Raw genomic sequence first — 72089 nt, 5'->3', positions numbered from 1 at the left:
ATTTTTCCAGCTTTGCATAAAGACCATGTTCTCGAAGTCGTTTTAGTACTAACAATACATGAGAATCATGCTCTTCTTGGGTCTTCGAATAAACCAGTGTATCATCCAAATAGATGATCAAACAAACATTCTACGGTTTGAGCCTAGTACGTAGGGATATTCCTTACAGTTAGTGTTAGTCGCTCGTATGAGCATTGAAGTACATGTCAGTACTTTTGTCAGTCCTTTTAAGGACTTGTATCTGCAGAGTGTTATTATTTTGAATTGAGTTTATCCTATTCTGCTCTCTATGTCTCTCCTGTGTACTATGTATTCTCTCTTGTTTTACTATTGTTATCCGGTTGAGCCGTTTTATCAAAGTTACCACAGATTAACTTTTAGATGGTATCAGAGCGTGAGGGTTGAGAATCCTCTGCTGTCGATGAGTGACGGTCACAGACAAACCCTAAAACCCAGTAAAGAACAGGAAGGAAGATATGGACAAAAGCATGACGAGCTCTCTTCCAACAGAAAAGATCGACTGGAGCAATTATGCATCTTTGTCGTATAAAATGCACCAGTACCTGCTAGGGCATGGATATTGGAGATACATGGAAGGAGCAAATGTAGCAGCGCTGGATTCGGCACACAAGGAATTCCCGGTATGGTAGCAAGGAGCTAGCAAAGTGTTGTACTGCCTCGTGTGTTGTGTGCACGACTAGATGCTCGGCTACATCAGAGACGCAAAGTCACAAAAGGAGGGCTGGGAAAATCTCCAAAAGATTTTCGCCATAAATACCACAGCTCAGAAGTTGCAGCTCCAACAAGAGCTCAACAATATCCGGAAACGGGACATGTCGGTCACCAACTACACCACCAAGATAAAGGAGATTTGCAACGCGCTTGGTTCCATCCATGTGACGGTGGACGATGATGAGATGGTCCAAATCTACCTCGGTGGTCTAGAACACCAGTACAGGCCAATCCAGACGACAATTGATGCTCGACCTGCAATTGATGCTCGTGGTCGAAAAAAACCACGTGAGTGGGTCAAGGACCACTCAATTGGACAACCAGATGCCATACACGGAGGCGGATCAGCCCTATGGGTGTGGATGACGTGGGGGGTTGGCACACAATACCGGCAGCCGACAAGAGCAGAACCGGAGGCACAGAGATAGTGCCGACATTAGTTCCAGACCCTCCACAAATAGGGGGAGTCGAGGTGGCGCAGGAAACCGGCAATCGAAGGCCGACTCAGAATGTTGGTATTGTGGCCGAAAGGGCAACAGAGAAAGCGAGTGTTGGAAGAATCACACCAATTCAGATAAATCCAGATCTGGTAATGCCAAACTAGGGAACTTGCAAAACTCGCACTACGTCGAGGGATCAAGAGGACCCGAAACCCGAAAGACCAGAAAAGGGCCAGCCTCTGTGATGAAACACAAGGCAAACTCAATGAAGAAGACCACTTACAAATCGGAGGAAGTGTGGTACGTTGACTCGGGAGCATCTAACCACATGACGAGCCACGAAGAGTGGTTCTCATATCTAGAAAACCCAGAGGCGACACTCCTCACCCGATCGTAAATGTCAAAGAAATTCCCTTGAGTCATGTCGAACAAAAAGGGAAGCTTATGAATGTGCTTCACGTCCTGATAATCACAAAGAACCTGGTATCGGTTGGTCAGATCGTCAACCAGGGAATGCAAGTGCGTTTTACACACCTCGGGTCCTTCATTGAGGAAGAAGGTTGGATCATCGTGCAAGGGCTACGGGACAGGAGGATGTTCATCCTCGACACCAACAACGTAGGTAGTACCTTGTTCACAAAAGAACAAAAAGTCGAGTTAGATATTGACTTGTGGCGCAAGCAAATCGGCCACTTCAGGTATCAACCACTTCAAGACTTGCAGTCAAAACAGGTAGTTCTAGGATTGCAAAAATTCATTGACCGGAAGGCTCAAGGAAGCAACACCGCCTTCCATTGTTGTGAAGATGCTGGCATGCGTGTGCTACTTGAGCTGGACCACCGGGGTCTCGGACCGAGGAGGACGTTTGATGACCTTAAAAGACAATGATCTGGATGTTTGAGTCTAGGAAGACAATGTAACACTTGAAAAGATTAAGAAAACTGATACACTTGAGCGAAGATGATTAATTACAAAAAGATAAATAAGACTATTATATTTATGATTGTGGTGATGGTGATATCACATATTGAGCCCCCCCTTACACAAGCCTTACAAGGGTTTTTATAGGTCTATCCATGCTTCTAACACACACAAAACCATGGGCTTGGACCCATGGTTTTTAGGCACACGGTTTTTCTTGTGGCATGCACAAAACCATGGTCTTGGAACCATGGTTTTTTGCACATAGGTTTGTACGGTTCTTTCCTATGCCTTTTGAATATGAGAAACATAACATTTAAACTGCTTGGTAGTAGCCCTAATGGTAAGATAAATGTCTTCTATCTTGGAGGTGCAAGGTTCATCATCCTTTCTCGTCTCATGCTCACCAGCCTCGACCGGGTGTCGCGACTTCTCTGTTTCGACCTCTGGCTAGGCCGGCTCGACTTCTGTCTGGATCGGTCTCGACCAATCAACTTTTGGCTTGGTCTTCATTCGTCTGTATTTGCATTCGGCCGAATCGGACTTAAACGATCAGCTTCAAACAAGTCTACTCCCTTCTGGATCGGGTCTGACCGATCTAGTTTGGCCGCATTGGGTTTCGGTTCGGTCGGGCCTAGTTGATCAGAGCCCGTCCTCGTAAGCTTCCATTCAGGCCGAAATACCAACCACATCATCTTCTATCCGGATTTTCTTCCGGTTTTTCCTTTCTTGCCGCTCTTTGGCTCTTCATCGAACTCTGTTCTGGCTTTGTTCTTGGCCTCCTTGTTGGACATTGTTCCTCTGTATGCGCTAGCTTCGACCCCCATCTCCTCGCCGCTACCTTCCATCTCTTTAGTCTTATGTTGTCTCTCGGGCACAACTGCCGAAGTCTCCAGAACCGGTGTGGAGGGATCCCTTCGTCTGTGGTTATCCACCTCGTCATCCTCATCGTCGTTTCGGTCCTTCGATTTCCTTCTTCCACCTCCCGTCTCTCCGGTCTCACGTTGGCACTCGGGCACAATTGCCAAAGTCTCAGGAACAATTGTGGGGAGAACTGTGGCACCATCGCTCACCGTCGACTTTTCCATAGCCATCTTTGCCTGAACGCTATTATTCGCATTGGATTCAATCTTTGCTTCCCCACCACTCTCCATCTCTTGGACGCAACTGCCCAAGTCTCTAGATCAAGTGTTGGGAAAGTCTCGACATGGCCATCCATCGTGGACTCGTCCATAGCCATCTCCGACTCGATGTCATTCCTCGTGGCTACCGCCTCAATCACGTCGGCCTCGCACTCTTTATCCCCCTTGATCACACAAGCTTTGCTCATGCTTGCACTTTCATCACTCAATATTTCAGACACAACGTATGTTCCGAAATGCTCGTCCACTCTTAAAGAGGCATTTCCCGCTCTCAAGTCTTTGGTCTATCTCTTGATTGTCTTTCCTCTGTAAGTTGATAAGGTGGCTTGTTCCACACCTCCCATGGTACTGTCGTACCAAACCTTGTCCTTCGTATTTTCCATATCATTAATCCACATTTGTTGGGAGGTCTCTTCTTCCACTATCACCGTTTGCATCAATTTTTGCTCCATTTTAAGCTCCTCTTCAACATCGACTTGTGCCTTAAGTTCTAAAATGCTTCTCTCATCAAAGCTTCTATGTTGAGTGTCTTTGAATATACTCTCTTTGAGATCTCTTCCTTCGTTGGTTGCGTGTTGCCACATCTCATCCTCCTTTGATTGTCCCTTATGGACCATGATGTTGTCAACAAGATTCCCTTGTTTCTCTTGCCATGTTGCCGACATACTCTTTCAACATAGGCCCAATTTTTGGTGAGGCCATTTGCACCATCGTCATCCTCAAGTCAGATTCCGATGGCCTTCCTATCCTTCCAATCAATCGACTTTACGAACATTAAGACTTTATTCGCCCCCACCAATCCTTGATCCCGACGCGACACTCAAACTCAACAAATGCATGCATAGCACTATGGTGGGTATTCCTCGATGACACCCATTGGTGAAACTCAGATAGACCTCGTCCCTTCGGCTCCTCATAACCATATGCCTCTCGGAAAGCTTCCTCGAAGGACCCCCACGAATCGTGAGATTTTTGAAGCTCTTTCATCTCTTCGTAGATTGGTTTGGCCACCACTCGACAAAATTACTCTAGCCTCATTACTTCGTTCACACCTCTTGAATCCATTTCGGCATTGTTGGGCTTTAGAAATATTTGACTTTGCCCCCATCAAAACAACCGACTTGCTCGATCATGCTTTCGACAGCTTGTTGGGCCACATCTCGTCTTTTCCCTTCTCTTGAAAATTCCATCATCATCTTTGACATTGCCTTCATGAGATATTCCTCCTCCATCTTCATCCTCTCCTACCTCTCTTCACGTCGGGTTCACCAAGAGATGTCATGAAGATGCGCGTGCGTGCGTCCTTCGTTTGAACGGAACCACCGGGGTCTCGGACTAGGGAGGACGTCCTTTAAGTTAATGAGAAGAGGACGATGTGAATGTAAGATTTGAGGAAACAATGCTGCAATTGAGAAGATCAGAAATTTGTACACTCAAGAAGAAGATATACAAGAAGAATAAGAATAAGAAGAATATTATATTAATGATGATGATGATATCACATATTGAGCCCCCCCTTACACAAGCATTACAAGGGTTTTTATAGGTCTATCCATGCTTCTAACATGAACAAAACCATGGGCTTGGACCCATGGTTTTTAGGCACACGGTTTTTCTTATGGCATGCCCAAAACCATGGGCTTGGAACCATGGTTTTGTGCACACGGGTTTGTATGGTTGTTTCCTCTGTCTTTTGAATATGAAAAACATAACATTTAAAGTACTTGGTAATAGCCCTAGTGGTAAGATCAATGTCTTTTACCTTGGAGGTGCAAGGTTCAAATCTTGCTTGCACCCCTCTATATGTACTCGAATGCCATTAGAACCTAGGCTAATTTCATATTTATAATCGTTTGTGTAATGTCCGTGGAAGCACACTATTTCACAATTTCTCCCATTGGACATGCAACACCACGACATCGTTCTCCACCGAAAGAAACCGGAGCCGTAACAAGATCAACTTGATACATTCGGATGTATGGGGACCGGCACAGAATGTTAGTCTTGGCGGGAGCCAATATTTCATCTCCTTCATCGACGACTACAGCCGGCACACGTGGATCTATCTCATTGAGAAGAAGGGCGAAGTCTTCGATTGTTTCCGGAACCTGCAAAGTCTTGTCGAACGGGAAACGGAGGAAGATCGAGAATGGAAGAAACAGAATAGAAATTTGAAATCAAGGCACTTCCACATAAATGAGACGACACAATATGTTAACGTGGAAAACCTTGAGATGCAAAACCACGGGAGTTCACAGACTCCAAACAAGATCACTATAGGAGAGTGGAAGGGTACAATACAATCTCAGAGGCAACTACTTTGAGCTCTATGTCTTCGCCAACTGGTGGTTACAACAGATACACCTTTTGTATCTCTCTCTCTCTCTCTCTCTCTCTATACAATAACTTAGAATTGTTCTTCATGCATAATAAGTTTTTCCCTAGTTATATTTATACTTATATAACCTTAGGGCTATTTACAAATATGGCCTCAACAAGTGCATCCGAACATATTTCCTAATATGTCCCTACTTTTGGTTCATACCCAATCTGTTTAATCTGGCTTGTTCAGTCCCATCCGAAGGGTCGGGTTTCCCAAAAACCTTAGGGTTCGTAAGCCATGATGGGCAGATCTTATCCAATAGTATGATTTTTCCATCCGATATGATAAAGGTTCCATGAATATTTGATTTTCAATTATTGTTCCTCTTGTAAATGGTAATTTATATTAATTTAATAAATAACGTGGAGCTTCAATTGATAGGTATGAAATATCCTATTGACCCATGACAAAAGTCATCAAGAATCTCATTACTTCAGCTCTACATACATCATGTTGGACCTATAATGTCATTTGGGATAATGACCAATGATGTTAAGAATTAGGTAATTAACTAGGGATTAATAAGTACTTAATTATGTGATTAGTTGATAAGCAAAAGATTAAATGATATGTGTGTGTATGTCTGTGAGAGGAAGAGAGAGAGAGAGGAAGTTAACACTTATGAGTAACACAAGATGGGGGATGATTAACTCTATATTACATTAGCATCATCATCATCAAATACAAAAATACCCATAATGAGGTATATATACATCTCATGTGCAAAGGTGCACATGTGTGAGTAGAATATAGGTACTAAGATGTAAGTCCTATATTAAATGTAGTTAGGAGTGGAGGATCTAGAATATCCCACTTAAGTACAAGGTCCTATTTAAGGCGTTATAGTCCACACTCCTAAATAGATTCTATTTAAGTAACTACGAAGTTACGTGGTTGACTAAATAACTAAACTAAGTTGAGCTTGATCTCTCAACACGCCCTCTCAGGCTCAAGTGTGAGGCGTCTGACATCCACTTTGCCTTTTGTCGGCTTCGTGTTCTTCTGTACTGCCTTCGACTTTCTTCGTCGTGGCAATCTCAATTCCTCCCCCTCAAGCCGGTGATGAAGGCTTGTAGTGTGTGGGCGAAGGTCGACTACTTCCACCCATCGTGGGTTACGAGCCACGTCGATGGAGCTCTTGGGCTATTATTCGGCTGCTACCTTCATCCTGAAGGCATACTGATGTGCCATGTACTCATTGTAGCCGAGCTGAGTGACGGGGTTCTTTGCTCTAGATCCGCGTCAAAGTTTTGGGCTATTATTCGGCTGCTACCTTCATCCTGAAGGCATACTGATGTGCCATGTACTCATTGTAGCCGAGCTGAGTGACGGGGTTCTTTGCTCTAGATCCATGTCAAAGTTTTTCACTCGCCGATGTGAGTGCCTTCTTTACTCCGCCGGGTGTCCGCATGATGGTTACACCAAACTCATTGTCTAGTGAGCGAGCCGAAACATCCGAATCACTATCGTTGGGGTGGTCAACTTCATATTCGGGCATCTTACCTTTGTCGCAATCGGACTTCCTTCGAATATGCGCATGAGTCGATTTTCGGCTTCTATCTCTATTTCGCCGGATTCCGGGTCAAGTGGAGTCGAAGTCGAAGTCGTCTCTGGTGCATACCAGGATGCGGACTCATCAAAGACTACGTCTCAACTTACCTGAACCGCTCGGGTAGAAGGGTTGTAGCACTTGTATGTCTTTTTCTCGGATGAGTATCCTACGAGGATACATTTCTCCGACTTCGCGTCGGGCTTCTATCAATTTTTGTTCGGGATGCGTACCTTCGCAATGCTTCTGAACACCTTAAGGTGCGACAAGATCGGCTTCCTTCTGACAAGGAGCTTGTATGGAGTTAGCTCATGCACTCCATTAGTGGTGCACCAATTCATGAGATAGACGGTCATGGATGCCACGTCGGCCGAATAGAAGTTTGGCATGTGCTTCTCATGTAACATGGCACGTGCTACCTCGGGTATTTGCCAATTCTTCCTTTTGGCTACTCCATTTTGTTGGGGTGTGTGTCGGCACGAGAATTCTCTCCGAATGTCTTCACTTTGGAGGTAGGAGGTGAATTCATTGGAGAAGTACTCCTTGCCTCCATCCGAATGTAGGCATCGAATGTGCCGACTAGTTTCTTTTTTGACTTGGCCCTTGAGCTTTTGGAAGTGGGAGAACACTTCCCACTTCTTCTTGATCGGGAAGATCCACGCGTAGCGCGAGTAGTCATCGATGAAGGTGACATAAAATCGGCATCCGCCGATCGTCGGCGTTTGAGCCGGTCCCCATACATCCGAGTGTATGATGTAGAGGAGGCATTTGCTTGCGTGGCTCTCCTTCGCGAATGGGAGTCGATGTTGTTTTTCGAGTTGGCATGCTTCACATTTTCGATCGACTCGTTTTGATTCGAATACTGGAAGTCCGATGATGACTCCCTTTGATTGCATTGCTTGAAGCCATTAGAGATTTATGTGGCCGATTCTTTTGTGCCACTCGATGCTTGTCTCGGTTTTGAGACCTTTGGCGTACATGGCCGATTTCACCTCATTTGAATCGAGGATCAACATTCGACCGTCTCTACATCCCTTGGCTATGAGTCGGCCATCTTTCTTGATGAAATAACCTTCATTGTTGAAGAGGACTTGCATGTCTTGCTCCACGATTTGGCCAACGGAAACCAAATTCTTCGTTATTGTGGGCACAGGCAAGACATTCTTGATGCAAGTTTCCTCGCCTTCTTTCTGGAATGGGACATTGCCGATGTGCCAAATGGGATGTGTGGTGTTGTCTCCCATCTCTATGAAGTCGGGTTGATCCGGGGTACACAAGTCATTGAATCACTCTTTGTGGGATGTCATGTGATGTGAGGCGCCGGAATCGACAAACCACACGTCTTCCGAATTGGATTTGCTTGCGGAGTCGGAGGTTGACAGAGAGTTCGCTCTATGCCTCATTACGAATAGTCCGCCGTAGTCATCGTATTTGGAGTTGGTGGCGTAATTTGTGAGTTGTTCACTTGTCGAAGCCGACTCTCTTCTTCTATTTCGGCCATCCTCCTTGCGGTGGCCGATTTTTCCGCAATAGTTGCAAGTTGCGGGCCTCATTTGCCGACCTTGTTCAGCATGGAAGCTCCCCCTTCTTCCAAAGGTTCCTTGATGGCTTCCGTCTTGTTGTCGAAGGTTTGAGTTCCCTTTGTGTGATGGGTCAAATCGACCTCTTCTACCACCTCAACCTCGTCCTCGAACACCATCCAAATTCGAGAAGAACATTTGTCCTTCCGATGTCTTGGTTTTGGTTTGGGCGTGGTTCTCTTCAACCATTAGCAATGATTGAAGGTCGAAGAACGAAGGAGGGTTTTCCCTCACCAAGATTGTCGTCCTCAACGAGTCGAATCGTTGTGCAAGGACACCCAATCATACTTGAACAATGTCTTCTTCGTCGACGTTTATTTTGATGGATCCAAGCGAGTCGCAAATGCTCTTGATCTTGGTGGTGTAGTCCGACACAGACATGTCTTTTTGCCAAATGTTGTTCAACTCTTGTCGGAGTTGAAGCTTTCGGGCGGTTGTGTTGGCAGGGAACATTTTCATTAAGTTCTCCCATGCCTCTTTGGGCGTCTTGGCATCTCAAATATGGCGAAGCATGTGGTCGTGGACACATGTTGGCAAGCAATACATTACTCGACTCACCGCTTGCTCCCATGTTGAGTATTCGGCGTTCTTTGGGTCAGGTCAATTTTCTTGAGAGTTGTTGATGTATCGCCAATACCCTTGGCCGACAAGGTATTGGTTCATCTTGTACTCCCAAGATCAATAATTGTTTCGGTCTAGCTTTTCACTAGGGAGCAAGCTACCCATTTGTGTGTTCATGTTGATTGTAGTGGATTCCGTTTTTTCTTTCCTTCCTTCGATCATGTACACGTGCTACGTAGCAGCACTACGGTAGCTGATAGCTAGATTTTGTCGTTGGCGTATCAAACACACAATCACGGAATCGAGTGGGCTTAGTGGATTTTCTAAACCACAGGCTCTAATACCATGTTAAGAATTAGGTAATTAACTAGGGGTTAATAATTACCTAATTATGTGATTAGTTGATATGCGGAAGATTAAGTGATATGTGTGTGTATGTGTGTGAGAGGAAGAGAGAGAGAGGAAGTTAACACTTATGAACAATACAAGATGGGGGATGATTAACTCTATATTTAATTAGCATCATCATCATCAAATACAAAAATACCCACAATGAGGTATATATACATCTCATGTGCAAAGGTGCACATGTGTGAGTAGAATATAGGTACTAAGGTGTAAGTCCTATATTAAATGTAGTTAGGAGTGGAGGCTCTAGAATATCCCACTTTAAGTACAAAGTCCTATTTAAGGCGTTATAGTCAACACTTCTAACTAGATTCTATCTCGGTAATTACGAAGTTACATGGTTAACTAAATAACTAAACTAAGTTGAGCTTGATCTCTCAACAAATGCAAATAGTGGACATGATGCCCTACAATCCTACAAATCACTAGTTGCTTGTATCACAGTCCTTGATGCCTCCAACAAAGAGAACTAACATACGAGTATGCCTTTTATTTTCCATAAAAGATAAAAGATAAAAAGCAATCCCCAATTCCTAAGGCACTGAAACACAATTTAAAAATGCAAAGAAAGCACTCTTAAATCCACCATAAGGAGGCGGGTGTGGAAGGTGCGTGGATTTCCTTTCACAAATGGTTGCATCATGTTAAGGTGGATGACATTTTGCAGGATCAGGAGTCTAGCATGGTTTTTACGATGGTATTCCCTGGTTTGAGGAAGGAGTGGAGGAACGTTCTTCCTCGCATTGGGACTTTCCTAGGTAAATTCATTGCTATGCACGATGGACATGCTTCTGGGATAGATAGAGTGGGTGGGGTTCCAATAGTTCGGTTGATCGCACCAAGAAATGTTCGATTGCCTACAACTATATCTTCTTTTTTTTCCAAAAAAAAAACTACTTCCATTAGTTAAGCAATGTACAAAGGATAATTTACAACTCATATCTTACACGACATCTTGCATGTCAAAGGAAAACAATAAGTGGAGATGAAACAACAAAAAAAAAACAACTCCAAAGCACCACATCATTCTATGTGTATAGCTTTACTCGAACGCATATTCTCCACGTGAACCTCATACAAAATAGAATTTAGCATAGATGTCCTCCATTCACTGACAGGAACTACACACTCCCGATGAACCACGCTCGGCCACAACTGAGTCTAAAATCAAACACAGAAAACGGATAGTGAACGCATGACACAAAGGAGAGAAGAGTACACAGAATGTTTAACGTGGAAAAACCTGAGAGGGAAAAACCACGGGAGTTCACAGACTCCAAACTATCACTATATCACAATGATTCCAACAGTGAGCTCACGGAGGCAACGACCTCGTGCTCACGATCTTCGCCACAGGCGGCGGTTACAACAGAGGCAACGACCTCTTCGTTTCTTTCTCTCTCTCTCTCTCTCTCTCTCTCTCTCTGTACACTGTTGCGCTCTCTAATCTTGCGTCAACAAGAATGACAACAACGCCCTTCTAAGTTTGCCCTAAGCCATATTTATACTAATATGATTTTTCGGCTATTTACAAATATAGCCCTGATGGACTCTCAGAAGACATATTTACGAATATGTCCCTTTATCCGGTGAGCACTTCTCATCGGGCCTTCATCATCCGGCTCTTGCCGGGTACTCCTCATCCGGTTCTCACCGGGTCTTCCGTAGCCGGGTACTCCTCATCCGGTTCTCACTGGGTCTTCCGTAGCCGGGTAGTCCACATTCGGCCGAGTTTACTCATCAGTACTATTCTTCTCACTTCCCATCCGGAGGAACCTGTTTCCTAACATTCACTCCTCATGGCAGCACCCATCTAGATGTTCAGTACACTCGGAGGGAACACCCATCGTGGTGGTTGATAATTCCACTTCACTTTACCATCTATTATCTGCAGCATCGACGAACCGCTCCATTTAAGAAGGAAACGAACTCTAACTTCTTCACTTGCGTCAGATGATCCTTGAAGACTTTCAAACTCTCCTCGCAACGTAGAAATAAGATTAAACCAAATCATCATTAAATTCTCCTTGCACCTAGATACCCGCACTTGCCAGACTGTAAGGCCGACCACTAATACCCATATGTCCACGTAGCGTTCCTGTAAGAAGAATAAACCTCCTTGCGTTGGTTGCATAGATCATTGCATCACCTATAAAGAAGGATTGTTTCCATTCCACCCTTGAAACCACGAGGCCGATTCAATGGCCAACCAAGTGATTGTTGCACTCGATACATGAACCTCAACCCCGAACCGAGCCAAGATTCTTAAGCTCCTCAGCCAAATTTCTTGCGCTCGTGGGCAACACCACAAACAATGAGCGATGTCCTCCAAGCTCACACTATAGGCCTTGCAGCCACTCATGCCACCTCTATTCCCAAGCCACTCTCCCGTTGGAACAGCCCGATGGGTGATTAACCAGAAAAACACTTTGATCCGCTTGGGAAGGGATGAGTTCCATATCCTGCTCCTGGTTCTATCCATGAAAACTGAATCGATAGCTGCATGAGTCCACTTGTTGGCACACTTCTCACGATACGAACCTAACTTTCTCCTCAAGCACGTCGGGTATTCGAAGAAACCTAATGATTTATCTTCTTCTCCTTTCCAGGTATATTCAGCAGGATCCCATTCTATGCGCTCAAGAGGCTTGCCTTCAACCACGTACAAGATCTAGTCCTCCTCAACCTCTTCGACTAGTGGATTCACCTTCCATTTCTTTCTGTCTCTTGCCACAATTCTAATCGGGTACCAGCCTGCACTTTCATCTAATAATCCCATCTGGACAGTCTTCCCATTCTTTCCTAGACCCCTGACATTGATAATTTTTTCGGTATCATCACATTGTCCGGACCATTCACCCTCTTCCTCATTACCAATAGGAAGCGAGGAGACAATTGTATTGACTACGTCAAGCAACTTTCTACCATTTCTGACCTTTCCCATGTCTTCATATAATTGATCACGATTATTGCCAGACAACCGCATCCAATCAGCCACCGAGTGTATCCCTAGACAATACAATATAGCCCACGCCATGTGCTTGCTTTGTCCAAGCATCGTTCCTTTTGGCGATTGTACGGTCTCGTTCCACAATAGGGGTTGGCGCATCCATTCAGCACTAGTACTTGGACGATTCTGACTTAGATGCCCTCGGAGCATACTCCACGCCTGCATCACTGACATACAAGTACGATCAGCCAAACGGTTAGATTTCCTCAACTTTAAGTCCATACAAAAAGGCCATGCTTTGTGTGACTTCCATTGCCCACCCAGTCTTGGACTCGAGAGAATGCTCCTATTATGTATCAATGTTTTCCATAACTCGTTACCGGGTAGCAAGCTCCTTACCAATACCTTACGTAACAATGCCTGATGCCTGACTCTGCAATCCAGGGTCAATCATTCCTAAACCCCCCTTACTTTTGGGAAGAACCAACATAGACCATGATACTTTGGCTTCCGCGTTGTCTTTCCTCATCTCAGCCCAAAGGAATCCTCTAGTACACTCTTTAACAGTACGAATAGCTTGCTTGTCAAACATCCACACTGAAACTGCATGCCATAACGTAGACAAGAGCACATGGTTAGATACTATGATCCTGCCAGCCAAAGATAAGTTCATCCTTGACCAGTTGCGAATTTTGTCACAAATTTTGCTTTGAACTTGTTGCAACTGAATTCCTTTGTCAATATCTACCCCAATCCACGTTCCCACATACCTAGTAGCTTCCAAACAGGCTCAGACTCCAAGCTGATCCAAAAACCCTTGGACTTCTTCCAATTGATGGACATGCTTGATGCCCTTGCAAAAGAGCTCAATAGCACTCTGTACGAATAGCTTGCTTGTCAAACATCCACACTGAAACTGCATGCCATAACGTAGACAAGAGCACATGGTTAGATACTATGATCCTGCCAGCCAAAGATAAGTTCATCCTTGACCAGTTGCGAATTTTGTCACAAATTTTGCTTTGAACTTGTTGCAACTGAATTCCTTTGTCAATATCTACCCCAATCCACGTTCCCACATACCTAGTAGCTTCCAAACAGGCTCAGACTCCAAGCTGATCCAAAAACCCTTGGACTTCTTCCAATTGATGGACATGCTTGATGCCCTTGCAAAAGAGCTCAATAGCACTCTGTGCCCTCTCAAGATTCGCTTCATTTTCTTGGAGGTATAACATCATATCGTCCGCGAACTCCGAGTGCAACAGGGACTTCCTTGAGTTAGGGATCGAAAGACCATGAAGATTTGCCCCTTGACTATTAAAAAGGGTAGACATTGCTTCAGTAATAAAAAGGAAAAGAAAGGGGGCAAGAGGACAACCCTGCCTAATGGATCGAGTTAGAAAGATTCGAGCTCCTTTCCTCCCTGCAATCAACACCTTACTCGAGCCATTCCTATATAAGGCTTGGGCAGCACACCTCCACTCCAATGGTAGCTCAATGACCTTCATCACTTCTTCCAAGAAAGACCATTGCACTCGATCATAGGCTTTCTCGAAGTCGAGCATCAGACAAGCTAAGTTTTGATTGGTCTCCTTCGCCGTTCCATCAACCTCCCAAAACAAAATCACGTTGTCCATAATAGAACGATGCTCCATGAAACCGGTTTGATTGGACTGGATGATATCTCCTAGGAAGGGCTTGATTCTCTGCACTAATATGTTAGCAAAATTTTTATAAATTAGATTTAAAATCGTAATGGGCCTCCATTGTCTAATCTCGTGCAATGCAGTCTCCGATTTCGGAATCAAGTAGATCAAGCCTTCATTGAAGCTACTCAGCATCCGTCCCGTTCTCCACATTTCTTGCAGTCCAGCTTTCAAGCTTGCAAAAATTTGCTCCCAAAACTCCTTGAAGAAGGCTTTGGGAAGGCCGTGAGCACCAGGACAAGCCATACTATGTATCTTGTCTAGCCCCGCTACAATCTCTTCCTCCTCTATGGCTTTTGACAAGTGCACTTTAGCTGCCTCTCCAGTCCTGGTCTTCAAGCATGTAATTACATCATGGATCAAGTTACTTGGAGGGTCGTTTGTCAACATAGGAGCTAAAAGTTCTTTGTAGTAATTAGTCGCAATTTGCAAGATTTCCTCTTGATCAAACGTCATTGAGTCATCCTCCCGTTTGAGATTGTGAATATGTGTTCCTCTCCGTTTCGGAGTCTTGGTAAGAAAAGACTCTCTCTGTTAACTTTATCTCCCTTGACAGCCCACCATGCTGCCGACTTTCTGAAGAGGAATTGCTCACGTTGTTGTCTAACCTCCTGCAGCAACCTAGTGGCCTCCTACAGCCTGTCTTTCGCCCAAGCACAACATGGGTCCACTTGCGTCAGCTTTTGAGCTAAGATGATTGCCTTCCTCAAGCATTGCAGACGCTATTGACACCTTACCAGCTCCTCCCTAGCCACATTCTGAAGAAACAAAGAAGAATTAATAATCTTTTCCTCCTGTACCTGTATGGGGTCGTGGGCTGATGGGGATGTCATCCAAATGGTATTCATTGCATCCTTAACCTTCTGGATACCAAAAATCTTCGGAGGAATATGTTGGGATTACGGTCCCTTCGGATGGGATGGTCGGATGTCGGAGATGAATGCCGACGAGCCCGGTTTCGGTTTCGGAACCAGATGATGAAGACCCCGGCTTTGGAGCCGGATGACGAATGTACCCGGAGAGAGATCCGGATGCGGGGACATATCCATGAATATGTTTGCTAAGGGCCCTTGAGGCTATAGTTGTAAATAGCCCCAAAGTCATATGTGTATAAATATGACTTAGGGCAAACAGTTTTAATGTTGCTACTCATTTTTCTGTTTTTCCACTCAAGAGGAGTGAAGAGAGAGCAGCCGTGAGAGAGATAGAGCGTGAGAGAGGAAGAGGTCGACGCCTCTGTGTATTTCCGCCGCCTGTGGCGAGGACAGCGAGCTCAAGGTCGTCACCTTGCAGCTCGCCATTGTATACTTCTCTGTGCATAGTTTTGGTTTGGAGTCTTGTACTCCCGTGGTTTTTTCCCGTACAGGGTTTTCCACGTTAAATCGTGTGTCCACTCTATTTTTTGCATTTCCCATTTTCTGCAACAACGATTCGTGTGTTTCCTTGGTTGTGGCCGAGAGGTGAAGTTTGGAAAGTGTCAATTAATTTCCATCAATTTGGTATCAGAGCGAGTTGCTGCAGAAAATGGAAGGCGGCGGCAGCGGGCAGCCGGGGATGATGGTGCTGAATGCGCAGAATTACGCCGACTGGAAGATCAAGATGGAGGATCTTCTGATTGTTCGGGACCTGTACGAACCGATTGACAGGTCGGAAATACCGAAGGGGGTACTTGAGTCGGAATGGAGGCTTCTGAACCGGAAAGCCGTTGCAACCATTCGGCAATACGTAGACGTGAGCGTTCTACAACATGTGGCGAACGACACCAACGCATATGAGATGTGGCGGAAGCTGTCGGGCCTCTATGAGAGGAAGAATGCGTTGAACCGGACCTCCCTGATGAGGAAGATAGTGAACCTTAAGTACCGGGACGGCGAGAGTATGGTGGAACACGTAAGCACGTTCATGGGATTCGTGAATCAGCTTGCGGCGATCAAGTTCCCGTTGGAGGATGCAATGCAAGCCATCATCCTGATGTGTACATTGCCGGAAAGCTGGGAGAACTTGGTGGTGACTCTCAGCACCTCCTGCACCGAAGATAACTTGTCCCTACAAACGGTAAAGACAAGTATTTTGAACGAAGAAGCGCGTCGGAGAGATAAAGAACCGGCCTCCGACTCGAAGGCGCTGCTTACCGAATCGGATCGGGGAAGACAATGGAACCGGAGTCCGCAAAGACGGGAGAAGTCGGGGACCCGGTCGCAGTCAAGAGGAAGGCCCACATGCTTCCACTGTGGGAAGCCGGGGCACTTCCGAAAGAATTGTCGGCATTACCGAAAAGACAACGGAGCCGACGACACCGATTCGAAGAAGTCTTCGGAACGGAACGGTGCTTACCGGGGAGCCACGGACCGGAATGGTTCGGATCGGCGAGGGCAGGACCGGAAAGGAACGACGGCACTCGCGGCAAGTGAAGAGGAGATCATGCTCATCACCGAAGAAGGTGAACTAAACATTGCCGGCGATGAGACTACCTGGGTGGTCGATTCCGGAGCGTCGTTCCACCTGACCCCGGAAAGAAGATACTTCTCATCCTACACAGCCGGTGAGCATGGCTGTGTTTGGATGGGAAATGAAGGTACGTGCCGGATTGCCGGCATAGGAGACGTGTGGTTGACAACCCCGACCGGATGCAAAATGCTGCTGAAGGATGTCCGACACGTTCCGGAGGTTCGATTGAACCTGATTTCGGCCAGGAGGCTAGACGATGAAGGCTACACAGGTAGCATCCGGAACGGCGTAATGAAGTTCAGCAAGGGGAGCCTGATAGTGGCTCGGGCCCGGAAAGTCAACACACTGTACCTTATGAATGCCTGGTTGTGTCCGGAAGAGTTAAACGTGGCAGCCGACACTGCCGGTGAGCTGTGGCACAAGAGACTGTGCCACATGAGTGAGAAGGGGATGAAGAGGCTTGCAGAAGACAACCTTATTCCAGTGAAGCATGTGCACCTGGAGAAGTGCACCGATTGCCTGGCCGGTAAGCAGAACCGAACCTCCTTCCACTCAAGGCCACCGACGAGACGTAGCGCACCATTGGAGTTGGTGCATACTGATGTGTGTCAGGTAGAAACGAAGTCACATGGCGGAGCCCAGTACTTCGTGACATTCATTGATGATCACAGCCAGAAGCTGTGGACGGCACCGTTGAAGACAAAGGACCAAGTGTTGTCCATCTTCAAAGAACTCCACGCGAGAGTGGAAAGGGAATCCGGCAAGAAGCTGAAAGCGATACGAGCGGATAACGGAGGGGAATACCGGGGGCAGTTCGCGGAGTACTGTCGCTCGAAGGGAATCCGGCTCGAGTTTACTGTGCCGAAGACGCCGGAACTGAACGGGCTGGCCGAGAGGATGAACCGGACCATAATGGAGAGGGTCCGGAGTATGCTGGCGCATGCGAAATTACCCAAGGGGTTTTGGGCTGAGGCGATGTCGACGGCGACATACGTGATAAACAGATCACCCTCAGTACCTTTGGACGGAGACACGCCGCAGAGAGTGTGGACCGGTAGGGAAGTATCCTACCGGCATCTGAAGGTGTTCGGGTGTCTCGCATACGTGCATGTGGCTAAGGACCGGAGAGGAAAGCTAGATCCAAAGACCCGGCCATGCATATTCCTCGGTTACGGCGATGACGAGTTCGGCTACCGAGTATGGGACCCGGTCGACAAGAAGATATTCCGGAGTCGTGATATCATCTTCATGGAGAACAAGACACTCGCCGACTGGGAGTCGGAGAAGAAGATGAAGAGCTCCAAGTCGACCGGTGAGGATCAACTCTACGAGGAGCAGTCCCGACCGGCAAGGGACCGGTTAGCACTCGAGGATCCGGCCGAAGACAGTGAAGAAACAGAACCGGCCGAGGAAGATGAAACTGATACCGGAACCGGCCCCGATCCCGAAATGGATTCGGATGAAGAGGAAACGGAGGAGCCGGTCACCGAAGCTCCGGAACGGAGATATCCTCTAAGAGAGAGAAGGGCCCCCCGGAGATTTCCGGAACCAGAGCACGTGCTGCTAACCGACGAAGGGGAGCCGGAGAGCTTTGAAGAAGCAAAGCATGACGCCCAGAGCCGCAGGTGGTTGAGTGCCATGCAGGATGAGATGGATTCCCTGCATGAGAACCATACATATGAACTTGTGGAGTTGCCGAAAGGAAAGCGGGCACTTCGAAACAAGTGGGTGTTCAAGCTGAAACCGGGAGATGCCGGAAACCCCCCGAGATACAAAGCCAGGATCGTGGTGAAGGGGTTTCAGCAGAAGAAGGGCGTCAACTTCGACGAGATATTTGCCCCGGTAGTGAAGATGACCTCCATCCGAACGGTGCTGAGCATAGCGGCAAGCATGGACCTCGAGGTAGAACAGATGGACGTGAAGACGGCATTCCTTCACGGTGACCTCGAAGAAGAGATCTACATGCAGCAACCGGAAGGATTCGAGAAGAAAGGGAAGGAGCACCTGGTATGCCGGTTGAAGAAGAGCCTTTACGAACTGAAGCAGGCTCCCCGGCAATGGTACCGGAAGTTCGACTCTTTCATGACCGACGAAGGGTACCTCAAAACGCAGTCCGACCACTGCGTGTTTGTGAAGAAGTTCGAAGGAGGAGACTTTCTAATACTCCTCCTGTACGTGGACGACATGTTGATCGTCGGACGGGACCAGGTCAAGATACGGATGCTGAAGAAGGCTCTTCACCGAACCTTCTCAATGAAGGACTTGGGTCCGGCGAGACAAATACTAGGGATGCACATCATCCGGGACCGGAGCAAGAAGCAGTTGTGGCTGTCACAGGAGAAGTACGTGACAAAGGTGCTTAAACGGTTCAACATGTCGGAAGCAAGACCGGTCGGATCGACCCTCCCGGCAAACTGCAAGCTGTCCAGCAAGCAAAGCCCCAAGACAAAGGCTGAGAAGGAGGACATGATGAAAGTGCCATATGCCTCTGCCGTCGGAAGCTTGATGTACGCAATGGTGTGTACCCGACCGGACATCGGATATGCAGTCGGAGTGGTGAGCCGGTACATGAGCAATCCCGGCAAAGAGCATTGGAACGCGGCCAAGTGGATACTCCAATACCTGAAGGGCACGGCAAACGTGTGCCTTCGATTCGGCTCCGGTAAGCCCGAACTTGACGGTTTTACCGATTCGGATATGTCGGCTGATGCAAATACCAGTCGGTCCACATCCGGGTATGTGATGACCTATGCAGGGGGAGCCGTTTCGTGGCAGTCGAGGCTGCAGAAGACGGTTGCGTTGTCAACCACGGACGCGGAGTACATGGCAGCTGTTGAAGCCGGCAAGGAAATAATATGGATGAAGGACTTCATTAGAGAGCTCGGTATCCGGCAGGAGGAGTACCGACTCTACTGCGACAGTCAAAGTGCAATCCACCTTGCAAAGAACGCGGCCTATCACTCCCGAACGAAGCACATCCAGCGAAGATATCACTGGATCCGGGAAAGGATAGAAGACAAGGAGTTCGTGCTGACGAAGGTCCACACGGACGAGAACGGGTCGGATATGCTGACCAAGGTGCTCACACCCGACAAGCTGGAAGCATGCCGGAAGAGGATCGGATTGGAAAGACATCCCATGCCGAAGTGAAGGGGGAGTTTGTTGGGATTACGGTCCCTTCGGATGGGATGGTTGGATGTCGGAGATGAATGCCGACGAGCCCGGTTTCGGTTTCGGAACCGGATGATGAAGACCCCGGCTTCGGAGCCGGATGACGAATGTACCCGGAGAGAGATCCGGATGCGGGGACATATCCGTGAATATGTTTGCTAAGGGCCCTTGAGGCTATAGTTGTAAATAGCCCCAAAGTCATATGTGTATAAATATGACTTAGGGCAAACAGTTTTAATGTTGCTACTTGTTGGGATTACGGTCCCTTTCGGATGGGATGGTCGGATGTCGGAGATGAATGCCGACAAGCCCGGTTTCGGTTTCGGAACCGAATGATGAAGACCCCGACTTCGGAGCCGGATGACGAATGTACCCGGAGAGCGATCCGAATACAGGGACATATCCGTGAATATGTCTGCTATGGGCCCTTGAGGCTATAGGTGTAAATAGCCCCAAAGTCATATATGTATAAATATGACTTAGGGCAAACTGTTTTGTTGTTGCTACTCATTTTTCTGTTTTTCCACTCAAGAGGAGTGAAGAGAGAGCAGCCGTGAGAGAGAGAGATATAGAGCGCGAGAGAGACGAAGAGGTAGACGCCTCTGTGTATTTCCGCCGCCTGTGGCGAGGACAGCGAGCTCAAGGTCGTTGCCTTGCAGCTCGCCATTGTATATTTCTCTGTGCATAGTTTGGTTTGGAGTCTCGCACTCCCGTGGTTTTTCCCGTATAGGGTTTTCCACGTTAATCCCTGTGTGCTCGCATTTTGTTTCTCTCTGTGGTTCCTATTTTCTGCTCCATTGATCCGCGATTACTCGGTTGTGGCCGAGTGAAGAAGGTGAATCCAAGCGTTGATTCCCAACAAACTGGTATCAGAGCGACTGTTGCAGAAAATGGAAGGCGGCGGCAGCGGGCAGCCGATGATGATGGTGCTGAATGCACAGAATTACGCCGACTGGAAGATCAAGATGGAGGACCTTCTGATTGTTCGGGACCTGTACGAACCGATTGACAGGTCGGAAATACCGAAAGGGGTACTTGAGTCGGAGTGGAAGCTCCTGAACCGGAAAGCCGTAGCCACGATCCGACAATACGTCGACGTGAGCGTCCTACAACATGTGGCAAACGACACCAACGCATATGAGATGTGGAAGAAGCTGTCGGGCCTCTACGAGAGGAAGAATGCGTTGAACCGGACCTCCCTGATGAGGAAGATAGTGAATCTCAAGTACCGGGACGGCGAGAGTATGGTGGAACACGTAAGCACGTTCATGGGATTCGTGAATCAGCTTGCGGCGATCAAGTTCCCGTTGGAGGATGCAATGCAAGCCATCATCCTGATGTGTACATTGCCGGAAAGCTGGGAGAACTTGGTGGTGACTCTCAGCACCTCGTGCACCGAAGATAACTTGTCCTTACAAACGGTAAAGACAAGTATTCTGAATGAAGAAGCGCGTCGGAGAGATAAGGAACCGGCCTCCGACCCGAAGATGTTGTTTACCGAATCGGATCGGGGAAGACAATGGAACCGGAGTCCGCAAAGACGGGAGAAGTCGGGGACCCGGTCGCAGTCAAGAGGAAGACCCACATGCTTCCACTGTGGGAAGCCGGGGCACTTTCGGAAGAATTGTCGGCATTACCGAAAGGACAACGGAGCCGACGACACCGATTCGAAGAAGTCACCGGAGAGAAACGGTGCATACCGGGGAGCCACGGACCGGAGAGGTCCGGATCGGCGAGGGCAGGACCGGAAAGGAACGACGGCACTCGCGGCAAGTGAAGAGGAGATCATGCTCATCACCGAAGAAGGTGAACTAAACATTGCCGGCGATGAGACGACCTGGGTGGTCGATTCCGGAGCGTCGTTCCACCTGACCCCGGAGAGAAGATACTTTTCATCCTACACAGCCGGCAAGCATGGCTGTGTTCGGATGGGAAATGAAGGTACGTGCCGGATTGCCGGCATCGGAGACGTGTGGTTGACAACCCCGACCGGATGCAAAATGCTGCTGAAGGATGTCCGACACGTTCCGGAGGTTCGATTGAACCTGATTTCGGCCGGGAGGCTAGACGATGAAGGCTACACAGGTAGCATCCGGAACGGCGTAATGAAGTTCAGCAAAGGGAGCCTGATAGTGGCTCGGGCCCGGAAAGTCAACACACTGTACCTGATGAATGCCCGGTTATGTCCGGAAGAGCTGAATGTGGCAGCCGACACTGCCGGTGAGCTGTGGCACAAGAGACTGTGCCACATGAGTGAGAAGGGGATGAAGAGGCTTGCAGAAGACAACCTTATCCCAGTGAAGCATGTGCACCTGGAGAAGTGCACCGATTGCCTGGCCGGTAAGCAGAACCGAACCTCCTTCCACTCAAGGCCACCGACGAGACGTAGCGCACCATTGGAGTTGGTGCACACTGACGTGTGTCAGGTAGAGACGAAGTCACATGGCGGAGCCCAGTACTTCGTAACATTCATCGATGATCATAGCCGAAAACTGTGGACGGCACCGATGAAGACAAAGGACCAAGTGTTGTGCGTCTTCAAAGAACTCCACGCGAGAGTGGAAAGGGAATCCGGCAATAAGCTGAAAGCGATACGAGCGGATAACGGAGGGGAATACCGGGGGCAGTTCCAGGAGTACTGCCGCTCGAAGGGTATCCGACTCGAGTTTACTGTGCCGAAGACGCCGGAACTGAACGGGCTGGCCGAGAGGATGAACCGGACCATAATGGAGAGGGTCCGGAGTATGCTGGCGCATGCGAAATTACCCAAGGGATTTTGGGCTGAGGCAATGTCGACGGCGACGTATGTGATAAACAGATCACCCTCAGTACCTTTGGACGGAGACACGCCGCAGAAAGTGTGGACCGGTAAGGAAGTGTCCTACCGGCATCTGAAGGTGTTCGGGTGTCTCGCATACGTGCATGTGGCAAAGGACCGGAGAGGAAAGTTAGATCCAAAGACCCGGCCATGCATATTCCTCGGATACGGCGACGACGAGTTCGGCTACCGAGTATGGGACCCGGTCGACAAGAAGATATTCAGGAGTCGAGACATCATCTTCATGGAGGACAAGACACTCGCCGACTGGGAGTCGGAGAAGAAGGTGAAGAGCTCCAAGTCGACCGGTGAGGATCAACTCTACGAGGAGCAGTCCCGACCGGCAAGGGACCGGTTAGCACTCGAGGATACGGCCGAAGACGGTGAAGAAACAGAACCGGCCGAAGAAGATGAGAACGATACCGGAACCGGCCCCGATCCCGAAATGGATTCGGATGAAGAAGAAGAATCGGAAGAACCGGTTACCGAAGCTTCCGAACGGAGATATCCTCTAAGAGAGAGGAGGGCCCCCCGGAGATTTCCGGAACCAGAGCACGTGCTGCTAACCGACGAGGGGGAGCCGGAGAGCTTTGAAGAAGCAAAGCATGACACCCAGAGCCGCAGGTGGTTGAGTGCCATGCAGGACGAAATGGATTCCCTGCATGAGAACCACACATATGAACTTGTGGAGTTGCCGAAAGGAAAGCGGGCACTTCGAAACAAGTGGGTGTTCAAGCTGAAACCGGGAGATGCCGGAAACCCCCCGAGATACAAAGCCAGGATCGTGGTGAAGGGGTTTCAGCAGAAGAAGGGCGTCGACTTCGACGAGATATTTGCCCCGGTAGTGAAGATGACCTCCATCCGGACGGTGCTGAGCATAGCGGCAAGCATGGACCTCGAGGTAGAACAGATGGACGTGAAGACGGCATTCCTTCACGGTGACCTCGATGAAGAGATCTACATGCAGCAACCGGAAGGATTCGAGAAGAAAGGGAAGGAGCACCTGGTATGCCGGTTGAAGAAGAGCCTTTACGGACTGAAGCAAGCTCCCCGGCAATGGTACCGGAAGTTCGACTCCTTCATGACCGACGAAGGATACCTCAAAACGCAGTCCGACCACTGCGTGTTTGTGAAGAAGTTCGAAGGAGGAGACTCTCTAATACTCCTCCTGTACGTGGACGACATGTTGATCGTCGGACGGGACCAGGTCAAGATACGGATGCTGAAGAAGGCTCTTCACCGAACCTTCTCAATGAAGGACCTGGGTCCGGCGAGGCAAATATTAGGGATGCACATCATTCGGGACCGGAAGAAGAAGCAGTTGTGGCTGTCACAGGAGAAGTACGTGACGAAGGTGCTTCACCGGTTCAACATGTCGGAAGCAAGACCGGTCGGATCGACCCTCCCGGCAAACTGCAAACTGTCCAGCAAGCAAAGTCCCAAGACAAAGGCTGAAAAGGAGGATATGATGAAAGTGCCGTATGCCTCAGCCGTCGGGAGCTTGATGTACGCCATGGTGTGTACGAGACCGGACATAGGATATGCAGTCGGAGTGGTGAGCCGGTACATGAGCAATCCCGGCAAAGAGCATTGGAACGCGGCCAAGTGGATACTTCGATACCTGAAGGGCACGGCAAACGTGTGCCTCCGATTCGGCTCCGGTAAACCCGAACTCGACGGTTTCACCGATTCGGATATGTCGGCTGATGCAGATACCAGCCGGTCCACATCAGGGTATGTGATGACGTATGCAGGGGGAGCTGTTTCGTGGCAGTCGAGGCTGCAGAAGACGGTTGCGTTGTCAACCACGGAGGCGGAGTACATGGCGGCTGTGGAAGCCGGCAAGGAAATAATATGGATGAAGGACTTCATTAGAGAGCTCGGTATCCGGCAGGAGGAGTACCGACTCTACTGCGACAGTCAGAGTGCAATCCACCTTGCGAAGAACGCGGCCTATCACTCCCGGACGAAGCACATCCAGCGAAGATATCACTGGATCCGGGAAAGGATAGAAGACAAGGAGTTCGTGCTGACAAAGATCCACACGGACGAGAACGGATCGGATATGCTGACCAAGGTGCTCACACCCGACAAGCTGGAAGCATGCCGGAAGAGGATCGGATTGGAAAGACATCCCATGCCGAAGTGAAGGGGGAGTTTGTTGGGATTACGGTCCCTTTCGGATGGGATGGTCGGATGTCGGAGATGAATGCCGACAAGCCCGGTTTCGGTTTCGGAACCGGATGATGAAGACCCCGACTTCGGAGCCGGATGACGAATGTACCCGGAGAGCGATCCGAATACAGGGACATATCCGTGAATATGTCTGCTATGGGCCCCTGAGGCTATAGGTGTAAATAGCCCCAAAGTCATATATGTATAAATATGACTTAGGGCAAACTGTTTTGTTGTTGCTACTCATTTTTCTGTTTTTCCACTCAAGAGGAGTGAAGAGAGAGCAGCCGTGAGAGAGAGAGATATAGAGCGCGAGAGAGACGAAGAGGTAGACGCCTCTGTGTATTTCCGCCGCCTGTGGCGAGGACAGCGAGCTCAAGGTCGTTGCCTTGCAGCTCGCCATTGTATATTTCTCTGTGCATAGTTTGGTTTGGAGTCTCGCACTCCCGTGGTTTTTCCCGTATAGGGTTTTCCACGTTAATCCCTGTGTGCTCGCATTTTGTTTCTCTCTGTGGTTCCTATTTTCTGCTCCATTGATCCGCGATTACTCGGTTGTGGCCGAGTGAAGAAGGTGAATCCAAGCGTTGATTCCCAACACTACTCATTTTTCTGTTTTTCCACTCAAGAGGAGTGAAGAGAGAGCAGCCGTGAGAGAGATAGAGCGTGAGAGAGGAAGAGGTCGACGCCTCTGTGTATTTCCGCCGCCTGTGGCGAGGACAGCGAGCTCAAGGTCGTCGCCTTGCAGCTCGCCATTGTATACTTCTCTGTGCATAGTTTTGGTTTGGCGTCTTGTACTCCCATGGTTTTTTCCCGTACAGGGTTTTCCACGTTAAATCGTGTGTCCACTCTATTTTTCGCATTTCCCATTTTCTGCAACAACGATTCGTGTGTTTCCTTGGTTGTGGCCGAGAGGTGAAGTTTGGAAAGTGTCGATTAATTTCCATCAGAATCCTCAAATTTCTCTCACTCTTCTTCTTGTAAATAGGTTCAAGAGTCAAGGATACTAGAAGGTGATCCGAATATGTAAAACCAGCTAGAATGGATGAGTAGCCACTCCATTCCTCTATCCCGGGGCTCACATAGATGCGGTCCAATCTAGAGTGACATCCTTCACTCTCCTTCTAGCCAAATCATGAGAACCTCAAGGAATTCACCTCAACTGCCATACTAAAATACCATGAATCCCGAATTCCCAACATAGAAATTAAGAAACCCCACACTCTAAGCTCCTTCCCTTGTAGCAAGTTCAAATGAGCCCCAAGACAATCTTCCATTCTCTCTGTCATGTTAAAATTCCCCGCCACTATCCAATTGTCGAAGGAGGGAATTTTTTTTGCCAACAGTCTCCAAAATGAGGTCCTCTCATTGCCAATGTTAGGTGCATAGACATTCAGCACCCCAACTTTTACATTCCTCCATTCCAAGTAGCAGAACATGGCCCGACCTTCGATCAATATGCCATGATCCAAGATGGTGATATCCGCTGATTTCTTCTCCAAAATACACACTCCACCTCTCCTTTCTAACACGCCATGAGCAGGAGCCCACCATGTATACCAATCCCCTGGCAACGGGTCTTTGAAAAGTTCCGTTCTTTCTCGGCCAAGGTGATGCTTTTGTAAGAGCAATATATCAATCGTTTTACAAAGGCCATCAGCTTACGATTCTCTCCTAAACCGACGCTTCTCTAGCTGATGATGAGACCCACCAAGTCCTTGCACATTCCAAGAACAAATTCTCATTGACTTGGGTTCACAAAAAAAGCCAAAGGGGAATCTCCCATGCTCAACAAATATGTCTCTATCATATGCCATATAAATTCCCACTCCATACTTATTTTCCATTCTTGATTCTTGGGTACTTTAGCACAATGGAAGTGGAACAAACCAAGCTTCAGCCCTAGATCCTGTACCTTCCATATACAAACCACTAGAACATCTTGAGCAAGTTCCATAAGCTCCCCTTGTATCGGGGAGCTCTTCCATAACATTTGCAGCCCCACAACCTCATTTTCAAATGTAAGATATTGGAAACATATTGCTGCCCTGTTGCAAAACGACTTCAAGGACAAGTCTTCTCCCCTTTCATCTTTCAAACCAGGCTCCAAGTCAAAAGAACAACCAATCTCCGGTCTACCTAAGTTGCTATTGAAGAGGACCATCTGTGCTCTAGTCCACCCGTGCACTTTTCCCCTTGGATTACCAATGTTCACCATGATCTTGGGTACCTGCATATATTGCATCCTATATGCATGCACCATAACAAACTCAACAGGTCCAACAGTCGAGGGATTTCCAACCTCAATCTTTGACAGGAACTACACGCTCCCTTTGAACAACACTCAGCCACAACCGAGCCTAGAATAAAAAACACAGAAAATAGGGAATTAAACACAACACGATAGAGAGAAGAGTACACAGGATGTTTACGTGGAAAACCCAAACTCGGGAAAAACCACGATAGCCCACAGACTGCAAACTATCACTATGTCAGAATGTACAATAAGAAAGCACCGAGGCCACGACCTCGAGCTTGCTATCTTCGCCACAGGCAGCGGTTACAATCAGATGCAACGACCTCTTCCTCTCTCTCTCTCTCTCTGTACACAGTTGCGCGCTCTAATCTTGCACCAACAAGAATGACAACCACACACTTAAAAGTTTTCCCTAAGTCATATTTATACTAATATGACTTTTCGGCTAATTACAAATATAGCCACGATGGCCTCTCAAAAACATATTTACGAATATGTCTCTTCATCCGGTGAGCACTCCTCACCGGGCCTGCACCATCCGGCTCTCTGTAGCCGGGTACTCGTCATCCGGTTCTCACTGGGTCTGCACCATCCAGCTCTCTGTAGCCGAGTACTCGTCATCCGGTTCTCACCGGGTCTGCACCATCCGCCTCTCCGTAGCCGGGTACTCGTCATCTGGTTCTCACCGGGTCTGCACCATCCGGCTCTGCGTAGTCGGGTACTCGTCATCCGGTTCTCACTTCCCGTCCGGAGGAACCTGTTTCCTAACAAACTCCCCCTTCACTCCGGCATGGGATGTCTTACTAGTCCGACTCGCTTCCAGCATGCATTCAGCTTGTCAGGTATCAGTACTTTGGTCAGCATATCTGACCCGTTCTCCGCCGTGTGGATCTTCGTGAGCGTGAACTCCTGGTCATCTACTCTTTCCTGGATCCAGTGATACCTTCGCTGGATATGCTTCGTCCGGGAATGGTAGGCCGCATTCTTGGCAAGGTGGATGGCACTTTGACTGTCGCAATAGAGCCGGTATTCCTCTTGCCGGATACTGAGCTCTCCGATGAAGTCCTTCATCTAAATATTTCACAAACGCCATGTACTCCGCCTCCGTGGTTGACAACGCAACCGTCTTCTGGAGCCTCGACTGCCATGAAACAACTCCCCCTGCATATGTCATTACATACCCGGATGTAGACCGGCTGGTATCCACATCAGCCGACATGTCCGAATCGGTAAAACCGTCAAGTTGAGGTTTTCCGGAGCCAAATCGGAGACACATGTTCGAAGTGCCCTTCAAATACCGGAGTATCCATTTGACTGCGTTCCAGTGCTCCTTGCCGAGATTGCTCATAAACCAGCTCACCACTCCGACTGCGTATCCTATATCCGGTCGGGTACACACCATTGTGTACATTAAGCTCCCGACAGCATAGGCATATGGAACCTTCATCATATCCGCCTTCTCTGCTTTCGTCTTCGGGCTTTGCTTACCAGATAACCTGCAGTTTGCCGGAAGTATCGATCCGATCGGTTTCGCACCTAACATGTTGAACCGGTGAAGCACCTTTGTCACGTACTTCTCCTGTGACAGCCACAATTGCTTCACTGAGCAATTCCGGATAATAGGCAAGAGGTACTTCCAATGATGTTTCCTGGTGTATCAACCTCTGGAAGGCATTCATGTGCTCCGCCATGCTGGAGCCATCTTGGTACCAGAGTCTTACTAGCTTCCGGAATACCGAAACCTGATTAACAGCATTTTTGTTTTGAAACATAATGTCGATCTTCTCCCAGAGCTCATGAGCCTTGCTCTCTTCATTGAAGTTGTTGTATAGGCTCATGTCGATGAAGCACCGTATGTACGCCGTTGTCTTCATGTGCATCACCTCCCATATCGTGGCGTCGATTTTGTCCAGTCTCTTGTCCCCAAACTGAACCGGCAGCCAGAGGTCTTTAACCACGAGCATGTCCCTCATCTCCGACTTCCACACTGAATAGTTGGAGCCAGTGAGCTTGAACATGCCTCCCAACGAATCGTCCATTTTCTGTGTCGTTTTGCTCTGATACCACTTTGACAGGAACTACACGCTCCCTTTGAACAACACTCGGCCACAACCAAGCCTAGAATAAAAAACACAGAAAACAGGGAATGAAACACAACATGATAGAGAGAAGAGTACATAGGATGTTTACGTGGAAAACCCAAACTCCGGAAAAACCACGGCAGCCCACAGACTGCAAACTATCACTATGTCAGAATGTACAATAAGAAAGCACCGAGGCCACGACCTCGAGCTTGCTATCTTCGCCACAGGCGGTGGTTACAATCAGAGGCAACGACCTCTTCCTCTCTCTCTCTCTCTCTCTCTCTGTACACAGTTGCGCGCTCTAATCTTGTGCCAACAAGAATGACAACCACACACTTAAAAGTTTGCCCTAAGTCATATTTATACTAATATGACTTTTCGGCTATTTACAAATATAGCCATGATGGACTCTTTGAAACATATTTACAAATATGTCTCTTCATCCGGTGAGCACTCCTCACCGGGCCTGCACTCCTTCCCTTTCCTGATGCAGGCCTTAACCATTCTCAGGTCTGATGAAAGTCTACTACCACAACCCTCAGAGGGCTCTACGAGTGTTTCGGGGGTCTCGACTCGTGGCAGTAAATCAAATGGAGTTGCTAAAATTATTTCGCCTTCCTGGGGTTTCATTTGTGATAGTATGTCAAATCTATTCGATATGGAACCTCCACTTGTAGGTGGGCCGGTAAGACCATGGAGGCCAGGCTTGGCCACTTTCCTCGGTGATATCCATCCTTTTTCCTTTACTACTTGCTTCCCTTTGTGAACCAAGACCATGTGGCCTGCTGTCCCTGAATTTGGGATATTCGGCGCTCTTGCATTCCCATACAGGGGGCAGTGTTTGGCCATATGGCCCATCTCCTTACATGCAAAGCATTGACCCGATAGGCCTTCATAACCAACCTTCACCACCCTTAGGCCAAAGTCCTCCGTGTGGACTCTAATCTCTGATGGTAGTTTTTTAATGTCACTAACCAGCACCTTCATCTTGGGCATTTCAGCTACCTTATCTGCAAATGAAGGTTTCATTGAACATACCACCCCTATATTGTGTGCGAGCTTTGGGATCAAATGGTTGAGTTGGAAGGGTAGGTCTGGGAAGCATACTGTAATGACCATCGGTGTGCCCTCTTTTTTATTCTCTTCCTTTGCATCGAAGTCCGGATTCCATTTCAAAATCATGGCTTTGCCATATTTGAGTGTAATCCATTTGAGGTCCAGGATCTCTTGCACATTATGGCCTTCTTCTAAGATCACATGGTAATAGTTGAGGCCCATTCTCAAAATGTTCTGGATAGGCGGCCTTTTATCCAAAAGGGCTGCCTGCAAAATGTACCTTAGCATCCCTTTTCTTGGTCGTCCTCCTAACAACCGACATATGAACGATGAACACTTTAATTGGCCCACTTCTTCCATCAATCTTCGATTCTCTGCCGAAGAAAGATAAAGGTTGATCCCTTTTCTTTCATCAATCCCCTCCTCCACCTGCTTCTCTTGAACCTGGCCAATGTCATTATTCTCCTTTACTATCAAGACATTGCCCAAGCCTTCCTTGGTGTTCATTTCGGAATGTGCCATGGTCAGCCCCCCACCTATATGCTCCTCATTCTGCGGGTCTGGATGCATACCTATACCTAATATTTCAGCTGGGGAGTACAAATCCATACTTGTTCCGACTATGTCCGTTGGAGGAAGGTTGAGCATATCCATCTCCAAAAGATTGTCGTTGCACTCGTTGATTGGGGAATGTGGCATGAGCATGTGGCGCCTTCCTAATGTTCTAGCCTCCAATGTTGCAGACCTGTCTAGTGCCTTCCCTGGCTGTCCCGATCGCAAGCGCGCAATCCGACAAGAGGTTTGTTGTCGCAAGGGAAGCGATGGCCAACGAGGACGATGGGAGGAAGCCTTTCCTTTTGTAGGAACACCATCATTCACTTTCCGCATCTTCCCTACCTCACACCATCTACTCAAAGTGATTCCCTGTAGGGGTAGGGAAACTCAATCGATGCGCTCTGTGCAACCGACAAACACTCCAATGCTTCCTGTGACGTTAACTCGCAACATCGTCTAGAACCACAAGGAATGATCGCAGGAGGGAGTCTCGGCCGCTCGCTAGTGGCTGTTCTGCTCCATCCCTGCGAAATCTTGTCCTACAACTATATCTTTACCTAATTTACTTATTAATAAAACTCCGGTGTTGCAAAAGGTGTATTATCAAGGTATGCTTGATCAATGCTTTGTGTGCCGTCAGTTTGGTCATTTAGGTCGAGATTGTTAGAAGTGACGTCTGAATGTACAAGCCCATATACCTAATTGAACAATTGTTAATAATGATGGTTGGTCTACAGTTTCAGCAAAACATGTTTTTAAACTGACTAATACGGGGATTAATCCAGACTTATTACTTGAAGCTAACCCTTGTCACTCTTTGTAGGAAGTGGAAAAGGATGGAGTAATATTAAAATGGATACCGGACTTTCCCCATGACTCTTTACAAAGGAACATCGTGTGGCACATAATTCCAAGGACATCCTTTCACATGTACGACCTTTGGAATCCGTTAATAAAGTTAATAATCTTGACTTAATAAGGGTGCACAACAAGTTTTTGATCATGTACAACAATTTGATGTGCCCCTACTCCTGACTTACATTCAACAAACTGAAGTGGGCAAGGTAGACCTTTCACATGTTGGCATGGATTGTGAGGCTATAGTTGCTTTCACTTCCGCGAATAGATCTTCTGATAGGGTTCCTACAATATATTAGCACATGCCAGTGCAATCAGATAAGTTGATAGGGAAAGACCTTTGGTCTAATAAGAGACAATTACGGGCCTCAGAGGATGGAAGAAAGTGTAGAAATGGTGCACTTGCCGAAAGAAGAATAGGAGGAAAAAAAATGAATGATGGATAGGTTAAATATTATATCATGGAATGTACGAGGTCTAGGAGGCCAATTTTGTTGTAAAGTAAGGAGTGTTTTCTGTCGTCACTTGAGGAAGTCCTTGGTAGGTAGGATTGATGTTCTTTTGATTCAAGAGCACCATTTAAATGAACAAAGGATTCAAAAGTATGGAAACTTGTTGCCAGACCAATGGAGGCAGTTCTGGGTGCCTGCAAATGGTGATAATAGTCTGAACGCGGGCCTTTGCATAGCAATAAATGATACCTCGTTGTTCTCCTTCTTACATTATGGAGTCTTGTAATGTGGTCGAGGTCAATTTGCAATTTTTCAAATAGGTTTGAAGAAGTGGGGTTTATTGAATATTTATGCACCAAATAAGGCAAGAGATAGAACGGTATTATGGAAGAGCATACTTTCACAGTTACCTATTGTGGACCATTAGGCGATTGCAGGTGATTTTAGTATGTTGGAGGATGTGTGTGATAGGGTAGGAGGAAGGTTAGGTACAGTAGCTGGTTCAGAATTATATGAATAGGAACGACAGATCGTTTCTTTGGGGTTAATGGATTTGTGGCATGTGTCTTCTTTTGTAAGGCTGCAGGATTCTTTAGCGTACTCCACATTAGATAGAAGAGAGTTACATACCAATTTGTCTAGGTTAGATATATTCTATATTGATAAGTTTCTATGGAACAAAGGAGGCGCCATTGGAATTTTACCTTCATTTTCCTTTTCTGATCATGCACCACTTCATTTAGTTATAGTCTTGCAGGAGCACTGTAAAACTTCTAGATTTAGAACTCTGAATCATGTGTTTTTTAGACAAGATTGTGTTCCTGTTATGTATAATATTTGGAATAAGTACGACTATTCTTATGACTATGCATTATCCAATGTTCAGAAGGCTATTACTGAAATACAACAATTCTTCCAGGCCAAACAAGTATTTCATGCGTCTTTCACTAAAATAGGAAGACTTCGTAGGGTGTTGAGCTCCTTGCAGCATTTGCAAGAGAGAAGGCCCTATTCGACTTATATAAGTTCTAGCTTGATACAAGTAGGAAATCAGATATTGGGATTAGAAAAGGTTTACCACAATATATCTTCTAAATGGGCAAAGTCGAGAGATCAAGTAAATAAAGTGTTCTTTGCAATGCATAATCACCATAAGTCGATTGCTAGGATCTCCCGTTTAAAATGTGATGGCTCTTATACCAATGATCTTAGTCAGATGCGTCAAATAGCCTCAGAATATTATGATAATATGTTGAAGGCTTTATCCTTTTCTGGTGATGATTTGTTTAAATCAGATATTATATGGTCAAGGATTCAACATAGAGTGCATGTTAAACTTTCAAAATGCCTTTTGCAACCACTAAGTCCTCAAGAGATCCTTGAAGCAGCAAAGGCCCTAGCAAAGGACATTTGTCCTAGATTGGATGGGTTGGGGGTTCAGTGGTATATACAATATTGGGATTTGATAGGTGAGGGACTAACCAAAGCTTATCAACAGATTTTAGATTCTGGAAATATGCCACAAGAATGGAATGACGGTTTAATCTACATGATTCCCAAATCAAGTGGTCAATTAGAGGAGCTTCGTCATTAGAGGTCAATTACTTTGTTGAATGTTATTTATAAGATATTAGCAAAAACGATAGCTAGACGTTTACAACCTTATCTTTCTGAACTAATTCATGATTCTCAAACGGGTTTTATACAAGAGCGAAGTATTTTTGATAATATTATTCTTTTTTGGGAAATGGTAGCATTTGCTTAAGTTTAGAAGTAAGATTTGGCAGTGTTATTTCTAGATTTTGAAAAAGCTTATGACATAGTGGATTGGGATTTTATGGAGGGCACTTTGCTCAGGATGGGTTTTCCAAACATATGGATACAATGTGTTTCAGCATTATATCGTAATGCACATAGTTCTCTTTTATTTGCAAGGGATGTTGGTAGGAGATCCTCTATTTCAAGATCAGTAAGACAAGGATGTCCACTTGCTTCTTTTTTGTTTTTACTAGTATCTAAAGCGTTTTCGGTACATTTAAATTCTCAGCATGTTAATATCAAAGGTTTGGCATTACCATTTGCAAATGTTGGCATTGAGAGTGAGTTTGCCGATGGTACAACTATTTATGTTCACAACTCACAATTTAACTTGTTGCAGGTTCAAAAAGTTGTGGATGACTTCTTAGATGCATCGGGTGCACTGATTAATTCGGATAAATCATCAGGTTTTTTGGTGGCTTCGGGAGATCAACCATTTAATGTACTTAGCACAGGATTCACGTGGATCCCTAAAGGGCATTCCATTAGGTCTTTAGGATGTAGAGTGGGGTTAGGATTAAATGTAGAATATATGATTTTGCGCTTGTTCTTAAAATTAAGGAATAAGATAATATACTGGAATAAGGAAAAGTTATCCCTAGCAGGACGTGTAGTTGTTGTTAATTTCGTGCTTTTGTCCTCCATTGGTATAAGCGTCTACATGGTTGTTTTCTAGGTCAGTAATGCTTAAAGTTCAACAACTAGTGCGGAATTTTATTTGGGGGAATGCTATTGTAGACAATACTATAGCAAAGGTACCTTGGTCAACTCTTATACATCCTAAACAGAAAGGTTTAGGGAGATCCCTTTATGCAAAGTAAAGCATTACTTGGTAAACATGTTGTTAGGAGTTTATTATCATCAGAGGAGTTATGGATTTGTCATGTATATAAATTTAAGCCATCAGTAGGTGGTCAATGGCGTGATAGTCTTAGATGGTTCTTTAACTTAGATTTTCCGTTGCCTAAGTCGATTGTTGGGTCTTTACGTTTTTTAATGGAATTCTATGGGCATGGGAAAGTATTTGTCAAGCACTTGTTTTCTTGCCACCAAAAACATATCATCAATTCATGCATCAACCGTTGTTATGGAATCCTTTATTTACTGATAAAGTTGCATGTGTTTTGGTTATCTTGGGTTGCAAAGGATAGTGGCCCAACCCATACCGTTGCGAATTGGGTAAATTTTCTGCAGACTTCAATGCAAGACCAAAAGAATAAGGTGTCTAATTTAGAGGGGCAAATATTATGCTCTGTCAAGTGTCAACGGTGTATCAGGTAACAATGCCAACTTTGCAATTTGATCATTTTCAAAGTTGGTATGGTATGCTTTCGACATTTAATATACTTATAGGAGCTCATTTATATCATAAAAATGGCAGCCTCTATTTTTATGAAGTTCTGGATAATGGTAGGTTGTTATTAGTGGAGGAGCAATCTTCAATTATGTCTTCTGCCAAGCAGCTGCCAGTGTGAGTAATTACTAGATTAGATAAAAATATATTTACAGGTCCTAATCCATTAATTGCTAATTACTCATCTCATATGTCGGGTTTACACTTTACACCAATTGTTGATCTGTAGTGGAATCCATCTTATTATCGTTGGAAGTTGTCAACGTTTGACACTTCGCAAACGACAGTTCTTCCATTCTTCACATATTCTGTGGCATTGGGTAGAAACTTTTTGTTGAATCAGATAGAGTCGGTACCTTCGGGGAAAAAATATTGGGAGGAAGGTAATGTGTCATCTTCTCATATGTTGAAGTTCTAGAAACAGTTTTGGTCACTTAAATGTAAAAACAAGGTATTGCATTTTTTATGGTTGATGATTCATTATGCATTGCCAATAGGAGCTTTACTGAGGGGAACAGCACATGATCGATCATGTGTTATATGTGGGTTTGCATCTGAGACATTGCATAATGTTTTTTGGGAATGTGTTGCAGCCAAATGTTTCTGGTTTCGTATTCTTAGGCTTTTAGGTCGTAAGTATAGGTCAGCTATCTTCACGTGGGGTACAGTCTTTTGGGGAACGTTGGCTCAACAAATGGTTTTTTATCATCATCATAATTCATTGTTGACTTTACATGTCAAAAGTTTTCAGGTGCACACTACTTCAAGCTCCTTGTATGGAGTCAAGTTCTTCTCCCAGTGTTATGTTTGGAAAATTATCTCCATTTTGGCCTTATGGATTATTTGGAAAGCGAGGTGTTCCAAAATATATAATGCCGAACAAACTAATGTTGTGGATCAAGTTAAGTCTTTTTGGGAATTATTGGTAAATACGGTTAAAGGTGAATATGATAGTTACAACGGTTATGGAAATGTAGCTAACTGGAAAAGAAGGAGAATTTGAAGAGTCACGTCAGCTTTTCCTATTATGTTGGATGCAAGTGATGATGTTAAGTGGAACTATGTTCCACCTCGTGGTTCTTTTCGCCACCAGTATCGTTCATACTACATACAACATGACTTAATAGGAGGTCCACATTAATTATTCAATATTGGTGGATTCGGCGAGATGGTTGACGATTCCAATGGATTTCGTTGGTAAACATCGAGAGGGCAGTTGATGTGGAAATCAAGCAACTTTCAATTGTACAGGGGGGATGAAGCATAATTTCATGAGGGGATTAGGAGAGTAGTCTCAATCTGTTTTTTGTAGGTATAGGACTTTGTTGGTATACAGCAAGATGGTTGATGTGGTCACTGAAGCATTTCTATTTTGTAAGGATGAGTGTTGGTGTTGTTTGGGGCTAAAGCAGATTTTTATGAGGGGATGAGGACAACACATTCACTCTAATTTTGTTTGTATAGAACTTTTGTGGTAAACGAACATACGGTTGATGTGGAAAACAAAGCACATTTTTTATTTTTGTAAAGGATGAATGAGAATGGTGTGGAGGGATGAAGCATAATTTCAGGAGGGGATTAGGAGAGTAGTCTCATTATGTTTTTGTAGGTACAAGTCCTTGGTGGTATACAACGAGATGGTTGATGTGGTCATTGAAGCAAATTTTCTATTTTCTAAGGATGAGTGAATCATTGTGGTGTTAGGGGCTAAAACAGTTTTTTTATGAGGGGATGAGGATAGCACATTCACACTATTTTTGTTTGTACAGGACTTTGGTGGTAAACGAACAGACGGTTAATGTGGAAAACGAAGAACATTGTCTATTTTGGTAAAGGATGAGTGACAATGATGTCGGGGGAAGAAGCAAAATTTCATGAGGGGATCAAGAGTGTAGTGTCATTATGTTTTTTGGTATGTACAAGACTTTGCTAGTCTACGGCGAGATGGTTGATGTGCACGTTGGTGGTAATCGGCGACATGTTGGTTGGGGAAAAGGAAGCATATTCTCTTTGTTTGATAAGGATGAGTGATGAAGTTGTTGGGGACTGAAGCATACTTTCATGAGGTGAAGAGGACAATAGAATCATTTTCTTTTGCAAGTGATTGTTGTATTAGGCGAGAGGTGTCATGTTACTGAGGAGAATGGTATTGAATTAACACTTCCAAAGTCCTATTCTTTGATATATTCCAAATTTTACAATTCAAAACTTCAACACAATGTGAGTAAAGTATAAGCCACAGACTAGAAACGATGGTCAATCAAAGATGTTAAATGAGGCAAAAAACTGAAGAAAACAAAAAAGAATTGGGGGAACCTCATGTGGACATTCAAGTACACACATGTTGAAGAAAACAGTTGCATGGGCATCACGGAAAGTTTGGTGTCTACAAATGCCGTAGCCGAAGTAGGTGTTGAAGTACAAAAATTTGCCAAGCATGTTGAAGGGATTCTTGGGTGGAGAATTCAAGTCAAGCTTATCCTTTTGAGGGTAAAATTAGGTAACATTCTGAGGATAATCCATTCCTTCCACAATGTAGAGAATTCTTCAACTAATTCGAATGCACCAACATGTGTTGATTGTTCAATGGAAGAAGGTCAAGATGAATCATCCTCAAAAAGGGGTTTTGCTAGATGTTCATTACATGTAGGATGGCCTTTCACTCTTCTTCTTTGTGGTTTGTAATGTTTTCTGCCTAAACATTTTGACATGTATGCAAAAGTTCTACTAATGAAGAATTATTATTTTTTTGGGGAAAAAAAAATCCACCAAACCTTACGAACTTAAAACACATTCTGAAAATGCAAAGAAGAATATTGATATTTGATTCTCTATCGTGCTTATTGGTCCCAAGAAGTATCACAATGCTCATCCTGGCATTATTATGAATATCAAGAAATTCAAACAATATTCTTTTGAAATATTCTATATTGCCTTCTCTATCTTCCTGCTGAACCCAAAAAGCATTGAATGTTCCCTTGAAATATTCTATGTTGGGTTCACAATCTTCCTATTGAATACAAGTATTGTATTGCTCATCGAGACACTAATAGATACGAAGTATTGTACTGCTTATAGTGACATAATAATAGATTATTGGGGAGCTCATTTGGCTTGTCTTTAGTCACTATGGACACCTAAACATCTCCACATACTATTGTTACATGTACTTCCACTATTATATTCACAAAGAGACCAACGCCTAAACAAGTCAATGATTTTGTGAGAGCCACAATACAATTTCAATGGCAAATTGGAACATGAAAGGAATTCTTCCAAGATAAGATTCATGGAGGCTCTTGCTAATAATTATAATTGTCAAAAAGAATAATAAACTCAAAGTCCATGTACTACACAAAGCTAATATTTAATCCATGAAGCAACCTAAAACGGTTAATGCAGATAGGCAAGACAATTGGGCAACCAACAACCCAGTGGATACTCGTGTAGTAGCATCAAGCACCTTGATTAGTTGCCATTCCATTAATCAGAAACACGACAAGATGTCAAATATTATGGGAGCAAATTTGTCAAAAATGGGAGGTGAATGGCATCAGGTCATCAGAGGTGATAGCGTTTTGTAGCATCAGTAGAGTTTCTCAGTGTAGAATTAAGATTGAATTGATGATACCATCAGATGTGAATCCAAAGATCCGGAGCAGCAATCAAATTCTCAAATCTTACAATGTCCTGTATTAGATTTTTGAAGGACTACCAAATTACTCTGAAAACATGGATCAGAGAAGAAGCGGAAAAGACTTTAGACCAGAAAGCTTGTGTATTTCCATTCAGAAAAGTTCAGAGAACTGAGCATATATGAAGAGAGACAATAGGCGTGGCATCATTTCAGACCATCTGTTTCCAGGTAAGCTGGCCAAAGGTGAGTGCTAGGTAACTCCTACGAAGTGACCTCCAAAGAACACAGAATTCAGTTGGATTCGAACAGCTAAACCTACATCACCTTGCATTTGACATGAAAAAGGATCGGAAGGACAAGAATTTATTCAGCTACACTTTAATGAAGAATTCATAACTCCAGAGCAGAGAATCAATATAATATGCTTAGAGCTGCCCTACACGACCAACTTCCCACCAACAATTCCTGCAAACACGATCGCTCCAAACCACTTGTTGGAAACAAATCTTTAAAACAAGGACAACCAAGTTAGAAGTTACTGCATTGGCATATCCATTTCTGTAAAAACAAAATGAGAGGAGAAAGAGACAAGATACTTTGAGTTGCAATCAACAGGATCATGTATATCAACAGTTGATATTTGCCAATATAAATGGGTGGCCGCACCAAAAATGCTACAGAAGAAAGGCCATCCTATTTTCACATGCCACAATGATTACTCTCAGCATGAATTATACTGAAACGCGTATTCAAAGTAGAAACCCTCCTTCCTCACACAAGGTTCCTACTAATCCCAATGCTTAGGCAAAATACAGAAACCAATTGATAATGTAAGCATCTACTTACCTAGGCCATCCATGTGCCCAGCTAGTAGGAGTGAACTAATGCTGAGAGTAGCAAAACCTGTTACCCATGATTGTGTTTGATTTCCAAAATATAATGCTGTCGATTTCACACCAACTTTGGCATCATCATATTTGTCCTGAACCATAACATTCAAAATTATAACATTCCACTACTCATACATCACAAGATTGAATGTTTATCTTTATACGAATATATTCCTGGATGCAATGATACAGATTAAATACCTGATGCGCATAGATCGTATCATAAACCAGTGTCCAGCAAATACAAGAAAGATAAAGTGGAGCAATCACAGGAATTTCGATGCTCCCTTTGACTGCAGCCCAACCTAGCAGAGCACCCCAATTTATGGTCAAACCCAGGAATGCTTGAGGCTGCAGCAGATACTTCGTGATAAGTTGTATGTTATGATTTATTGTTATTCTTACTATTGTCAATGCTTATAATAAGATGAGAATCATAGAAAACTACAACTACTATTGAACAATCCTCAACATTTAGAGAAGAATATTCTTACATATTATTAAGACATTTCTTTTTAAGCCCCATGAAATCACCAATCTCTAGATAGATTCTAAAACCCTTGCTCACTGCCTCATCTTGCACGTCCTTATTTTCTCCTAGGATGTGATATCCTTTCAGAACACGTCATAATGGTAGAGTATGCACACATAGCTATCGGTCTATTCTTGTAAACTCATACAAATAACATCAAGAGACGCCATACCCAATAGGTCCACCTTTTAAAGAGAGGATAAGCTCCTACAAATAAAAGAGATGATGCTCCCAAAATTTGACTGAAAAAACACAAAGATCATAGTCAGATCTCCAACTTGATCAGAAATCGGTTACACTGAAAAGAAGAAATGATAAAATCCATGCTTTTCCAGAACTGATCTTGAAATTATTACTAAATTATATGACAATACTTTCAATATATATTATTTATGCTCGGAAGTGTCTTGTCCTATATGAGCACATGCTAGAGTTTCAGTTGTCAATTTTTCATATGAACAAGCCAAAACATCCTCAACATATATAGAATTCTCGAGGAACTTCAGGCGCCAGCTTCCTACATTCATCTTCTTTCTACAGCTCTATTTCTTGTTTCCATTTCTGAACAACCCATAATCGGTGCCAGACTTATTATTACCATGTGAAGCCCCCAAAATCATCCTTATTCAAGTGCTACTTCCATACTTATCATTCAGCTGGCAAGCTGAATGTTGTAAACAATTGCTTATACTTATAGAATTTTAAAAAAGAAAACTAATCTTATAGCTGAATAAATAACTGAAATTTGATAATAAGTTAGTTGTTTTTCATCCCAGCGTTGCATTCATTGGATGATCTCAAGAAATAAATTTATTGAAATCTAAGAAAATAAATTTAAAAAGCTGGTTCATTTGAAGAAGACCTTTTGGCTGTTTGGTTTTGCATTTCCACATTCATGCAAACACCTTTTTTTCTGGTGAATATGGCACAGGGTTTCAGCAAAAGAAAGAGGAAGAAGTTTCTATAGAGTTCAGAAAGTAAAAAAATGTTTGCCTAATGCTCAGAAGGTTCTTTGGACATTAAAGAGCATAGAGAATTCAGAATCGTTGAGGAACCACAAGAGGGGCGTGTTAAAGATGATCTAAAAGTAGAAGTGCTCCTTATGATGTAAATAAAATAAAAGGATAAAACAAGAAGATAGATGACCTAGTCTTCATAGTAATGGACATACCTTGCCATTTATGTGTGAAGAGGAACAATTGTTATGAAGATTGCTTCAATGTAAACAGGGTCATCATTTCTTATAATAGTCAATAGGTTATACATATTATATTTTTTTAGCTATTCCATTCCTTAGAGATGTATCTGGTTATGGAAATGAAGTTTCTTTTCCGATAATGTTAGGTTATATAGTTGAATAGAATGAAACTACTAACCTGAACTGATTGAGTTGCAAAAGGATTCCTAGACCTAATAATAACTGGATGCCAAGGAAGCTCAGCCCTTGGAATGGTGTAACAGCCCCAGAAGCAATCGGTCGCAATTTAGTTCTCTCCACCTACAACAAGAGGCTGTGAAATAAGTTGGTGATTAACATTTTCAGCACTATAATTTTGTTGATGAGAATAGTAGATCTAAATCAAAAATAAATTTGATCTCACCTTGCGATCAATATCTTGATCCAGGAGATCGTTCACAGTACAACCAGCACCTCGCAAAAGGATCGCACCCACTCCAAACAATGCAAGTGTTTTTAAGTCTGGAAGACTTCCATTTGGTGCAGCAAGTGCAATCGACCTGATATATAATCATTCCTTTTACCCACATCAGGTGACTGTTGACATGTTCATATCATGCAGAGACACTTGAATGTATACGTAGCACATCACTGCCATCTTTTAATGTATAAGATGATGCATTGACTTTCACGACATTTTAATCTTGTATCAACACTCCAAAAACTCAAATGTTTTAGGAAGCAAAGATAAAAAAAAAACATAATTGTAGCATGTATAGAAGGATCAATTCGCATCATTCAAGCATATAATAATGGATTGATTTACACAAAAGTCCAACTTTTTTATACCTTGTTTTGATGGACTATGGACTAGTTCACATCTCGTCTGTATACATGTCAAATAGCTTAATAAATTCACAAACAGTGTCAAATGATTTCAATATTTTACGATGAATTGATCTAAACACCTCTTAGGCCTCCTTTGAAACACACCAAAGTTGAAATCATCCATCTTTCTCTCATATTCTTCAGCAAAAAACAATGGGGCAAACGAAACAAGCAACACTTACCAGGCACAGGGCCAAGCAAGAAGCCAGGTTCCAATAGGCTTATCAAGTCGAGCCAACAACGCATAAGGCCTGATGGAAGCAGGGAGATAAACATGTATCCATGATTTCGGATCGCCGAAGATCCTCTGTGAGGAGTCTCCTTCGGTGGTATGTGTGCGTCTGAAGGATCCATGGAGATGGAGAGAGAAAGGGTAATGTTCCTGAAGGAGATATGGGGAGTACAGAGGATGCCAGGGGATGGAAGGAAGGGGTTTTCTGAAGGGAGGTTCCAGGGGTTTCTTGGCGACGAGGAATGAGAGAAAAGGAGATAGACGATGAGGTCGCCATGGATACTTCATCTGCAAACAGACTGCCTGGACGCAGGGGAAAAAAGCAGAAAAAGCAAAAATGCAGGAAGATCCTTTTCACTTTCTTTCTTATCATTTGCAAAACTAAAAGTCTAAGTCTTGGAGTAAGGTCAAGAAGATCTTGACAATCAAGTTGCACATATGGAATACATATTAACCACCAACGGTAGGTAGCTCACATGGTACGAGCTAGTCGCTTCCACCGCTAAGTTCAACGGTTATAACCCTATTACGGTGCGATGGAGAGAAAAGTAAGGCTAAGATCCTGACAATCGATTCTGACAATCATGTTGCAGCCCTCTCGTCTGTTCCTGTACCTTATCTAATCCAATGGATGGTCGTGTAGTAGTCGTACAGTCCATAACTCTCCGGCTATAAAGAGTAAAAGAGTGTCCGTTCGAATAGCTCCCGTTGAATCTCTGTACCTATCTGGCATTCACGTCCAAAAGTTATAATTTAGGTGAAGTTAGATTTGGCTTAGGATTACCCACGAAAAAAATCTTGGGCCGATCCAATTGAGTCTGTAGCGTCTACCATTCCACCATATCCCCTACTCTTGGGCCCCACATACAAGAGCCTTGTTGCTATTTCGCAACCAATCGGTTCATTGTCTCATACTAGTTGGTTAAAGCACACATAGTGCTACCATAGTGGTATCCGAGCGATCTTGGAATCCGGCCACGGCAACCATACAAGGAGAAGAACAAATTGGCTGAAGAAAAGGACTAGGTCAAGATCTCACTTCCACATATAGATGGCCTCGACATCCGGCACTAGCTACGAGATCAAAAAATTCGACGGCAAGAACTTTGCCCTCTTGAAGGAGATGATGAAGGATGTATTGATCATCCGACGTTAGGTTGAGGCAATTTGGCACAACACCAAGCCAGCCTCAATGATAGCAGAAGAATGGCGCTCTTTGGACGAAATCGCCAGATCGACCATTCGGATGCACTTGGCTGAAAACATCTATTTAACAATGGCCAAAGAGACGTTAGCATACACCCTGTGGGAGAAGCTCCAAGCCATGTACGAAAACAAATTATCTTCATCGAAACTCATATGGATCCGACAATTGTTCAATATGAAGATGAAGGAGTCAGAGCCAACAACCTCTCACATCAACACCTTTAGATAGGTGTTGGTCGAACTCTCCTCTCAAGGGATGAACTTCGAAGAAGAGGTAAAAGCTCTTATGCTTCAGATCTTGAGCTTACCAGCAAGTTGGGAAGTCTTATGCACCACATTCACCAATAGCTCGCAGAAGCTGATGTTGGACGAAGCTATCAGAATGATATTGTTGGAAGACATTCAATGAATATCACTGGGACTCTCCATTAACGACAACGTAGAAGCCCACTTTTTGGCTGATACGGCTCAGAGAACAGACTGAAGCTAGAGCTGGCCAAGGAGGAGAATCGACCGCGATCGAAGTTGCGCACTGGCAAGACAAACACTTTCTGCATACATTGTAGAAAAGCTGGCCATAACATCGTCGATTGTTGGTCAATTAAGAAGGGGAATAAACGCAAATTCGATAGGAATTCAGGATCGTTCGATTCGAAACACTCCCAAATCCGCAACCAAGTCAACATTGCCGAATCCCAATGGGGAGAAGTCCTCTCGTTAGAGGTATTGACGGCCGGAGAGATCCTTTATAGCGTACAAGATGTGCGAACGTGGCTACTTGATTTGGGAGCCACATTCCATGTGACCCCTCATCATGAATGGTTTTCGGAATATTCGGCCCAAGCCGACAACATAGTCTGACTCGGCAATGAGCAAGAGTGCCGAGTCGTTGGAATCGGCGAGATCCCTACTCGACTTCCGAATGGCAATAACATCATCCTACACCAGATCTGGTATGTACTTGAGCTCAAAATGAGTTTGGTATCCATCGGCATGTTAGTTGAAGACGGGTATAGGACGACACTAGGTGATTCATCTTGGCAAATCACCAGAGAAAATCTCCCAATCAGCCATGGCAGAAAGTACAATAATTTGTACCCGCTTAGAGTAATCAGTCCACACATAGCTAACTAGCTATTGCCAATAGCTAATTAGCTATTAAGGTTGCTAATTAGCTGATAATAGTGAAAACACGTTTGCGTTCACAAGTGGAAGGATCGCGCATAAATGGAAGGATAAGGAATATTTTAGTTGATTTTAGTACTTTTTCAATGATTTTACAAAACACATTGATACCAATATCATACATGTTCAAGTATATTATGAAAAAGGTTAAAAATCCACTATTTTCGTGATTTAGAAAAAAAAAAAAAAGAAGAGGAATTTCGAAAAGTTACATTCTAAATTTATATCACAAACTTTACAACCAATGTTATTTTATAAGAAACGATTTTTTAGAAATCATAAGAATTCAATAAACATGCTTTCATATTACTCGATTTGTTACAAGCGGAATGTAGTGACGGGAACTGCATGCTCCCTATACGCAACGCTCGGCTACAACCGAGCTTAGAATCATACACAGAAAACAGGAATGAATGCATGATACAAGAGAAGAGACGAGTACGTAGGATGTTTACGTGGAAAACCCAAACTAAGGGAAAAACCACGACAGCCCACAGGCTGCAAACTATCATTATGCTAGAATGTACAACAGTGAGTTCACGGAGGAAACGACCTCGTGCTCACGATCCTCGTCACAGGCGGCGGTTACAACAGAGGCAACAACCTCTTTCTCTCTCTCTCTCTCTCTGTACACAGTTCCGCGCTCTCTCTCTCCTTGCACCAACAAGAATAACAACTACTCACTCTAAAAGTTTGCCCTAAGTCATATTTATACTAATATGACTTTTCGGCTATTTACAAATATAGCCATGATGGCCTCTCATAAACATATTTACAAATATGTCTCTTCATCCGGTGAGCACTCCTCATTGGGTCTGCACCATCTGGCTCTCCGTAGCCGGGTACTCCTCATCCGGTCCTCACCAGGTGTGCACCATCCGGCTCTCCGTAGCCGGGTACTCTTCATCCGGTTCTCACCGGGTCTGCACCATCCGGCTCTCCGTAGCCCGGTACTCTTCATCCGGTTCTCACCGGGTCTGCACCATCCGGCTCTCCGTAGCCGGGTACTCCTCGTCCGGTTCTCACCGGGTCTGCACCATCCGGCTCTCTGTAGCCGAGTACTCCTCGTCCGGTTCTCACCAGGTCTGCACCATCCGAAGGGACCTGTCTCCCAACAAACTCCCCCTTCACTCCGACATGGGGTGTCTTACTAGTCCGATCCTCTTCCGGCATGCATCCAGCTTGTCGGGTATCAACACTTTGGTCAGCATGTCTGACCCGTTCTCGGCCGTGTGGATCTTCATCAGTGAGAACTCCTGGTCATCTACTCTTTCTCGGATCTAGTGATACCTTCGCTTGATATGCTTCGTCCGGGTATGGTAGGCCGCATTCCTAGCAAGGTGGATGGCTTTTTGACTGTCGCAATAGAGCCGATATTCATCTTGCCGGATACTGAGCTCTCCGATGAAGTCCTTCATCCATAATATTTCCTTGCCGGCTTCCACAGCCGCCATCTACTCCGCCTCCGTGGTTGACAATGCAACCGTCTTCTACAGACTCGACTGCCACGAGACAGCTCCCCCTGCATATGTCATTACATACCCGGATGTACAACAGTTGGTATCCACATCAGCCGACATGTCCGAATCGGTAAAACCGTCAAGTTGAGGTTTTCCGGAGCCGAATCGGAGACACATATTTGAAGTGCCCTTCAAATACCGGAGTATCCATTTGACCGCGTTCCAGTGCTCCTTGCCGGGATTGTTCATAAACCGGCTCACCACTCCAACTGCGTATCCTATATCCGGTCGGGTACACACCATTGCGTACATCAAGCTCCCGACGCTAGAGGCATATAGAATCTTCATCATATCCGCCTTCTCTACTTTCGTCTTCGGGCTTTGCTTACCGGATAGCCTGCAGTTTGCCGGAAGTGTCGATCCGACCGGTTTCGCATCTGACATGTTGAACCGGTGAAACACCTTTGTCACGTACTTCTCCTGTGACAGCCATAATTACTTCACTGACCGGTTCCGGATAATGTGCATCCCCAACATCTGCCTTGCCGAACCCAGGTCTTTCATTGAGAAGGTCCGGTTGAGAGCCTTCTGTTGGGGACGAGGTCGTCTATGCGGAAGATCAAGGAGCATTCGATTGCTGTTGAGTATACCTGCGTATGACAGATTGTAGGTCGTTGCACAGAGAGAGAGAGAGAGAGAGAGAGAGAGAGAGAGAGAGAGAGACACAAAAGACTTTCTTATTCAACAAAGCAATAATACAACACCCAACCTTACAAGAAGGTTACAAGGTCACTATATATAGTGACCGACTTAGGGCAACTACCATTTATGCTAATTACACAAATGGCCCGAAGGGATAGTGTGAATACGTCCATTATACACTTGTATTCGACACTCCCCCGTAATGGGCGTATACATGGGTTATCTAAGATTACAGGTATAAACTTAGGTTCTCGGACATATCAGTTTTTGTTCGAGTCGGCAGGGTCCGAAGGCAGAAGACCGAACTGGTCGGGTCGGAAGAGTTGAAGCCGATCATTAAGGAACTGATGTCGGTTGTCGGAAACCATCCTGCGCTGTGTCCGGCTCTAACCGGACTGGTTTGTCGTTACGCCCATCTGATGCCGAAGAGACCGAAAGCGGTCTGCCGAAAGACACTTGGTCATTCCATCTGCGACATTGTCGGTTGTGGATATTTTCTCTAGACCGATTTTCCCTGAGATGACGCAGTCCCGAACGAAGTGATATCGAACGTCGATATGTTTGGAGGCGTTGTGGTGAACCGGATTTCTCGACAAGGCAACAACACCTTGACTGTCGCTATAGACAACTGGGGCCAAGTCATGGTCGACTTGCCGAAACGTGTGCGCCAGCCGACCAAGCCATAAGGCTTCTTTTGCTGCGTCGGACGCAGCTACATATTCTGCTTCGGTCGTTGAGGTCGTTGTGCACTCCTGAAGTTTCGACTTCCACGAAATTGCTCCATTGCCGAATTTGAAGCAGTATCCGGTTGTTGATTTCCGACTGTCTATACAGCCGGCGAAGTCCGAGTCGGTGTAACCGACTACGCCTGAGGTTCGGTTCGGACCGAAAAGAATGCCATGGTCTTTTGTGCCAGCCAGATATCTGAACACATGCTTGACTGCGTTCCAATGCGATCGGCCAGGATTGTGCATAAATCTGCTAACGACTCCTACGGCGTGAGAAATATCAGGCCGTGTCGCGACCATCAGGTACATAAGGGAGCCGACTGCCGGTGCATACGGTACCGACTTCATATCTTCCCCCTCCGGGCCGGATGTCGGGCAGTCTCGCTGAGAGAGCCGAAGATTCATGGGGAGCGGGGTTGAAGCAGATTTGGCTGATTGCATGTTGAAGCGTTCCAAGACACGTCGGATATAGTCGGTCTGAGACAAAAAAAGATGTCGTTTATCGCGATGCCGACTAATCTTCATGCCGAGTATGTGTCGTGCCGGACCGAGGTCCTTCATGGCAAACTTCAACCGCAGTTGCCGAATGAGATCGGCAAGTTCGCCCGCGTGGCGTCCAGAAATTAGCATGTCGTCCACGTAAATGATGAGGAAGATGGGTGATCCATCTTGAGCTGTGTTGGTGAAGAGACAATGGTCCTCATCGCTTTTTGAGAAGCCGATCGATTGGATGAAGTCGTCGAACTTCTTGTACCATTGTCGTGGTGCCTGTTTGAGGCCGTATAGACTCTTCCTGAGTCGACAGACTAGATGTTCTTGGCCAGTTGTCACGAAGCCTTTTGGCTGTTCCATATAAATTTCCTCCTCGAGATCACCATGGAGGAAGGCTGTTTTTACATCTAGCTGAATCAGCTCCAGGTTGTCGGCTGCCACTACGCCGAGTAGAAAACGAAGGGTTGTCATTTTCACCACTGGTGAAAAAATCTCGTCGAAGTCGACGCCATATTCTTGTCGGAAGCCCTTCGCAACTAATCTGGCCTTGTACTTTGGGGTGGTCGAATCAGACGTCTCTTTTAGTCGATAAACCCACTTGCAAGGAAGAGCACGTCGGTTCTTAGGTAATTCGACCAGATCCCAAGTCTTGTTTGCCCGAATGGAGTGCATTTCCGACTCCATCGCCAGATGCCAGGTGGCTGAATCGACAGATGTCGATGCTTCTTCGTAAGACGTCGGTTCGCCGGCGTCGGTGAAGAAAATTCCAGGAGAGTACCTCTCCGGAGGTTGCGACAGTCTCTCGGATCGTCGAGGTATGATTGGACTGGTCGCATCGGGTATCGTGGTCGGATGGTCCGAAAGCGGATTGTTCTGCTGTGCCGAGTCGGAGTTGTCCGAGTCGGTAGTGTAGGGTTCAGCTACCCGTGAAGCTGACCGTGTGTTGAGAGCGGGGCCTTCTTGAAGGGTCGGCACATCGGAAAATGTTACCCTTCGGACTTCGATCGGTTTTTCGACTGATGGATTCATAGCCGACTCGTTGAACACAACGTCCGAACTTCGGACGATTTGTCTGCGTTCGGGATCCCAGAGTCGGTATCCCATTTCGCCGTCGGATCCATATCCAAGGAAAATGCATTTCCTGGACCGAGGTGCAAGTTTTCGGCGATCATCTTTCGGAATAAGGGCGTACGCCTCGCATCCGAAGATCCTCAGCTTGTCGTAATTCGGCTTACTGCCGATCCATCGTTCCTGAGGAATTTGAAGTCCTAGAGGTCTACTTGGCGACATATTGATTATGTGTACTGCCGTGAGTAGAGCCTCTGCCCAGAAGCCATCCGACAGTCCGGAGTGTTGGAGCATGGAAACTATCCGTTCTTGGATTGTGCGATTCATGCGTTCGGCAATCCCGTTTTGCTCCGGGCTGTGTGGTGCCGTAAATTCACGTCGGATGCCGCGTTGTCGGCAGAATTTGACGAATTCATCGGATTTGAACTCTCCCCCATTGTCTGTCCGAAAGCATTTCAGCTTTCGGTCGGTTTGATTTTCTACCATAGCGAGCCAATCGGTGAAGATCGAGAAGACCCGATCTTTGGTGCGAATCGGATAAGCCCACACCTTTCGAGTCGAATCGTCAATAAAAGTGACGAAGTAAGAGGCACCGCCGAGAGACTGATGCGGCATTGGGCCACAGACGTCCGAGTGGACCAAATCAAGAGGTCTCGTTTCTCTTGGTGCTGATGTCGGGTGTGATGCGGCTGCTTGTTTGCCATACTGGCAATGCTCGCAGAATTGATGGTCGGAGAAGGATAGTTTAGGGATGTATCCGGCTCTAGATAGATGCGTAATGCCGGCCTTGCTGAGGTGTCCTAATCTTCTGTGCCATAGTGATGACACAGGAATATCCACCAAAAATAGGTTACCCTCTCTGAGCGTAACATGTAACGGATATAGTGAGTGTATCTTGGGTCCTCTAGCAAGCAGGAGGTTCCCCCTGTGGAGTGTCCACCCTCCCGAAGAAAAACCGGCACGAATGCCGTCTTCATCTAGTTGTCCGACTGAGATCAATGGCCTTGAGAGCTCGGGTACATGTCGGACATTGTGGAGTACAAGTGTAGAGCCACCTGCAAGGTTGAGCTCTACTGTGCCGATTCCGATGATGTCACAGTGTTGTGAGTTGCCGACTCGAACTGAGTCGGAGTGACGGATCGTATATTGCCGAAATTGGGATCGATGAGGAGTCACGTGAAATGACGCGCCCGAATCTAAGAGCCATGTGCTCGACTCTTCAGTCGTGAGTAGGACTTTTGATTCGACTGGATTTTCGATTGATAGTATATTCGGGTCGTCTGGTAGCACATCAGCTGAGAAGCTGACGTAATTGATCTCCTCATGCCGGCCACTCTTCTTGTTGTTCTTGTTCTTGAGTGCGCGGCAGTCGGCTTTGATGTGTCCGGGTTTCTTGCAATAGTTGCAGATTCGGTTATCCCGTGACTGGCTCCGTCTTCGCTGATTGTTCGGCGGCCGTGAGGAATCTCTTCCTCGTATGTTCGATCGGTCTGTCGAACCTTGTACTACGTAAGTGTCGTCTGTTGAGTCTTTGGCGAAAGACTTTCTCCGAGCTGCTTCGGTCAGGATTGCGCTCGTGACTTCGGAGTATTTAACAGCCGTGGTTGACGCGTTGCACACGGTTGTGACGAAAGTTTCCCATGATGAGGGAAGGCTGCTCATGAGTATCATTGCTCTGAGTTCATCCTCGATTGCCGTCCCCTGTGACGAGATTTGGGAGCTTATGCTTTCGTACTCATTGAGGTGTGCTTGAACCGAGTCGGATTCTTTCATCCGCAAGTTGTAGAGGCGCCGGATCAGAAACATCTTTGTTGCGGCGACCTTCTTTTCGTAAGTGTCCGACAGTGTTTTCCACAGTTCGAATGCTGTCATACACGATTGCACCGTAAAGTATACCGATTCCGATAGGTGCATCCGAATCGTGGCGCGGACGATTCTGTCCAGCTTCTGCCACTCAATTGGTTTGTATCCTTCTGGAGGTTCTTCATTTTCGATGGGATCGATTTGCCCCTTGACTATGAGATAGTCCTGCATTTGTTCCTTCCAGAAGTTGAAGTTCGATCCATCGAACTTGCGTAGACTCATTTCTGACGAGCCGGATGTTGATGCCATCAAATTTGGTTTCGGTTGACGGAGCTCGGTTCGGAGTTGACTACGAACCTTGTTGGAGTGCAGCCGGTTGGCTCACCCGATATCGTTCTAGTCGGATTTGAACCCGAGTCGGTTCGGCTTCGGAACTTGCTCGAATTGACTCCGGTAGCTTGAGGGACAGAACCGACTGGTCTTCCCGAATGTTGCCGAGTCGGAGTGAGCCCAGTTCGTTTCGGATATATATGCCGAATACCGATTATTGAAACCGATTATCTGGACCGATTCTGCTTCGGTTGACTGCAGCAACGAGAGAGACGGATCCAACTGATCCTCCCGAATGTCGATCAGCCAGATGAAGCACGAATTTGGGGTTGTTGTCTTAAGACCGATCTGCACCGAGTGGTTACAATGAGCGGCGTTTGATTACCTCTTCGGATGCCGTTTAACCGGGTGGAGCACGATCGTGTCAATGTTGCACAAGGGGATTTCACCTCGAGCGGTTACGATCACAAGGGACAGAGTACAACCTGCTGGCTTACTCCAAGCGAAGATGATCTAACGCGATGAGATGCAAGCCTCGTTTCTCTTCTTCTTCTCTCTTCTTCGAATGACGCAGGAAACCGAATGCTGTGCAGGCTGAGACGACGGCCGACAGCAGATTGAAGGACCGACTACTGTGCAGGCTCTGATACCAGATGTTGGGGACGAGGTCGTCTATGCGGAAGATCAAGGAGCATTCGATTGCTGTTGAGTATACCTGCGTATGACAGATTGTAGGTCGTTGCACAGAGAGAGAGAGAGAGAGAGAGAGAGAGAGAGAGAGAGAGAGAGAGAGAGAGAGAGAGAGAGAGAGAGACACACACACACACAAAAGACTTTCTTATTCAACAAAGCAATAATACAACACCCAACCTTACAAGAAGGTTACAAGGTCACTATATATAGTGACCGACTTAGGGCAACTACCATTTATGCTAATTACACAAATGGCCCGAAGGGATAGTGTGAATACGTCCATTATACACTTGTATTCGACACCTTCTTCAGCATCCGTATTTTGGCTTGGTCCCGTCCGACGATCAACATGTCGTCCACGTACAGAAGGAGTATCAGGAAGTCGCCTCCTTCGAACTTCTTCACAAACACGCAGTGATCGGCCTGCGTCTTGTGGTACCCTTGATCAGTCATGAAGGAGTCGAACTTCCGGTACCATTGCCGGGGGGGCTGCTTCAACCCGTAGAGGCTCTTCTTCAACCGGCAAACCAAGTGCTCCTTCCCTTTCTCCACGAATCCTTCCGGTTGTTGCATGTAGATCTCCTCTTCGAGGTCGCCGTGAAGGAATGACGTTTTCACGTCCAGCTGCTCTACCTCGAGGTCCATGCTTACCGCTATACTCAGCACCGTCTGGATGGAGGTCATCTTTACTACCGGGGCAAATATCTCGTCGAAGTCCACGCCCTTCTTCTGTTGGAACCCCTTCACCACGATCCTGGCTTTGTATCTCGGGGGGTAGCCGGCATCTCCCGGTTTCAACTTGTACACCCACATATTTCGGAGTGCCCGCTTTCCTTTCAGCAACTCCACCAATTCGTACGTATGGTTCTCATGCAAGGAATCCATCTCGTCCTGCATGGCACTTAACCATTTTCGGCTGTGGGTGTCATCCTTTGCTTCTTCGAAGCTTTCTGGCTCCCCCTCATCAGTTAACAGCACATGCTCTGCATCCGGAAATCTCCGGGGGGACCTTCTCTCTCTGAGAGGATATCTCTGTCTCTCGGCTTCGGTATCCGGCTCCTCTATTTGCTCTTCATCTGAATCGGATTCGGGGTCTTGGCCGGTTCTGGTTTCAGCTTCCTCTACTTCTTCTTCTGCCGGTTCGATATCCTCACCGTAACCGGCTGGCTCCTCGAGTGCTAACCGGTCTCTTGCCGGTTTGGTCTGTTCATTGTAGAGTCTATCCTTACCGGTCGACTCGGAGTTCATTATCTTCTTCTCCGACTCCCAGTCGGCGAGCGTTTTGTCCTCCATAAAGATCATATCTCGACTCCGAAATACCGTCTTGTCGACCAGGTCCCACACTCGGTAGCCGAACTCATCGTCACCGTAACCGAGGAATATGCATGGCCGGGTCTTTGGATCTAACTTTCCTCTCCGGCCCTTAGCTACATGCACGTACGCGAGACACCCGAACACCTTCAGATGCCAGTAGGATACTTCCTTACCGGTCCATACTCTCTGTGGTGTGTCTCCGTCCAAGGGTATTGAGGGTGATCTATTTATCATATATGTCGCCGTCGACAATGCCTCAGCCGAAAAATTCTTGGGTAGTTTTGCATGCGCTAGCATACTCCGGACCCTCTCCATTATGGTCCGGTTCATCCTCTCGGCCAGTCCGTTTAGTTCCGGCGTCTTCGGCACGGTAAATTCGAGCCGGATTCCATTCGAGCTACAGTACTCCTCGAACTGCCCCCGGTATTCACCTCCGTTATCTACTCGGACCGCCTTCAGCTTCCGGCCGGTTTCTCTTTCCACTCTCGCGTGGAGCTCTTTGAAGACGCATAGCACCTAATCCTTCGTCTTCAACGATGTGGCCCACAGCTTCCGGCTGTGGTCATCTATGAATGTCACGAAGTACTGCGCTCCAGCATGTGACTTCGTGTCTACTTGACACACATCCGTATGCATCAACTCCAGTGGTGCATTATGTCTCATCGGTGGCCTTGGTCGGAAGGAGGTCCGGTTTTGCTTACCGGCCAAACAATCAGTGCACTTCTCCAAGTGCACGTTCTTCACTGGAATGAGGTTGTCTTCTGCAAGCCTCTTCATCCCCTTCTCACTCATATGATACAGCCTCTTGTGCCACAGCTCACCGGCAGTGTCGGATGCCACGTTCACTTCTTCCGGACATAACCGGGCATTCATCAGGTACAGTGTGTTGACCTTCCGGGCCCGAGCCACAATCAGGCTCCCTTTGCTGAACTTCATGACACCGTTCCGGATGCTACCCGTGTAGCCTTCATCATCTAGCCGACTGGTTGATATCAGGTTCAGACGAACCTCCGGAACGTGTCAGACATCCTTCAATAGCAACTTGCATCCGGTTGGTGTTGTCAGCCACACATCTCCTATGCCGACAATTCGGCATGTACCTTCATTCCCCATCCGGACACAGCCGTGATCACCGGCTGAGTAGGATGAGAAGCATTTCCGGTCCGGGGTAAGGTGGAACGACGCTCCGGAGTCTACCACCCAGGTCATCTCGTCCCCGGCAAGGTTTATCTCACTCTCCTCGGTGATGAGCATCAACTCTTCTTCACTTGCCGCGATTGCCGTCGTTCCCTTCCGGTCCGGCCCCCTCCGGTCTTTACCGTTCCGGTCCAGTATCCTCTTCAAATCGGTACCGTCGGTTTCCTTGTCCTTTTGGAAATGCTGACAGTTCTTCTAGAAGTGTCCCGGCTTGCCACAATAGAAGCAAGTAGGCCTCCCCCTTGACTTTGACCGTGTCCCCGACTTCTCCCGGTTCTGGGGACTACGGTTTCTTTGTCTTCCGTGTTCCGATTCGGTAAGGAGCGCTTTGGAGTCGGAGCTCGTATCTTTATCTTTCCGACGCGCTTCCTCATCTAGCAAGCTCGACTTCACTCTTGCTAGGGATAACCGCTTTCCTTCCGGCCCGGCGTTGCCCAAAATGACAACTAATGTCTCCCAGCTATCCAGGAGGGAACCGAGCAGGAGTAGCGCTAGTACCTCGTCGGCAAGAGGTACTTCCAATGATGTTGCCTGGTGTATCAACCCCTGGAAGGCATTCATGTGCTCCGCCATGCTGGAGCCATCTTGGTACCGGAGTCTTACTAGCTTCCGGAATACCGAAACCTGATTGACAACATTTTTGTTTTGAAACATAATGCCGATCTTCTCCCAGAGCTCATGAGCCTTGCTCTCTTCATTGAAGTTGTTGTATAGGCTAATGTCGATGAAGCACCGTATGTATGCCGTTGTCTTCATGTGCATCACCTCCCATATCGCGGCGTCTATTTTGTCCGGTCTCTTGTCCCCGAACTGAACCGGCAGCCAGAGGTCTTTAACCACGAGCATGTCCCTAATCTTCGACTTCCACACCGAATAGTTGGAGCCGGTGAGCTTGAACATGTTGCCAAACGATTCGTCCATTTTCTGTGTCGTTTCGCTCTGATACCACTTGACGGGAACTGCACGCTCCCTATACACAACGCTCGGCCACAACCGAGCTTAGAATCATACACAGAAAACGGGAATGAATGCATGATACAAGAGAAGAGACGAGTACGCAAGATGTTTACGTGGAAAACCCAAACTAAGGGAAAAACCACAGCAGCCCACAGGCTGCAAACTATCACTATGCTAGAATATACAACAGTGAGTTCACGGAGGCAACGACCTCGTGCTCACGATCCTCGCCACAGGCGGCGGTTACAACAGAGGCAACGACCTCTTTCTCTCTCTCTCTCTCTGTACACAGTTCCGCGCTCTCTCTCTCCTTGCACCAACAAGAATAACAACTACTCACTCTAAAAGTTTGCCCTAAGTCATATTTATACTAATATGACTTTTCGGCTATTTACAAATATAGCCATGATGGACTCTCATAAACATATTTACAAATATGTCTCTTCATCCGGTGATCACTCCTCACCGGGTCTGCACCATCCGGCTCTCCGTAGCCGGGTACTCCTCATCCGGTCCTCACTGGGTGTGCACCATCCGGATCTCTGTAGTTGGGTACTCTTCATCCGGTTCTCACCGGGTCTGCACCATCCGGCTCTCCGTAGCCGGGTACTCCTTGTCCGGTTCTCACCGGGTCTGCACCATCCGGCTCTCCGTAGTTGAGTACTCCTCGTCCAGTTCTCACCAGGTCTGCACCATCCGGAGGGACCTGTCTCCCAACATGTAGTTACACTTAATAGCCAGAAATACATTCATGATCACTCCTTTACGGAGAATCACTACTATAACTAATATACAATGAGGATTCCTCCTCATCATCCTTGGATGTACCAATCAAACAACCCCATCTGATATATATCTCTTAAAGTCATATACCTCCTTCAAGTGTAATACTTTTGGGCGTGGCGTATATGCATCACAAATGACATCAAATAGTTTTGGTAATGTGAAAGCATCATGCCGAGACAACTATCTGGAGAATGTGCTAAACATCTTATCTATATGATCATGTGTGTGGCCAACCAAAAGAAAATTGACTTTCACTTTTCTAAACAATCCTTGGTTGACCAACATACTTAGATAGCCAAACACAGTTGAATTTTTGTTCTCTCTAGTAGTATTGTCCAATTGAATGTATAGAACAGGGGGGAATGGTTGGCCCCAAGACATCAAAACTCGGTGAATCACTGTAACTGTTAGGTTAGGGTCATTGTGAACATTGGGGTATGTAATGAAGACGTGAGGTTCAACAGACCTATTATAAGCCAAGCATCCCACCAAGTGCATTTGAACAAGACACTCATCATTGATGTCTTTGGGGAGCCTCCGCATATGCGGCAAACACGTCTTCTTCTAGTCCATGCCATCTATCATTAAGCACATGTATTGTTCGGGCCTCTTCAAACACTTCTCTCTATGATGCATCGCCTTCTTTCGTTCTAACGATTGTGCCTCACGATGCTCCTATAGTAACTTCTTACTCATATCCTTTTCCATTAATGTCTTTGCACCTTTAGCCAAAATTTTAAGATTTGCACAAATGGAGCAATACCCCATGCATACTTTACGTGGAATGATAACATTTGAAAATTGAGCTCTCCATAATCTTGTGAATTGGCTATATGTGATAGATTTATTACGTGAGCCCACCACATCTGATCGATAGACATCATAAACTTCCCGACATGTGTAATTATCAGAGAGGTGCATCTTACCTGTAGTGGGCATTACTTCACAATTTAACTGAAAGTAACTTTTCATCCAACCAATAACATGTCTTCCAATTGCACCTTTCATACTTGGAACCTCTTTACAATTGAGCATATGATCCCCGCTAAGTAGATGTTGTTGTACTCTATGTAGCCGCATGTTACTAACACATAACGCAATTTTGAATGCAACTCTATATATCTGTTGTGCATGGAAGATATAATACTCGAATGATATTTTGATCCATGTACATTTGTAAGACACTAGTTGCATATGTGACCCGAGGTAAGTGTCTTGCTCATCACCGGTCATCGAAAATCAGTATCGCCTTAATTCTCACAACTTTGATTTTCCAATCATAGACATACAACCACGGGCACAACAAATTTTGTTGACATCAAATCCAATCGGCTTATCTGATGTCACCAAGTTAAATTTGGCCAAACAAATTCTACGTGGGATTCTTCTAATATGCACAAGGCTTCCAGATTTCTCTTCCTGCATAGAAGTTGGGGTAACCTTGTTACAATCCAATTCTTTGTTGTGACCATCGCCCATGATATTTGATGTTTCATTAGCACTACCTTCATTCTCCGTATCTTTATTAATATCGTATTCTTCAATAGAGAACTCTTCACATGTGTCATTATTCACATGTGGTGTAGGTGAAGATGAGCTCAGACAATACTCTTCGATATAAATGGGTGAGTCTGTCGACAGACAATACTCTTCGGTAGAAAACAAAGAGTCTAATGACAAACAATATTCTTCAATCGAGAACGGTGAGTCTTCACTCATGGCTTAAGGTCCACACAGAGCTCTTTAAGTTATGTGCTTGGGCTAATATAAAAAGCTGATAAGCTCCTCTCTAAACATAAACTCCTCTCTAAACAGAAGCTCCCTCAATATAATGTCTATATTATTTAATATTATATTAATACAATAAATAAAGATATTATTTTTAATATAATAATTTTATTCAACATATTAATAATTAATTAAACTAGTCAGTATAAAGTTGAATCAATTATATTTTATACCTTATTAATCCTATAATATATAATTTAAATTAAATTTACTTTAGCCATGAAGTATAATATAATTACAATCATTACCAAGTCATATATATGTTGGTTTAAAGTTAAAATCATTGGTTAATTAATGGCACCCATATTTAATATAGAACTTCTCAATAATTGGTTCATTCATGCCCACCATTTTAAATATAAGCCTTTTCAATCATTGGTTTATTCATGGCCACATCTTTAATACAAAACATTAGAGAGTCATAAAAATGTTGCTTTGAGTATTCAATCATTGGTTCATTCATGAACCTCTATCATTGTTTTCTTTATAACCTTCAAAGGCATTGTATGTTAGTTTGAGTATAAAATAATCATTAATATGTTAATTTGAGTATTTAATCATTAATTCATTCATAAACATCATTTAATTCAAATCCATTAGAGAGTCATTGGTACATTCAAGATTATGTACTAAATAAAGTGTCCTAAGGTCAAAGAAACTCTTTCTTAGGTCTAACTAACTAACCTTAAGCTTACCAACCCTAGTTAAAGTAACTGTGGTTACTTTCACCATAGTGGCCAATCCCTATAAATAAGAAGACCTCCTCATTTTGCAATCACTCACACGCAAAACAGAGCACACGAGCACACAGAGCACAAACAACCCATAGCACGCAGCACCAAATCGTCATCTCCCCGTAAGCATCCACAACGAGAATCATGTCTTCGAAGAAAATCGAGCGCCGAGAATCCAGGTAACTGCCTGGCAGTACGAACATTTTTGTAAATATGTTTTAGCACTCAAGAACTCGATACGACGTATCGAGTTCCTGTTTGAAGTTTGTGTTTTATACAGGAACTCGATACGCCATATCGAGTTCCTATTATTAGTTTGTGTTATATACAGGAACTCGATATGACGTATCGAGTTCCTTTTTAAAGTTTGTGTTTTATACAAGAACTCGATACGGTGTATCGAGTTCGTGTTTAAATTTTGTATTACATACACGAACTCAATACACCGTATCGAGTTCCTATGTAAAGTATGTGTTTTATACAGAAACGTGATACGCCGTATCAAGTTCCTGTTTAAAGTTTGTGTTTTATACATGAACTTGATACGATGTATCGAGTTACTATATAAAACACAAACTTTAAACATGAATATTGTGTCTTTGGGGTAATAATTTGGTATATGTGTGAAAATATACCAATTTTATGTCCAATTCAAACTTTTTAAGTGACATTTGCTACATTTTGTAACATTTAGCGGCCTTACTTAAAAAGGTTTTATGACCTATAATAGCGTAAAATAATAGAAAATAACCCACGAATTACCTTTATGATACCAAATTCAAGTCTATCGTATTAAAATTCTCAACAATATGGGATATGGAATCAATATAAGCCATACCTACCCTCTAATATGATACATATCCTTGTATAATTATTAAGATATATAATATTTGAAGTTGAATAGCCCTTACTAGATTTAAATTCACAATAAAGGTCTATCATGTTCACAAAAAGTATGATTGATATTTAGAGTTTAGCACAAATCGCTTATTAGTTTTTGTCTTGGTCTACTTATGTATATTTTAATATGTAACCTTAATCTAGGCAACCACCTAACTTATATTTTTGCACGTCTTTTCTTAAATAGGTCGTTTGAGAACTTGTCGGACCGACCTGTGAAGAAAATAAAGCTCCGGATTCAGGGCTCTCCAATTGAGACCCAGAAACAAATAGTTCCTCAAAACATGAAGAGAGGAAAAAAGCTTCTCTTCAACTAGGAGACAAAATCTCAACCATCTGATGATATTAGCCAAAAGAAAATGTTAGCTGCTACTGGTGGTGAGGACCTTCCTGACCGTGATCTAACGGACAAGGAATGGTGTATGCAGTACGTCGATTCCAAGAAAAAAGTTGTGTTGTATACAACAAAGAAGAAGGGCGACGGTTAGCTTGAAAATGACACCGCATTTATGTATGGCTGTATTCTATGATTTGACTACGAAGATTTAGATTCAGCCAACATTCTTGTAATGATAGAGTGCTCGAAGGGGGTACGTAAAGTGTACCTTTTTGAAGATCAACTAGTAAAGGAATCGTGTGGGCCAAAATCTTTTAAAAAAGATCTACAAAGCTCACAAAACCTTATTGTCACCTTGAGGCCTTATATACAAGGCCATGTAACTCTAAGGGAGCCCTTTCCCTCCCTAGTGAAAGTGGTTGGTTATTATGTTTAAACTATGGTTAGGATCATAAGAATCAGGAAAATTTCCAATAGGGGCTAGAGACTTTGCCCAACATTGCATATGACAAACTATCAAAACTTAATTTTGTCTAAAGCTTGACTTTGTTCATGATTACGTAAGACTACTTGACAATCATCAAAAGTTGAATACTTGAATCTATTTTTGCCAATATTCCCACATTTACCATATTTTGTGTATTATTTGATTGCAGAACTTAGACAAGGCTTAAGTTTGGTACTTGACAAGCATTAACTTCTGAAACACATGAAAGGATGTGACATAAACCAAGGCACCAATCATGAAAATGGTACAAGGTTAAAAGTTAAATAACCTCAAGAACGACATTATTCATGAGAATGGTAGATAGGCTAGTTGGGAATATGAATGGAAGAAGAAATGCATTAGAGTTCACAAGGAGACTCTTGTGGCCACTAAGATCAAAACATGCGTTTATAGCTTATTCGAAGAATGAGAATTAACATGACCAAATGGAAAATGAAAAGGAGATACACATAACAAGTTTGGTCATGTGACATGTCTATATTCCCAATAAGGTACATTTTGTCAAAATGGTTTTACGGTACCAAAGCAAAAGGTTTGTTCTCGTGTATCTATTGAACTCATGATATATCTCCTTGGGGTGGTGCCCATTCGGTCTTCCTCAACAAATATGTCAGCTTTTATCTCATGTGTCTCTCTCAACGACCATGACGACGTGATTACGCCTTGAAGTGGGGCCACGACAGCAAAGTGTCAATCAACAAAGTTTAAAAAAAAGGAAGGGGTTGGGGGAGTTGTCGCACAAAATTGGAGTGCCCATGGGGAATACCCAAAAGCCAAAGCTTCAAGAGCCCTTGAAAACGAGAAAAATAGGGAAAAGCGAAAAAGATTTAGCAAAAGATTGAGTCGGTCCCATTTTCTTTTTGGTGGTGCTTTAATTTAATTTGAGTTTAGTTAGATTAACCATCTTCTTCAAATAGAAAAATAGGCAAAATGCTTACCTTAAAGCAGTGAGCAGGAGATGTCGCATAATTAGTGAGCAAGGAGCAGGACACATACACATAGGGAAAAACGGGGGAAAGAGGGAATTAAAATATGAAGGAGGTTTGTGATTCTATGAATAAGTGACAGAGGTGGTGTACAGTGTTGGGCAAAGTTTTTAACCCCTACCGGAATTTTTCCTGCTGCTTATGATCCTAACCGGAAATGAAAAATTTTACCCGACCACTTTCGTACAACCGAAACATGTTAAATTTATATTTTACCACATACCAAAAAACAATTTAGCACGAGATGAGGTAGCAACATAGATAGAGTACATTCTATGGAGTTTGTGGAGTCGGCCCTCTAGAAATGGTACTTGCGATTTCCCTCATGAGTTAGCTAACAAAGAAAAAAAATATTGAACATTAAAAAAAAGTGACCTCACCCTATATGAAAATTTTAGAAAATTGAAAGTAGCTCAAGAATTAACATTGCACTACAAGTAATCAATATCACTAACCTATGAATGATTAGTGGTAAAAAAATCTATAAAATGGCGCATAATCATGATTTGAGATTACATTATTAGTCATTGTTTAAACACAAAATCTATATGCCACATAACCATAATATGGGATGATGGAATATGAATCAAAGACTTGTGAGTCAATTCATGCTCTTTTCTTCTCAACTTATTGATGTTGGTTTGAGACCCAATTATGATTAGATCTCTAGGTCTATGTTGGGCATAATTGTGATCATGTTTATGTATTTTGTAAAACCAATCACATAACTGTAATCGGTGTTGTGATCAGTCATTGTTCAGTTCACATGGTTGTTCGACCATTATATATACAAAACAAGCCCAGAAGTAGAAACTTTATACAACAAATTCTAGAGCTTAGGAAGTTGAATCTAGGAAATTGTTTCTCTTTTCACTCTTTACAGATGCCAAAGGAGCAACAAAGTGTTGATCCTGTGCGAGGTTAAAGATATATATGAACTGGTCAAGAATTCTTGTTAGTAAAAAACAATAAGATCCTTTAGTATCCATCAGTTAAAGTTCCTTTCACATCTCTACTTCCATTTCCTCCAAATCACGTTTATGTATTTTGTAAAATCAATCACATAACTGTAATCGGTGTTGTGATCAATCATTGTTCGGTTCACATGGTTGTTCGACCATTATATATACAAAACACGTTTTACGGTGTAGTTTAGTATTTGGTTGCCACACATTGCACATTCTAAGAAATCTAGCAACTTTTAAGAACCGTGAAATTTTTTAAGAACTTTTAAGCCCAAAGGGAAAGTCTAACAACTTAAAAGAAAAGGGGAAAAAGGTTTATTGGTACTGCGGACTGGGCCCAATGTCAACAACAATAAAATGTATTTATTATTCCAGGAATGACTTGTGCATTTTAGCATTAAGTCAAGCCGTCCACGTTTCTTCTGCTTCTTCTTCTTCTCCTTCTACTAACTACAACTAACTACTGCTGCTGCGAGTGCTAACTATAACTACTAACCATAACTACTACTACTACTACTACTACTACTACTACTACTACTACTATTGCCTGAAGTTAGCTTCCATGGCTGCAAATATTATGATAATGCCTCACTTCCTCAAACCTACTCTTCCTCCTCGTCCTCCGCCTCGCAATATCCTCGCCAAATCCTCCCCAAATACTTCCATCTCTTCCCTCCTCCTCCTCCTCCATTCCTCCTCTTCATCGCGCGTCCTTCCCCATCTCGGCCGCATGTGTGCCGGTCCCGGTTCCAGTCCCCGTCCATCCTTGGGACGCACACGAGCATGTGCCGCAGGCGATTCCTCACCCGCCATTCTTCCTCCTACTCATCCAACTTCTGCTTCTTCTTCGTGGATCGAAACTTTTCTTCCTGCGCCCATCCGGCCTTTCGCTCTGTTGGCTCGGCTTGATAAACCTATCGGCACCTGGCTCTTTGCTTGGCCCTATGCCTGGTAAACTGTGTTTCTTGGTTCCTCCTCCTTCCCCCCCTCCCCCAAATCACTTAATTTCTCGATGATTATGAGACACCAATCCGCTTTTAGATCAATTCATCACAGGGTATAGAAACCATTCACTGGACACCTCCTTTTGTGAATCACTCCAGCCAAATTATTCCCATTTATAGAAAAGGCAGAATTTTGGGTATATTAGATAGATAACCGATCCATTATCATATACACATGAAAAGCATGTGAATTTGTTTTGATGATCCTTCCCTTTATACAGATCACAGACTTCCCTTGAAAATCAATCAATCATCATATCAATTTTATATAAATCAATCCTTTTCATTTACATACTTGGAAACCACCAAACCTACCTCAAACTAAAGCCAAAAGGTTCTAACTATGATTACATGCTTCCTGAAACGTTAGATTTGGTTTGGACAAGATTCCGAATAACTTTAAAATCAATCCATGGTCTTTATACACACACACACACACACACACACATATATATATGTATGTATATCAGGTCAATTGCACTAGCTGCACCAAATGGAAGTCTTCCGGACTTCTATGCCCTTGCATTGTTTGGAGTGGCTTCTATCATTTTGCGAGGTGCTGCTTGTACTATTAATGATCTCTTAGATCGAGATTATGATCGCCAGGTGACATCAAATTTGTTTATGATTTGGATCCTTTGTGCTCATCAACAAAATTATATAGGGCCGAAGACTTTAATCATCGACTTATATTTTCACAGCTCCTCGATTGTATGTAGGTGGAGAGAACGAAATCGCGACCCATTGCTTCTGGGGTTGTTACACCATTCCAAGGTCTATGCTTCCTTGTCATTCAATTATTGTTACATCGAGGAATCCTTTTGCAATTCAATGAGTTCAGGTTAGTAGGTTTCATGCAACTATTCAACTATATAACTTAGACATTAACGATATACAATACACACACATATATATATAGAGAGAGAGAATGGAGTATGGTTACCTACTAATTACACCACATGGGTAGTGGAACATGTTGAATTGCCAATAGGCAAGACGAACGCTCTACTGAGTAAAGAATTTCCACTTGCTCCAATAGAAAATTACCATATTAGTACTCCCTTCAAATTTTGTAGATATGCTTACACTCCATGTCTACCATCGAATACAAAACGTTGCACATGTTTCAATTATGATGCAATCCCCAATATCTCAGAAATACAAAAAAAATGATCTCCATCTCTGATTTTGGGTCAACCTGTGTAAATTCTGCAAACACCCATTATCAGGTGTCAAATAACACCGTGGTAAAACTTGCCAAATTTGAGAAATGTAACTCCAAATCTGAAAAGCAATCGGACATTGTATAAATCAATGAGTACTATCTTCCATTTGAATAGTGCAAAAGAAGCAATTACCCATTGTTAGTTCACGACACTTTAAAGCTAATCCCATATGCAAAAAAACAAAAAATGATCAATTGTAAGTAGTGTTTTTCACACACATTTATTAATATAATTGTGTGTTTTCACCAAAAAAGAGAGATAGATAGATAGGAATGCATGAATATTTAGTAATAGTTTCAAGATCATTTCTATATTTATTTGATGTGAAAAAACATACACGAATCATATCGGTTCTTCTTTTTTGTGTTACCAATTAATTTTGATCAAGTTGGAGATCTAAATGTCATCTTTGTGTTTTTTTCAGTCAAATTTTGGGAGCAACAAATCTCTTATTTGTGGGAGCCTATCCTCTCTTTAAGCGATTCACTTATTGGGTATGGTAGTTAATAGACGATATTTGGATGATCTTTCATGACTACAGGTTTTGGTGAATAAATTCTAAAGTAAACTGTTATGTACGGTTGTCCCTCCTTATGGGGGAGTTGACTGAAAAGCCGAAATCGGCCGAGAAGCCGAAATGAGTCGGTTGGCTGAAATCAGCCGAAAAGCCGAAACGAGAGTCGGCTGGCCGAAATCGATCGAAAAGCTGAAACGAGAGTCAGCTGGCCGAAATTAGCCGAAAAGCCGAAAATGAATGGAAGTTCGGTCGAATGGACGAATATATATATATATATATATAAGTGTGAGTTAGGTTAGTATATATAGATATAGTTGTATTAGCTGCATATGTATGTGGGATAACTTACAGAGAGTAAAAACTGTGAGAGAAGCATGAGAGTGAACTTATTTTGTAGTGAGCCCGCTAGTGAGAAAACACGATGCAACGAAGAAGAACAGAAGTGTGTGCTAACATAGTGGTGGTTGTGAAAGTGAGAGTGAGAGAGACATACCTCTACACCTGAGTGTGTGAGAAAGCTAGAGAAGAAGGGTGAAATAGAGAAGAGAAGAGAGACAGAATAAAGAAGCGTTGAAAGCATCGAAAGAGGGAAATAGTCCTCACCTGAAACTGTGATTTCAAACAACAACCTGGGAGTACATTCATACTCAATCAGGTTCCATCATTCTATGATTGTATTTTTCTCTGTCTCATAGTGGAAATCTTTGTTCACCGTGGTTTTTCCCTAGAATCTGGGTTTTCCACGTAAAATCATGTGTTGCTTGTCTCGTTTATTTGTGTTACATCTGAGTACAAAACATATCATAAATGTGGGGCTTAATTGAAAGGAAATGTTTTGGTATAATATGTATGGCTATCCTTCTCCAAGAATTGGAGATTGTTCAAGATACTCATAGTTTTCTATAATATCGATGAAGCAAAGCTTACAACAACTTATGACAAAGTATGTGGGTGTAGCCTCAAGCATTCCTAGGTTTGACAATAAATTGGGGTGCTCTACTAGGCTGGGCTGCATTGAAAGGGAGCATCCAAATTCCTGTGATTGCCCCACTTTACCTTGCTTGTATTTGCTGGACTTTAGTATACGACACAATCTATGCGCATCAGGTTGGTCCTTTTGAATGTTATTAATATGATTATTCCTATAAAGATTATTTTTATTTACATTCAATCTTGTGATGTATGAATAGATAGGGAAGCATTTTTTATTTGGAATGTTATGATGATGATCATTCAGGACAAGAGTGATGATGTCAAAGTGGGTGTGAAATCCACAGCTTTATATTTTGGAGATGGGACACAATCATGGCTTACAAGTTTTGCTGCTATCACCATTGGTTCACTCCTATTAGCAGGATACATTAATGGCCTAGGTATCCATCTAATTTCTCCTTGTATTTTTTCTGCCTTTAAGCATTGGGATTGGTATGAACCCTTTAGTGAATGTTTCGGAATCTTGTGACAGTGAGGAACAATCGAATTCGTGTTAATCACTAATATATTCATTGAGCTGAGACTAATCAATTCATTGTGGATAATTACAATCAAATAGGAGGGTGGCCTTTCTATTGTAGCACCTTGGCTGCGGCCATCCATCTATATTGGCAAATAGCAACTGTTGACATCAATAATCCTGTTGATTGCAACTCGAAGTAAGTAACTTCTCAGTTTGTCTATATGTCTGTATCTTCTCATTTTGTTTGTAGAGGAATTGGATAATGGTAGTCTTGAGCACTAACTTCTTCTTCCTAACTTTGGATGTCCCTTTGTTTAAGATTTGTTTCCAACCAGTGGTTCGGCGCGATTGTGTTTGCCGGAATCGTCGTTGGGAAGTTGGTTGCGTAGATAAGATTGGCTTTATTGTTAGAATATTAATATTAGAAATAAGACGTTATTATAAATCACAAGTATATCATAAATAAAGAAAATAAAAATAACGTAACCACCTATTAACGTGACTTTTGTTCACACAATTATTAGTTAGAAAGTTATATTCATGTGAGTTTTGAACACAATGAACATTCCCATTACAAACTTCCTTATGATCTCTATTGCCTATTAAATGTAACATCTACCATGAATACAATGTAATCTTTCTTTCTTCATAATATTAAGTCATATGTATCAACTTGTTATCCTTTGTTAGATAGTACTTTAAATTCCTACATGGTATTAGAGCCTTCCAATAGGAATTAAGGAACAACCATCAAGAAGATCAATCCAGAAGATCTACGAAGATGGAGTCTAACAGAAGTCCACCAAACAAAACAACATCAAAGACACGAAAATACACCATGGAGAAACTCAATGACAAAAATTATAGAATGTGGAAATTAAGGATGACTCTAATCCTCGAAAGAGCACAAATAATCAACATTGTGAAAGGTATAATACCAAAGCCTACAACCATCCCAAAATCAATAGAATAGAAAAAAAAAGATTTAGATGCACGCATGGAATTAGTTATGGATCTAACCAATGAACAAATAGATTCTGTAAAAGATTTAGAAACATCAAAAGAAATATGGGATGCCTTGAAGGAATCCCACGAATCCTCAGACAGAACAACAAAGATCAACACCATTAGACACCTTGTCACATTGTAACTGGAAGAAAGTGAAGGAATTGATGCATTTATTAGGAAATGGCAGTTAGCCCTCAAGCAAGCACTATTGACAGATAATAAAATTGATGAAGATATGACATTTGATTTAATTTTGGGTGCTTTACCAAATTCATGGGACACCTTTGTCACCATACATGGAAATGATGACAACACTTGAAACATGAAGAATATGTTCCTAAAAGTGAAAAGAGAAGAGATTCCAAGAATTAAGGGCAAGGCAAAACACAACGATGGATCAATGGCAATGAGCGCGATTACAATATTTCAAAAGTTTCAAAGTCATACCAAGCAATATGGTTAAAGAAACAAAGGTAAAAAGTTCAATGGCCAAGCACATTTTGCATTAATATCTAATGAAGAAGAAGACACATCCTTCATACAAGCATTCATGTGAAAAGTACAAACTAACAAAATTGAAATGGAAAGATTATGGTGCTTTGACACCAGAGCCACCCACCATCTATCATGATATGGCAAGACTCAAACCCATGACCTTATGTTACATGGGTCAAGCTCTTGACCATTAGACTATATGTTGTGTAAAGAATCAAGAGATGGATTCTTGTGAAGCGGAAGTGATGTGAGTTATGTGTGTGTGTAAGAGAGAGAGAGAGAGAGAGAGAGAGTGAAACACAGAGAATACGCAAGGTAAAAGTATATTGACAAAGGAGAAAGACTCAACGCTGTACAAGGTGGGAGGAGGGTGCTTTATGTAGTCACCCTCTCTCTTCATTAACTACAAGGCTCATGGAGCATGGGGAATGTGAAAGCTCATAAGTTATGTGTCATAGAATATGATTCTACGACTCATACTAAATGCTAGAATACAAAGTGGTGACATAATGGTGACTCTTGACCGTTGGAGTGTCTCTTCACTCTCAAGGTGAGTTCACACACTAGACCAAATTGAGCTTGATTCTCAACACGCCCCCTCAAGCTCAAGTCGGGTCGATTTCAGACGATATCCGAAATCCGCTTCAACTCGCGTTCCGGAGTCCGCGTTGGCTCGCTTTATGCGGAGTTGCAGAATCCGTGCTCTAGCTTGCGTTGTGCGTAGTTACGAAGTCTGTGCTTCGGTTTGCGTGCGTAGTTGCGAAGTCTGTGCTTCGGCTTGCATCTTTCTTCGCGGCTTTGCGCGGTAGATTGGCTCTTCGCTTCTTCGTTGCGTGGTTGTGGAATCCACGCGTTATTGCATAGTGTCTTCAGTACTCCCCCTCAAGCTTGGCAGGTCAGGGATCGTTAATCCGAGATCGGTCATGAATTGCCATAGCTTGTCGGCTCCTAAGGCTTTAGTGAAGATGTCGGCCGTTTGAAGATTGGTGCTAATGTGTTGTAGGTCGATATCGCTAGCTAGAACGCGCTCTCGGATGAAGTGATAGTACACTTCGATGTGCTTTGTCCGCGCGTGGAACATCGAGTTCCGAGCCAGATAGATACTACTCATGTTTTCGCAGTAAAGGGAAGTCGGATCCTTGATGGGTACTCCTAGATCCTTCAAAATCCTCTTGAGCCATACGGCTTCACACGCAGCTACGACTGCGCCCCTGTATTCCACCTCCATACTCGAAAGAGCGACGATGGGCTGCTTCTTGCTACTCCAGGATATTGCTCCGCTGCCGAGGGATAAAACAAATCCAGAGGTTGATCTTCTATCGGCTTTGTAGCCGGCCCAATCGGCGTCTGTGTACCCCTCGAGTCGTATTGGCATCGCGGTCTTGTAGAGGATGCCGCAATCCACTATGCCGCTCACGTAGCGTAGAACTCGCTTAGCGCAATCCAAGTGAGTATCACGCGGTGTTTGCATGAATTGGCTAAGGAGACCGACCGGATAACTGAGATCGGGTCGTGTGATTGTGAGGTAGATGAGACTCCCGATGAGTTGCCGATACTGAGTCGGCTCACACGCTTTGGTGCCGGAGTTCGCATCTAGTTTGAGATTGCGATCGAGTGGGGTTGCCGCGTATTTGCACTCAGCCATCCTGAACTTGTATAACAAGTTGAGGATGTAGTACCGTTGAGAGATCATGATTCTGGCCGAAGTCCGAATTACCTCGATGCCGAGGAAGTAGTGGAGCTCCTTCATGTTGGTCATCGCGAACTTGTCGGAAAGGAGGGATTTGACTTTATTGATTTCGACAAGATGCTCACCTCTAATGGCTAGGTCATCCACATATAAAATGATGACGATCAGACTTGTGGAATCGCTTTGTATTTAGAGGGAGTTGTCTAATTTTGACATACGGAAGCCGATTTGATGAAGATATTGCGTTATCTTCGAATGCCAAGCACGCGGTGCTTGCTTGAGGCCATAGAGTGGCTTCTTGAGTCGGCAAACAACTTTCGGATGGGTGCTCGAGTTGAAGCCGGGTGGTTGGATCATGTACACCTCCTCTTCTAATTCGCCTTGTAGAAAGGCGTTCTTGACGTCCATTTGATGGAGGTGCCACCCTTTCGCCGCGGCAATCGCAATTACGGTCCGCACCGTCGTCATCTTTGCCACCGGGGCAAAGGTCTCTTCGTAGTCGACGCCATGCATCTGAGCGTATCCTTTCGCTACGAGTCGAGCTTTGTAGCGGTTTACGGAACCATCGGCGTTATACTTCACCTTGTAGATCCATCTGCATGCAATCGCCTTTTTGTGTGGTGAGGTGGGAACGAGATCCCACGTCTCGTTCTTCCATAGTGCCTGCATCTCCTCATTCATTGCTTCGATCCATCGCGGGTCCTTCACGGCTTCCGAAAAGGTTTCCGGCTCCCGTACTGTCGCTACTTTCATCATAAAGGCGTAATGGTACGCCATATAATCGTTGTAGCCGAATCGGCTTACGAGGTTCTTTTCACGAATGGATTGACGGAGCTTTTCATTTGCAGAGATGAGGGCTTTCTTAGCTCCGATTGGTACCTCGAAGCCGTCGCACTCACGTCGAGTGAGTGAGTCGATTCATCGTCGTCGAAGCGATCGTCTTCATATTCTGCCATTTTCGCCTTGCCTTTGTCCATCTTCGGGCTAGGCCATGATGTGCTTTAATCGCTCAAAGGCTCTTGTGGTCCGCTCAGTTGGGTCGTGATCGGACTTTCTTCAATCATGTGAGTAGGGCGATCTTCATCCTCGATCTCTTGGTCGGCAGATTCCGGGTCGAGCGGAGTCGGAGTCGGAGTTGTCTCTGGTGCGTACCAGGATGCGGACTTGTCAAAGATGATGTCTCGACTTACTCGAGATTTTCGAGTTGAAGGGTTGTAGCACTTGTACCCCTTTTTCTCCAATGAGTATCCTACGAGGATACATTTCTCCGACTTCGGGTCAAGCTTTTGACGCTTCTCGTCGGGGATGTGCACATACGCTATCGCTCCGAATATGCGGATGTGCGATAAGTCCGGCTTCTTTCCGATGTATTTTTCGTGCGGAGTGACCTCGTGCACGCCGGATGTTGTGCACCGGTTCATTAGGTAGACGGCCGTATTTGCAACTTCGGCCCAATATGACTTGGGCATATGCTTCTCGTTCATCATGGCCTGCGCTACTTCAAGGATGTGCCGATTTTTGCGCTCGGCTACTCCGTTTTGTTGTGGAGTGTGTCGGCAAGTGACTTCTCGCCGAATTCCTTCCTTTCGGAGATACACCGTGAAATTCCGAGAAGTACTCCTTGCCGCCATCTGATCGAAGGCATCGTAGATGGAGGCCCGTGGCTTTCTCGACTTCATTCTTGAATATTTGGAAGTGTCCGAAGACTTCGCTCTTTTGCCGCATCGGGTAGATCCAAGTGTGCCTAGAGAAGTTGTCGATGAAGAGCACGTAATATCGGCAT

At 44.6% G+C, this 72089-nt stretch overlaps 2 protein-coding genes across 2 annotated transcripts; one reads left to right on the top strand and one right to left on the bottom strand.

Annotated features, from left to right (window-relative positions):
- Positions 1–39174: 39174 nt before the first annotated feature.
- LOC147865035 (4-hydroxybenzoate polyprenyltransferase, mitochondrial-like) lies at positions 39175–43085 on the bottom strand. The gene is made up of 8 exons (XM_087317749.1): positions 42722–43085; positions 42076–42211; positions 41851–41972; positions 40647–40716; positions 40144–40293; positions 39899–40034; positions 39649–39745; positions 39175–39558 (listed from the first exon to the last, which is right to left on the bottom strand). Exons 1-8 carry the CDS (start codon positions 43057–43059, stop codon positions 39489–39491), a joined length of 1119 nt encoding a protein of 372 aa, XP_087173875.1. The 5' UTR covers positions 43060–43085; the 3' UTR covers positions 39175–39488.
- A 20387-nt stretch (positions 43086–63472) lies between these two features.
- On the top strand, positions 63473–67119 carry LOC147865034 (4-hydroxybenzoate geranyltransferase 2-like). Its single transcript, XM_087318602.1, has 6 exons — positions 63473–63861; positions 64385–64520; positions 64634–64755; positions 65565–65634; positions 66615–66764; positions 66895–67119. Exons 1-6 carry the CDS (start codon positions 63473–63475, stop codon positions 67117–67119), a joined length of 1092 nt encoding a protein of 363 aa, XP_087174728.1.
- The last annotated feature ends 4970 nt before the right edge of the window (positions 67120–72089 follow it).

The sequence above is a fragment of the Azolla caroliniana genome, unplaced genomic scaffold (assembly GCF_043228905.1).
Source record: "Azolla caroliniana isolate FFs.n. ecotype wild unplaced genomic scaffold, voAzoCaro1.0.p SCAF_4, whole genome shotgun sequence".
Taxonomy (NCBI): domain Eukaryota; kingdom Viridiplantae; phylum Streptophyta; class Polypodiopsida; order Salviniales; family Salviniaceae; genus Azolla; species Azolla caroliniana.
The sequence above is the reverse complement of the archived record's forward strand: the minus strand, read 5'-3'. Positions and strand labels throughout refer to the sequence as shown.

What these genes read in the sequence shown, in the direction of transcription:
- LOC147865035 (XM_087317749.1), bottom strand. Translation starts at nt 43,059, where the DNA reads ATGAAGTATCCATGGCGACCTCATCGTCTATCTCCTTTTCTCTCATTC. An exon ending in ATCAAGATATTGATCGCAAG is followed by an intron (nt 41,973 to 42,075) that starts GTGAGATCAAAT and finishes CTCTTGTTGTAG; the next exon opens with GTGGAGAGAACTAAATTGCG. An exon ending in CCTGTTGATTGCAACTCAAA is followed by an intron (nt 39,559 to 39,648) that starts GTATCTTGTCTC and finishes CTTGTTTTAAAG; the next exon opens with ATTTGTTTCCAACAAGTGGT.
- LOC147865034 (XM_087318602.1), top strand. Translation starts at nt 63,473, where the DNA reads ATGGCTGCAAATATTATGATAATGCCTCACTTCCTCAAACCTACTCTT. An exon ending in TTTGCTTGGCCCTATGCCTG is followed by an intron (nt 63,862 to 64,384) that starts GTAAACTGTGTT and finishes TATGTATATCAG; the next exon opens with GTCAATTGCACTAGCTGCAC. An exon ending in ATCGAGATTATGATCGCCAG is followed by an intron (nt 64,521 to 64,633) that starts GTGACATCAAAT and finishes GATTGTATGTAG; the next exon opens with GTGGAGAGAACGAAATCGCG.